At 44.4% G+C, this 72,089-nt stretch overlaps 1 protein-coding gene across 2 annotated transcripts; it reads right to left on the bottom strand.

Moving 5' to 3' along the window:
- Positions 1 to 16,818: 16,818 nt before the first annotated feature.
- LOC147880482 (transcription factor GTE6-like) lies at positions 16,819 to 64,840 on the bottom strand. 2 transcript variants are annotated; one of them, XM_087371049.1, is made up of 9 exons: positions 64,327 to 64,840; positions 37,521 to 37,733; positions 32,054 to 32,131; positions 31,508 to 31,735; positions 18,918 to 19,028; positions 18,620 to 18,678; positions 18,367 to 18,517; positions 17,979 to 18,185; positions 16,819 to 17,216 (listed from the first exon to the last, which is right to left on the bottom strand). In XM_087371049.1, the coding sequence occupies exons 1-8, from the start codon at positions 64,615 to 64,617 to the stop codon at positions 18,060 to 18,062; spliced, it is 1,257 nt and encodes a 418-aa protein (XP_087227175.1). In that variant the 5' UTR covers positions 64,618 to 64,840; the 3' UTR covers positions 16,819 to 17,216; positions 17,979 to 18,059. The 2 variants fall into 2 exon arrangements, with proteins under 2 accessions (XP_087227175.1, XP_087227174.1); XM_087371048.1 differs by having other exon boundaries at positions 16,821 to 17,224.
- Positions 64,841 to 72,089: the final 7,249 nt, after the last annotated feature.

The raw sequence follows: 72,089 nt of genomic DNA, 5'->3' as shown, positions 1-72,089 counted from the left end.
ATGCATCCATATGAGCAAGAAAGAAAATGCCAACCTACAATGACAAAACAATGGCAAACCCAATGCTAATAAGAACCAAATGCCTCAATCATAAACACCATCCATGGGCATAAGCATCAATAATGTCTCATCCAAGAGACAATAGCGCTATCAATGCATTAATTACAATGTGTCAAAGCTGTCCCTCAGCATAAAATAGCATCTATGTGCTAAATGTCCATCAATAAAGCATCCCACAAGGCAATCTGGGCTTATCAACGCATCCAACAAGGATCACAATGCATCCCAAAGGCATGTAAAGCATCCATTGCAATCCAATGCACACCACGAATGAGCACACATGGCTCCAAATGCAACCATAGTGATTTACATAAGGTAGGCTCAAAATCACGACAATAGGCAATGACGGCTACTAAAAATAAAACTTGAGATGCCTTAAAACCACTCCAATCTTTGCATACACGGCATCAATGATATGAAATCTGCTTTCCATGGCTCAAAGAATACTTCAAAAAATCACTTTGGATGTGAAGTAAACCCAAGTCAAAGCTTGCAATTGATTTGTAAATGAAACCTCAGAAGCCTAAGTTTAATTTTTAAAATGCCACATGTCAAAAAATCAAAGGGTTGAATCTTTGAATGGATTTTTGATGGGGAAAGTGATGATTTGACGTCTCAAAGAGATGAAACTTCTCCAAATCTCCACGGAATCATGCAAGAGCTAACAAATAGGGGCTTTTAGGCATCTAGAATGCAATGGAAAAAAGTTTCAAAAACCATGGTCCCAATCATCAGGTCCAACACACAGATTGAAAAATATTTCACCAAACTGATCTGTTTGTAAACACCACTGGAGTGTGAATGATGAACAATACATAAGTTTTAGGGCCTCCTAAGTTCACCGAATCTGACGAATCTATGAATGGATGCTTCAAACTTGAGTTCTAACACACTGGCATAAGAATGTTGAAGGAGAGACAGTGAGTTAGAAATCCAATGAAATGATCCCAAATTCAAGAATGAAGGGGTTTTTGAACTCCCAAAGTGCAATGGACACAAAAAGCAAGCAATGGTTTCCTCTACAAGTCATTCCGAACTCTCAATCATCGTTAAAAGGAACAGGGGAATCATCAACAAATGTCTTTTTGCTCCAAAACCACCTACAGGCTTGCAAAAACACTCAAAGACTTCCAAAAACCACTTGTAGGCTTCTACTGTTAAATTACACAGTGCAGCGGAACAGAAATTGAACAAAGAATAGAGATTACACAGTAAACTGGAGAGGAACAAACTTTTCCTTCAATACTGATGTAATACAGATGATAGCTCCATCCACCCGTGCACTCCCACAGTGGAGCTTAGATGGCGATCTAGATAGATACTAGGTGAAGAGCTACTAGTTGGAAGATCTGATCTGATCTAAATTGATCAGATACAATGGACTGGGTAGGTCGCCTCTTTATAGCTATGAGGGCGGTAGTCAGATCAATGTAGTCGGTGGAGTCGACCTAGTCGGTGGAGCCAACTAGTCAACCTAGTCGGTGGAACCGACTAGTCGTCCATGGAATATTTAAGGAATATTCCCTATACTGTCGCCTCGGGGGCTCCCGCTCCTGAACCCCCACCATGGGGGCCAGCGGCCCCCTCGGGACCCCCCAGGCCCCAGTAAGAATAAGGGGCTCCCACACAATCACCTTTCTACCATCAATAGTCTCATTGATTGACCTCATATGACATGCAAGTTAGGATCCATCCAGTGTCCCAGGCTCACACATGGCTTCTCCTCATATGGGGGCCTTACAACTTGAGCACTTTCCAAGGACCACTGGTAGTTACCAACAGGGTGGGGCATTGAGCATATCTCACATCTACAAGGTTCCAATACCACTTGGGCAGCTCAAACAAGCACCCACATGTTGAGATATGGTGTCATGTGCACATAGATTAAAGGCTAAGGTATGGTATTGACCATCCATGCAAAATGCCAGAGCAACTAGGGACTACCTAAGCCTCTACATCGACTCACCTCCACCAGCCATGATAGCTCCAACACCTCCCAAGATGCCCCTCAAGCCCAAATGCAAGCACCTCAGTAGCCCATCTACCTTCTAGAATGCCAGACGAACCAGCCCACCGACTCCAACGAATGGCTCTCACCATCAACTAGGTGCCTAAGTAGTCCAACTGGCTCCTGCAGCCTTGCCACAGAGGTGACTCCGTCTGCCCATCAACGCTCTTTCATCGACTCCAGCAGACTCGCAATCTATGCCATCGGTCACGACGTCATCCTCGCTCCATCGCAGACTCTCTACTCATAAGCTTTTCACAAAGTCTCCACAATTGACACGTGGCATTTTTTGAACCACCCCTCATGAGATAGCGTTGGTTGAGTTATTTACCTGTGGTTAGGTTCAGTTGCCTGGGTTAGTTGGATCATGGTTAAGTTTGTGTAGCCTTGGGTTAACTAACTTGGGTTAGAAGGTTGCCACATCATCATAGTGCCACCTAAGCACATAGCCCCTGCTAAGCACAGTGTATCTACAGCATGTGAATGCCCCCTGTGCCACATCATCATGCATCTTCTTTCTTCATAAAAACTTCAACAAGCCATAACTCTCAATCCAGAAAGAATTTGCATGCACTTCAAAAAGGAAAAATAACCGGTTTTTCAAGCTCTACGCACTTGTCAACTCAAATTTTCTATATGCAAATAGACACTGCTATATTTGAAAGTATCTTCAACTGGTAAGACCTTTGCAATGGCAATATGAACCCCAACTATTGAGAAGTTCACCGGGGAAAATATTCACACCTGGTCTACACAAATGAGGTATCTCTTGATGCATCAAAAGCCTTGGAAGACTGTAAAAGAAGACATACCCACTGTACAAAATGATGCCTGGAAGGAAAAACATAAAGCAGCACTATCACTCATTGGTTTGCACTTGGGTCCAAACATAATTCATCATATAGACTCCAAGGATCATGCCAAAGATGCACGGGATGAGTTGAACACAATGTTTAGTGCAAAAGCCAAAAACTAAGAAATTCATCTTACGATTGAATTCTATGGTTTGCACATGAGCTTCAATGAATTGATGGCACAATTCGTTAACAAAATCAAAAGCATTACGACCCAACTAGAAGGCATAAATGCAAAAGTAGGGGAAAAAGATGCACTTGCAAGTCTCCTTAAAAGCATGCCTGCAGAGTACAGCACTTGCACTAACAACCACTTTGAAGAATTTGCCAGATCCAAAGTTTGAGCAATGTGTATCCTCTCTTCTTGAAAAAGAAAGAGAGTTGAAGGCATCGACATCGACATCTACATCAACACGCAATAGCTATAATGAAGAACAAGCATTGTTCAATAAAACATCAACGAAGTACTACCATTGTGGAAGGATGGATCACTATCAAAGTGGTTGCAGACTGAAGAACAACCCAAAGTGTCACCATTGCAAGAAGTTGGGACACAAGGAAGAAGATTGCAGATTGAAGAATCAGTAGGTCAACTACATGGCGTCATCATCAAGCCATGAGCAGAATGATAAGAACAACATGTATTGAGAAGCAATATCCTTGCCACCTTCAACCCATACGTTTGTAAATCAAACTTGACCACCTGAGAGTAGCCATGTAAGCACCCAGAGAAAATTTGATATTGTAACTCACATATGACCACCTTATAGTAGCCAAAGGATCATGGTACCAAGGGGAGGTGTTGAGATATGGTGCCATGTGCACATAGATTAAAGCCTAAGGTATGGTATAGAAAAGAATTAAAGTAGCCACCCTAGGATGTGGACTACATCATGTGGAGATGTGGATTAAGAAGCCCTCTCTATATAAGAAGCCTATCATGTATTGTTGATTACACATTGCAATAGATTGAGTGTTTGCCACCCTATGTCTCTCTTGTGGTGCTTTAATCCTCCTTAATCCCTCACTTTGACACCACAGGCTTGCTCCATCCTCCCACAGAGCTCAAGCAATGGACTCCAGGCTCCAGGCACACACACGGGCTCAACTAGATAATTAATAGACCACCCGAGCTTTGATACCAGTTGAAAGTGCTCTCAACAGAAGCAGAACAAAAGAGGGTGAGAGCCACACAAGTTTCGGTGGGTGCAAAAAACACCCTAATCTTCTATGTCATCCATATATATATGTGTGTGTTTGAGTATTATACATAACCGAGTTAAGGTACAATGGCCTTTAACCCCCACAAAATCACATAAAGCATTAAAAATAGCACAGAGAAGCACATTAAAGCACATAAAGCATTGAAGAAAGCCTATAAAAGCAAAATAAAAGCACAAAGGCAAGCACATAAAAAGTACAACACCAAGAACATAAAAGCACAACAAAAAGCACATAAAGGCACTTAAAGCATTGAATAAAACCTATAAAAGCATAGAAGATAGCACATAAAGCACATTAAAATAGGCTTCAAAAAGCACATAAAGCATATAAAAGCATAGAAGAAAGGACATGAAAGCACAAAACAAAGCACTTTAAAGCACAGAAGAAAGCTAATAAAAACACATAAAGCATAAAAAGACATAAAAGCACAGACCAAAGCACATAAAAGCATAACAAAAAGCAAGTAAGGGCACATAAATCATAATTTGAAGAGAGCCTATCAATGCACATAGAGCACATAAACACACAAAAAAAAGCACATAAAAGCACATAAAAACAAAGCCTATAAGGCACATAGAGCATATAAGAGCACATAAAGCATAGAAGACAGTATATAAAAGTACATAGATACTTTTGGCAAACCCAAGGGGTCACTTAAGATATGTAAGATAGCACATGCAATCAATAGAAGGGGTTTTATATTTTCATGGAGTTACAAAAAATATACACGCATAAGGGGGTTTTTTAATTCAAAATTTGAAAATTTTCATACATAAGGGATACTTTAATCATCTTAAAATTTACTCAAGGGTTGTATATAGGTTATAAAGATCCATATATAGGGTTTTTTTTAATACCCCTTGATGGCATGTGCTATAAGGGGTTTTTCCATAGTACCCCCCTTGGGAAAACAAATCACAAAAAAGCATAGAAGAAAGCACACACAAGCACACAAAGCATTGAAGAAAACCTATAAAAGCACATAAGATTATGCAAATGGCTTCTCCCTTGCTCTCTCTTTTTCGAAAAGATGTGGTCCAATTTAGGCAAAATTTTGGGAAACAATAATTTCGGAGACTTGAACATTGTTCCATGTTGATCTTGTTTGATTTCTCATGTCAAGCATATCCTATGGAACAAGATCAACATGAAAAATGGATTACAAACAATGTTACATGTTCATTCAAATGAGCAGATTCTTTGAGAGAATGTTGATAGCTCTCGCCTCCTAACAAACCCTCTTTCTTCTTTCATCATTTGTAACAAAAGGGCTACAAAAAGGATTTAAAAATGAGCAAATTATATAGAGAACTTGGAAATTCACTCAACCATTCGGACAATGCATATGAAAAGATAGCTTTCTAAACATGATAGATAAACAGTTCTACTAAAAATATGATTGTTTCTGTAATATTTAAGATTAATTCTCATTATAAATGTCATCTAGCAATGAATTGTATATAGCCTCATGTGTCTCAAAATTTAGGCAGTATATGTTAGGGTCATTGTTCATAGCCTCGATTGAAAACTTAATGGCCCTTAGTAGATGTGTAAGGATGATTGTTGTTATATCTTAAATCATGAGATGGTCATGAAGTGAGTCTAGGATTTTGTAATGCAAACTACCAACATAGCAAAATCCTCACTTGCACTATCCTCACAATTTGTCTTTTCATGGGCGTACAAGTCGGCAGAGGCAAGCAAGCAGCTGTGGTGATCTAAATGTGTGAAGAGGTCTACGATAGTTCAGTTGGGAGATGCTTGCTATAGAGAGGTTGATAAGATAGTTGGGAGTTTGGAATTTCCTTGAGCCGCAAAATGTCGTCATATTTTTGAAAAAGTAAAAATCTTGCAGGCATTTCTTGGACTTGTGGACTTTCTCAGAACGGATAAAAGTGTATCTTATCCTCTAATGAATAACATTTCTTTCTAATTCAAAGTGACCCTTAAATCTCAAAATGTTACGGTCGTTTCTTTATCTTTGAAAAAACTAGTATAAATTTTTGAAAAAATTAGGGGAGATTTGGGGTGGCAAAATGATCCAAATTAGTGTTTCCTAATCTTTAGGGTTTAGAGAGCGATTTGTGGTGGAACAATGGGAGTGCTTTTTTCCACTATACAATGCCATGTTGACATAGGCATTCATGAGAAGAGTTACCATTGCCTATGCCTCATATAACAGGGACCACCCAACCCATCTCCCTCCCCATTAACCCATGCTTAAGCCTCCTCCCAATTGCACCTGCCCTAGATCAACTCCACTTCCCCTTTAATATCGTGTGAGTCTCTATGGATGAGATCCTCTTTGGATTACTTTTTCTTTGGCCTACTATTCGCTTCTCCTTAGCTCCTCTACTCCAGTCCACCATCTCCTCCCTCCATTTTTTGTATTTGAACTTGTAGAACCCTAAAACACCTCTTGCACATGCTCTGCTACATGTGTCTTCTTTGCTACTACAAGCTGTTGCATCTACTCTACTATACTTGCTCTAGTGCAACCTATTGCATTTGCTCTACTATTCTTAGGACTTTTTTGCAAGCTTCTCTTTTTGCCTAGTGCACTTGCTACTCTTCTACAAGCTCTTTCTTTGATGTAGCTGCTCTAATTTTCATAATTATCCAAATGATTGAATTAATTGTATGGTTCATTTATTGATGGGATGATTAAATCTAAACACACACACACACAGAGGGTGGATTCATGGATTAGGGAGATGAGTACGTGCATTAGGGTGAGGATCTCGTAGTAAAGGAGTTATAGTAGAGAAAGGAGCTTCTAGAAGAGTAGTGGGTATACAAAAGCAAGTGTAGTGAACCAAGGATCTTTAAATAGTATTGTGAAGCATAGATCTTTTAATAGAGATTTACAATTAGTAATACAAGGAGCCACATCAGCCAATCAAGGCCAATTAAGGGCTCAAAATATTCCATTACCCCATATTGAGTTTGCAAATTTAAGCAAAGAATTAGTGCAAAAGTGTCGAATCCATCAGGTAGTCCAAGGTCCGAGGTCAGGGTCCACTTATTTGTCACCATCCAAACAAAACAATGTGTTAGAACATCATAGTTTTGTGAGGGAAGATAGGTAATGCCTAGCTTGTTATTGCTTATACCATGGAGCAAGACACCTATCAAGATTCTAAAATGATTAAAATGGGGTGTCAAAACATTAAAAAGTAGGGAGGTAGTTAAATCTCTTTTTTTAAACCAAACTAGAGTGGTATTCCACACTCTTGTAAATGAAAAGAACATTATCGTAGCTTACTGGAACTTCTTGTAAATGGGAGGTATTCCGCATCCATAGTGAGAAGCAATGAGGGGGATGGTCCACACCATCATGAGCTAACTGAATTAAAAGAGTTAAAAAGGGGAGGTAGTCCATACCCTTCTTTGAAGAAACCCAAAATTATTTTAAGAAAGTAAAAAAATAATTTTTCATATCAATAACACAAAAAAGAGAAAGAAATAAGCCCATTGTAGTTAGTTAATGGGCCACAACATAATGGAGAGTATAACTCAAATGCCTATATATAACTAAAAAGGAAAAAAGGTTGGACATACAGCCCTAAAAAGAATTCTTAAAATTACTAATAATGCAAGAAGACATCACTCTTAGGCCTAGTTACTATCTTTTTTCTTTTTTCTTTTTTCTTTTGTAAATAAATAAGCAACAAATCCTTGTATAAAGATTTTTGTTTAAAAATTTTCATTAAGTCATTTACTTACTGTAGGTATTTAATAACATAATAAAAGAAAAAAGGAAGTAATTTTACTTTAACTAAAACAAAATTAAAAGAGTCGAAAGGAAAACTCAAGAGAAAAGGTACTATTAATTAAAAGTGGGGATACAACCAGTACCAAATAAATGGAAAAGGAAAACGTCTAAGATAAATCACAAAGAATCGACAAAATAGTTCATGCTACTAAAAGAATGAATTGAAAACAAATTTGGAGTTTAAAGTAATTGAAACTTTTATATATAAATATATATATATATAAACAGAGGTAAAAAAAGACAAAGAGACAAAAAATAAAGACTGAAAGAAAATAAATTAAAATATATAGAGCCAACTTAAGCAAATAAAGTAAATAGAATATATATAAATCCATATTTATATATATATATAAAGCTATATATAGAGACAAACCCATGTAAGTTAATGGCAAATGAAAGCCTAAGAGAAAAAGAGATTGAGAGTAGCTCGTGTGAGTTGATCAAGGTTGCCAAACAATTAATGGCTTTGAGTTAGGTGAGAGCAAACTTAAGCAAATCAAGTGCTTTAAGGCAAGGAGAAGGCACGGCCAAAAGAGATTGCCAAGAAGTGAACAAGAGCAAGTAGGCAATACGTGAAGCCACCAAAAGCAATTCTTGTAGCAATACATGAGGCATATCAAGATTGTAAACGTATAGAAGAGAACAAAACGAGCAAGTAAAAGTTCAAGCCATGAACGTAAGGCTATGAAAGAGCAATCCGGTCTCCACTCTACCTTTAAAAAATTGGACATATGCACCAAAAATGCAATGTAGACTTTGTGTGGCTGCTGTCTTGATCCATTTTTGTGATTGCGACAATGGATGAAAGCAATGAAAGGATGGGCAGAATGTGTGCTAGCTAAAGAGAATTTTATAGAGTTTTCTCACATGAGATGGCTACGTTTAAATTAGATGAAGAAAGTTGCAACAGACACAAAGAAGGGTCCTCCACACAGCGATGAATATACAAGCTGACAGAGATGCCCACTACTTGCGTTTCAAGAGGTGACCAAGAGGAGCTCAATCGCAAAGGCGACCATGAAGGAAGCGCAGTGTTACTAAGAGTTAGGATTTGCAAACATTCACACCGAGAAAGGAGGGGTAGGGAGACTAAAACTTCGAGATGCAATGAAGGCCTCACGTTAAAGAAAGGTCAAGAAAGCCAGTGAAAGTGCTTGTACGAGTGATAATGTAAGTTGAGAGGTAGAGATGTGAAAAAGAATGCAAGCACCTGAGTGTGAAGGGCGTCCAAGGGGCAAGCTCACAAAGGCAAGGAGGCTACAAAATGAAAGGAGAAAGTGCAGCTATGTGAGTAGGAGGTTGCCATCGAGGGAGAAGGATGAAGCTAAGCGCATGAGACAAAGCTTCCGAATTGATGAGGCTATGGAAAGGCGGGAAAGCGTGAGCATGAAGAAAGGAGGTGAAAATGCATGGCGATAAGGAGGCAAGTTCACGACACATATAAGTGTGGATATAGAAGGCAAGTGGTAGGCACATATAAGGGTGGATATAGAAGGCAAGTGGTAGGCAATGTGGCACGCGTTGAAGAAGAGTGGCAAGCATTTGAGCAAGAAAGTAAACAAAGAGGAGGCAAAGAATAATCGAGGGCGGTGGCATAAAAAAGGTGGTGGAAGACATGAAAGAAGGTGGTGGCAGAACAACGGCCAATTAGGAGGGAGGCTTTTAGGTTAGGAAGAGATTAGGTGAGGGGCAAGATCTTCGCAACAAGGGCGGGCGGCAAGAAAACTGCCATCAAAGAGCAAGAAGGGTGTGTGAGCCAAGAGCAAGGTTGGGTTAAGTAGCGGTAAGGTTAGGTACAAGGAGTTGATTATGTATGGTTTGGTTAGAAAGGGGAATGAGTAAGAAATCCATGCATGTGTAGGAGGCCAATCGTACCTCTTGAATATATAGGTGAATTTAAAAAGTAAATACGGGTTTATATACATATACATATAAAACGTAAGAGGTTATAAACAAAGATATAATGTTTAAATTAGTGGAGAGAGGAAATATTAAAAAAGGGGGGGTTCAAAGCTTTGTATAATGATTTATAAATATTTATTGATTTATGAAGTAGAATGTAGAATTCATAAGTAAAAAATAGATAATTATAATTTTAAAAAATGGAAAAAACTAAATTATATGTGAGTGTACGGAGAGGGGTTAGGGGGTATGTGTGTGTGTGTGTGTGTTTATAAATGAGTATAAAAGTGAATAAAATGTGTGTGTGTGTGTGTGTGTGTGTGTGTGTGTGTGGGTGTGTGTGTTGTCCATCTTTCTCTTTCTAGGAAGCTCTCTTGTGATATGAAGCAATAAAATTCACTTTTAAAATAATAAATAAAGTGTGTGTAAGCGCGCGCATGCGCGTGTGTGTGTGTGAATCAATCTATCTATCTTTCCTTGATGTGTTGAGCCTATTTTCTATCCCTACAATGGATGTACTACTTTCCATCTCTATCCATGCATTAATAGTACCTCTACAATGAAATGAGTCCTCTATATTACCACCACAATTTTCCATGGTATGCTTCCTCTTTGTGGGCTCGTTTGTATCTCCTTTTTCTGGTAAAACGTATTCTTGATGGAGCCTTTACTATTTTGTTAACTAGCTTATACTCCACAGTACCATAGGAATGCTACCAAGAATATGCATTTTGAGAGTGCTAGACATTGACATAATGTAGGTATCATTACACTCACTACCTTGATTGAAATAAACTCAAATTCACTTTAGTTGTCAAAAAACTCATACCGTCATTTAAAACTAGCAAATATAGCCATAGTGTGGATTTTTAACCTTTTAGAATATTATTGAAAGGACCTATTGGATTGTGGCCATTCCAGCCAGAAGGATGCCCTTACCATCTAATTGGCTAAAATACAATATGAGATCTATAGGCATATAGTCGAGCATATAGAGATTAAGATTGATCTTTAGCTCCTTGGTTGCACATTTAATATTACTTTCTTATTATATCTTATCTTCACATGTATATTTATTCTTATAGTGATTTAACTTGTCATTATTTTCTCTTTAAAAGGTTCTACATCCTTAAATGATCCATGCAAATGAAATTTCTAATAAGAAATCACTCTAATCATCAACCCACATAGCTTGATAGTATTTGCATCTTCATATTCTTCAGCTTCTCCATGAAAATGAAAGAATTTGGTCAAGTGGTAGAAGGAAAAGTTGTTTGCTACAACATATTCATCTCCATACCAGAATAACTACTTACTAGTATCTCCTATCGTGTTACAACAAGATCGTTCTCTTACTCTGACAGTTGTTTCTCGAGCCGGTACTGATGCCATCAAAGGGACTCTCCAAAACACTGTTTCCCACAAGGGAGCGAAACTAGTGACTAATAGCTAGACTCAATCTATGAGTAGGAGTCAGAAGACATATCCAAGTGCCATGGTGGCTCTCCTGTGAGCTGCAAAATGTCTTGTATATGTGTCCATCTGGTTGTCTCACAGTGTGGCCATCTGGTTGTCTCACAGTGTGGTGTAGGGTGTGGTCTCCGAGCTCTTTGTATTGAGTGGGCCATATCAATGGTAACGCCTCTAGTTAGGCGGTCTCCTCCCAATAGGTTGTGAGGGGTTGGACCTCCATCGTGCATGCTCTGGTCCATTGATGGATGGTGGGTGGCTCCAGTGTCTTTGGCTGCATCCCTCCTCGTCATCCTCTCATCTCACTAGTCCATACTGCCGTCGGTCTCCTCCTCTATCTCGACATGCTTAAGGAGGGATAGACTCGAATGTGTAGAAGTCTGTGATGTGTCACTCTGACTCGGTCCACCAGTGTCCTGTTGAGTATCCCTGTCTCGCTCTGTGATCTGAATGTAGAAGGGTCTCCCTATGATGTCTCATCTCCATTAGGTAGAGACCAACACAGACCTGGTCCTAGAAGTGAATGAATCTAGAGAGAGACCCGAACCCAAGTCCCTTTTGGAAGAGGTAGTGATAGCATCCTCGGATCTCATAGTAAACAACATACATAAGAAGCGTTCCACCGTATCTACCTCACCCAATGTACACAATCTGCAGCCTAGGTGTGCCTATGGTTCTCCCTGCCTCAATCCACAGCTGATGGGATGAGACTCGCATCTACCCAATGGCAATTCTAAGGGCATGTGAGACTCACCTATCCTCCAGATACTGGGGTTTGATGATCACTCCGTCCTCTGACACTCTCAAGAAGTGGTCACAATAGAATCTGGTCTTGGTGGGAAATCCCTAGTCTCCTCCCGATGTTCCCGTGACATACAAAGATGAAGCAAATCTAACCATACGATATGGTTGATCTCATCCTATGTGGAACAAGAGGATTAGGAGTATCCAAACTATATTGGAAGGGGGGGAGACGACCCCCATCAAACCATATTGAAATGCGTGCATACCAAGCCATGTTGGCTCCACTCTCAGCCAGTCGCATAGATGACGCTAGCGCCACTGTCAATAGCCTCTCTCTAGGTAAGGCCCTAATCCTAGAGATAGGTAACTGCTTGGAAGATAGCATCGATCTCGAGTGGGGTTATAGTGAACTCTGCATCTATGATCTGGTGGGGGACCGAGCACTTAGTCCAAATCATCCTGGATCCCATGGTTACATGTAGTCTCTCAAAGCTGCGCCACTCAGTCTCACTATCAGATCACATCCCCATAAGGGTGCCATGTACATGACTGTAGACCTCATTAATGTATCAAATGCCATCCCATCATCAAGCCTCTTGAAAATGCGCTCGAAAACATGGTCGCTCCAATTGGGCCAAAGCTCCCTGCCCTTGTGTAGAGCATGCCCTAGCTACATGGATCATCATGAAGACGCATACTACAAAGACTGCCTCCAAATGTGTAAGATTGTATGATCTCCAACTTGGCTCCCCTCTGTAGGTGAAGCTATGTCAATGAAGTGTTGGTCCGTAGGTGTTGAAGATCATAACCTTAATTTCCTTCTCTCTACAGAACACCTCTAGGGCATCGAGGTGTTTCTGTAACCCTGCTGTTGCTGAAGATTAGAGAGAGAGATCAGCTCCTACACAGAGGTGCATGGGCAACGAGCATTGGGGTAGGTTAGTTTTATGAGACAACATTCCACTTTATATCATATCTTCACCTTATGAGCAGTCGCGGAGGCACGTTTGTGATCCTGAAAAGTCTACGCTTGTTTTGTAGACCTTCAGAAGGCCTTCGACACCATTCCACGAGCTTGTATGATCAGACGACTACAAGAGATGCAGATCCCAGTTCTTATGATTTGGGGGGTGATGAGTTTGTATGAGTCAATTAGAGGGAGAGTACATACACATCATGTATAACAGATACTAGTGCATCTGAGGCCAATACTTGCATCATCTATCAAGGGAGTCGCTAGCTTGCGAGACAGATGGCTCATATAAACTTCATCAAGAGCACTTGAACTTAGGTGGGAGTAGGTAGTATATCGGGCAATGTAGCCAAAATGCTAATGACAAGTATGAGTAATCGACGCATGTCACAAAGATCGGGGAGCCCATCGAGTGCTGATGCCCCCTCCGTGCGAGAAACGTGTGAGTCCTCCAGACCTCGGCCATCGTTGGAGACTGTTATATATGATCAAGTCATGTATCGCTCTCATATCTAATAAATGTCTCCCAAACCCTGCCATACATGATGCATCTGATTCTCTCTATCTTGAACTCTATTGGGTCTACCTCTAGCATAGGGAGGGGGTCTGACTCAAAGTCAAGCAGCTCTACCTGACTATTCCCCGTATGCACATTGAAATCACTAAGGAGGAGTACCTCCCCCCGTAGAAAGAACTCCACTATGTCCTCATAGATCATCTCATAGGAGCTATGACCATTTCTAGTAACCTCACGAGCAAAGATGATGTGTCTGGGGGGAAATAGCAAACTGCAATAAAGAGCGACAATGTCAAGTGGTTGGAATCATACCCACATGTGTCGTGCATGCTCCTTCTTCCATATCACAGCTATAAGTGGCCTCAAATGCAATCTAAACTAGACTGTTGTCCCTGTAGAGCCTTGTATCCCATTGTCCCTCCTCGTCTCCTGTTTCAAGGCTAATTCCCACATATATCTTGTGATTGTGGGTAATCCTCTTTCAGGACTCTCATGTGTTTCGATGTAGAATATCATCTCCCTACAGTTATTGTACGTCTCTAAGAAGCCCCCCCTCGATGTGACCATAGGGTGCCATACCACTATCTTCAATTCATGTTGTCCCCTCACCCCATGGCCTAGGCACCATCATGCATTATCTCCACATGCATCCTCTCCTTTGTCTTTCCTTTCACGAAATATATCTTTACCATCCCTATGGACAACCCATTTGCCCTCCTCTCTAGCTGCCATAACACGTATCATACCTTCTTCCTAATGCTCCTGCTATGAGAGTGTAAGATCGTCATCAAGGTATGTCTTAGTCCCTTTTAGAGTGGCTCTCATACTCATAAAAGTGGATCTATCCATGGCAATCCTGAACTTTATTATGAGTGGCCTTGTGGATACATCATCTCTTCATACTCGCCACGTAGCCTCAAGGTGAGATTAATGTTCATCTTGGTCATGAGCACCTTTGCATCCGCCATCAAAGTATCACCCACTGCCAAGCCTCTTACCAGCACGGCTTTATTGCTTTGTCTTTTTTGCTCTTCTAATGCATCAAAAGTGAAAGCCTTCTTCGGGGATACTACACCTTTTTTTATGTCTTTTCATTCTAGAATTTTTTCCTTCCCTTATGTTATTTGCTGAGTGAATTCTATGTGCTTACCCTACATATTAGCTTGAATTACCGCCATCTCCTTCCTGAAAGTTGCTGATTTGAGCTCCTCCAATGCTTTCTTTGTTTACTCTTCTTCTAGTGGCTTGAGGGAGTTAACCTACTCCTTGATGGCATTTAGCTCTCATTGAGAGGTGGCTAGAATTCACCCTCCTCCCGCTGCATACAAGCTTTTAGTGTTTCATTCTCAACTTTGAGTGTGGTAACTTGACCTTCTAAGTCATTTACAAGCACGGCCTAGTGGCTAGCTTTTTCTTCAATCACCCGAGTCATATCTTCTTGCATTTATTTCAGCTGAGTTTTCCACTCTGCTTGCATTTCCTCCTTCCATTTGTTGAAATCCTTCTGCATAGTCTCTTAGCTCGTATATAGTCTCATCTTCTTTGGTTTCTCCGACCCTTTTTTGTAGTGAATCAATCTCGACATCTTGTATCTTGATAACGTCCTTAGCTACTAATATGCATGCCTTGACATTTGTATGATCCACTTTCTAGATAATTGCCCCCATGGTACTATATTTTTGTTGTTTCTCCCCACGTGTTTATCCATTGAGTTATCCATCTTCAAAATACCAAGTTTGAATACCCCAATTACAAATGTTGTATATGAGATAACTTTGTTGAAATTGACGCTGAAGCTAACGCTGAAGTAGAGTTCATTAAACTTAACTTTATGAGAGAGCTCCATCTTGCAGTAAATTTATGCTTTGATGTCTTTATTGATCTGCTGACTACTTTGTTGTTTGCAAGTGTAGAGTGTAGCCCTCCTGCAAGTGTAGAGTGTAGCCCTTTTGAGCAAATTGAGCCCCAAGTCGATGATGAGTTTTGTAGAGGACCCTTGAGGTAGTATGGGTGATCCGATTAGAGGCAAGGGACTGGATATGCAGAGGCAGGGCAGATGAGCGGCATGTAAAGGTCAAGCAAGCAAATGGGCAATGTGGCGAGGTGCTAAAGGGATGGCGGGATGCTAAGGGCATGGAGGGGGGTGAAGGCAAGCCCCACAGGTGGAGGCGGGGGCTTACACAACCCCTTGGCTGTGCTCGATGCGGTAAACGTTCCCGCACTGTTGCCGAAAGAGGCGAGCAATTGCTCAACGCCTGAAGCAGAGGCGACGGCCCTTGCAACTTGGCAACAGAAAGCAATCCCCTAGTTCAATTCGCGACAGGGGTAGCTGAGTTGCCATGACAAGGACCCCCCTCAGAAGGGGTCCCGATGAGGCAGCAGGTAGGCTGAGGGGTGGGTTGAGGGGTGGGCTGAGAGAGAGAGAGAGAGAGAGAGAGAACTCAAATTTGAGAGGAAGACACAAAGCTAACGAGAAGTTGTGTAACAAATGCTCATGCCATAGACACACAAAAGATGACTATCATATAAGTATTGTGATGCTTGCACAAAGCATGGTCATGACCATTCACAATGCAGGTACAGCAGCAAGCGGACACTCTATGTCAACCAAGTCATCCAAGAGGCAAAGCCAAAGGATGATAGATCACCTTATCCTGACCAAAGAAGAGGGTACGAAACAAGAGGCTAAGGAGATAAGAGAACCACGCCAAGATGACCAAAAAGATGTCAAGTGCTAATAGGTATGGAGCCACATAAAAACCGATTGCAAGCTATGGCAAGAACACATCAAACCTCTCAAAAGCAACTCAAAGAGAAGGGAAGTAGATCTAAATGTGGAGTGTCAAGCAATCTTGATCGAGAAGCACCTAAGCCAATCGATGCCAGGGCCGTGAACTGATCCGAAAGGCCAATAACAAGCTCCTAAAAGACGCAGGGAAGGACATCAACTAGAAGAATCAAATTGAAGCCCCATCCTAAGTAGCAAGGGAACTAAAGGGCAAGGCGTTCAAAGAGAGTACCGAGCACATTAAATCAAACTGCTATGTACAACTTCTTACACATTTGCTTAAGACAAACACCAAATAATCTCTCTGAGGTCATGCCACATTCAATTGGAATGTAACATGTACAACTCGGATCACTAGTGACAAGCCACGGCTCATTCACACAAGATACACACATACTATAGACCCTCAACATAATTCATCAACAATATTGATTATGTTTGGACTCTCATTGCATTTTATATATCGAGGAGTGCTAGATACCCCCCCTATATGGGGTATTGAGATCATGACGTATTATAGTTCTTGGTCACATACAATTTTTTGACCTTTAGTGGACATTAATAAACCTCTCTCTCTCTCTCTCTCTCTTCCCCCCCAATAATTTCATGCCAACAAAATTCCTATAAACAGGCAACTAAGTCTTGTTGTATGGAAGGAGTCGCACATGCTATTTTTGCACAACTATCATCTTACATTACAAAACATGATTACAAGTCGAATCACAGGTGCTCGAGCTTAATGAAGCATGCCTACAATGGCTAGGACCCAATCACACACGCGCAAAATTAGGCCCGTTTGAACTATGGACAATTTACTTTTTCCTGTGATCCGCAAAGCACAGTTGTAGGTTCAATGCCTTCCAGTATGGTTTACACCATAAGGACTAACCATGTTACCACCCTGTGAACCTGAATAGGACATGAGTATATCATCAATTCATCGAATTGGCAAATGTTTAAATACTTACAAATGACATTGATTAGGGAAATTGTGCAAAAAGGGGAAAAAAAGACTCCAATGTGTGTAAGCATGCATGCATGCGTGCGTGCGTGTGTGTGTGTGTGTGTGGTACCAGCCAGTCCAAGTCAACATACTAAGACCCTGCACTAGATCAGATTTTGGGCACACGGACTATCTGAATACATTGGAACCATACTCTGTTTGGGGATGCTTCTTTTCATACTTTCACTCTTTCGAGAGATTTTTGCCACAATCCCTATATGATTGCCTACAAGCTGGTGACATTGATTAGTACAACTTTCAGATGTTTCCCTAATTGTTCTAACATTTCCTTTCTTCTTTGACACACACTTCTTACTGAAAAGTTTGAAGCTTTTCTTCAAACGTTTCAGAGGCATTGAGATGTTAAGGGTTTTCCATTACCACACCCTGTATGGGGGTGCCTGCTTGTAAATATTTAGTTGAGAGACCCCTACTCTTGAGGTTGTCTCTACATGTACATTTCTGCAACAATTATAAGTGGTTTACCCCCCCCCCAAAAAAAACTGCATGCCTAGGTGTGTGCGTGTGTGTCTCTGTTGTGTGTGTGCGTGCGCACGCACAGTGTGTGGGACTTCACCCCAAAAAATGTGTGCGTGCGTGTGTGAGATGGAAGTGCCTGATGAGGGTGCTTGACATCATAATTGGTACAAAGAATCTCACCTCGAGAAAAACGTGTTGAGAAGATTCACCACTGACCACTCAATGCCACACTTGAAGATGTGTGGAAAAACCCTGGGGTTGTCATACAGCATGACTTGCACCAGCAATAGGACCGTCCATCCCATCGGTGTTCACTGCAGCCAGCTCCTGCCTACTTTGCGTAACCATTTTTACAAAGAAATGCAATCTCCATAGTGTTGGTGTATCCTGCGATTACACAGAGGAAACTCCAATGAGATTGTATTGTTCCTGGTGGAGTCAAAGAGGGGAAGAAACACTATCATAAAAATATACTATTCAGACTTCAGCAAGAAACTTTAAGCTCGGATTACCACACACAATGCAAAAATAAGGCGAGCAACAGATCACTAAGTGATGATGCATTTACCAGCGCTTCAAGATCAACCTGGACTTTCTGGTCTGTAGCACTGCTGGAATCAGTGCTCAGAGACATGATCTCAATAACCCGGTTCAAAGAGGGAGGAGGAAGCTGACAAAGCCTCCTGCCCAGTTCTTGTTTTTCATCCACTCTCATTGTTCTGCAATACACTTTCACATCATTACCCCAGGAATCAAACTCGGGAAATCAAAGGAATATCTAGGGCTCAACATAAGTATGGCTCTTAATGCAGGAACAATACCTGCAATTGGAGAGCAGTTTCATTACAGATCCCTCCAGCTTTTTTTCAGTGTTCATAAGCTGAAAATTTTGAAGAATGAAACTTCATTATGATCACATCCAGGCCAATCAATCATTGGATAGAATGCAAGGAACCACAGGAGGACATTAAAAAGATGTACATCTCCCCCCGAAAAAAATAAGGAATTGGCTTTTTAAGCAACAAAAGGACAGCTATCCATAGAATGCTAGCAAGAGGGGGAAAAGCAACGAATGTTTTCCTAATTTTTTAATTCATCAAAATGACTTTTGGAAGACACCTGTAGAAAAACATCATCACCAAGTTGTTCAGCTGCTTGTTCTTCACCAGCACGCAATTCAGCAATTTCCAACATATATCCTTCTTGTTGGTCTTCACCAGACTTTTCTTCCTGAAAAGGTGATAATACTGACAATTAAGTCCAATGCTTACTTCATTCAAAAGTGGATAACCAGAGGAAGAGCTTGCCTTTCATAAATCTGAGGACCAAGAGTACTTCAGAGCTTTAGACAATGTAATGCAAACGAACCAGATACTGCTCTTCATGCTGCCTCGTGTTCAATGCACGAGAAAGCATAGATCATTCAAAATTCACACAGGGGGTAGGCTTTAGAGAGAGAAGTGACAAGTGACAGGTGTGGTGCGAATGAGGTTCACCCCCTGTCAATGCTAAGCCTTGATAATTTCTCTATTTCCAATAATACCAAATCAAATTACCATGTAATACAGATTATTGGACGGAACAAAATAAAACCTAAGAGTTGTAATGCATATATCTACAGGAACAACTCCTAACTCAAGAGTTGAGCATCCAGATACAATAGTGATGTAGCAAAATTCTGGTAACAACTAGAAGATATACAGTTACCAAAAAAGCTCCAAATGGGATCAGGGGAAATGGGGGGGCCGGGGGGGGGGGGACGCATTAATGTGCATGGTGGGAAACCTCTTGTGAATAGATGGTTTAGGATGTCCATCCCAAATCAAAAACCAGTCACCCATTCAAGAGGCTATAATTCTAACTGAGTGAGCCTATTTGTGCTCAGCTTACAATCAATTGAATACTCCTTGATCCAAAAGATAAAGTCTATCAAGAAGTCTCATCCTTGCAATCTAGTGGAATTCACGTAACTGCTTGTCTAACCTTCTCTAAACGAGAAAAAGGGATCAAATGAAAAGGAATCTTGCTTAAGCCGTGTGAGATAAAGAGGAAAGGCAGTGCAAGTAGAGATCAAATCTTTTCCTTGCTTAATATAGACAAGTTGCTATAAAGAAGTAGCTTCTCTTAAGGGTGAAAGGTTGGTATCAAAACCCTAACACGAGCTTGGACAACAAGGTGTAGCTTTGTTGTTTTGTAACTTCCCATTAGTTACATGCCGAGAGGGGTGGAAAGGGACTATGAGAGGGGTTGACTGTTGGGGGGGGGGGGGGGGGGGGGGGTCGAAGGGGGAATGGTTGGTGATTTGGTATTACAAGAAAAATATCTAGCCATATGTGAAATGTAAGGTATTTGTGAGGAGAGCCTTTAGGAATCAGAGTGAATAAAATCAGTTCTCAATCAAGGGTATTTGGGTCAATGAAGAATTCCTTGACCTTTTTGCCAATTGAGTTGATCCCCTAGATGCTGAACATGAAAAATCAACCAATGCCTTTACTTGGTCCAATGAGCTGATATCACCACCATGTAGACTTCTATATCATGTACTAAACCTCAATCAAGCAGCTCCACATCTTGTTTAATCGATATAAGCAACCCATGGCAGTTGACAAGAAGAAGGTAGGCTATCACCTACGGCAGCTAGCCCTATGTGATTGTTTAGAGATCTCCAAAGGGTTGTTCATATGACAATAGAGCTCTACTAGCACAATAAGAATAAATGTTGGAGACCCAACGTGTTCCTTGTTGACTGAGGAGAAGAAGAGCATGGTGCCCTTAAGATAAGACCACTTACATCTTTAGAAGCGATTTCCAAACCGAGAAGTAGCACGATCTCTTTGACTGAGGAGAAGAAGAGCATGGTGCCCTTAAGATAAGACCAGTAGCACAATCTCTTTGGCATATTAAGTGACCTCCCAAAAGGAGAGAACATATTCAGAATCTTGAATAGAACAAGCTTGGGAACAATGCATAATGTTAGGCATGAAAGGCTCTAGTTGAAGCACAATTGCTTTCATCAAGATCATCATGGCCAATAGAGTAAAGTAATTGGTCTCTAGCTATTTGAATGATTTGGCATCTTCTTTGAGAGTGACCCAAAGATCAAGATTGAAGCTCCTATAAAAGGCATTTAGGACATGTGGAGTAATCAAATCATCAAAAACTTGTTGAAAAGTGTGGATTAGTCATCATCACATCAGCATCTACCAACCATTAAAAGATCAAGAAGAGTTGATGAAGCATTGAGCACAACCTGCATCTGAAGGGCACCACTTTGGGTGTGTTAACCAAACCTACTTTCTAGCTTACATGCGTGGAATTGAGACGATGCAATCACTTGAAACGTGAGACCCTTGGTCTTTATTCCTCAAAGAAGCACCTCCACATCACTCCATCAACCAACCAATAAGTCGTCACCTTTAAGCTCCCCTTGCTCTCCTTGAACATATGTAATTTTGTACATCACTATTAGCACGTAGCCCTAGTATGGCCTTGTAGACTAGTTAGGACATTTGGTCCTAGTGACTAGGACTCCTACAAATCTGTGCATACACTCTCCATACAAATCTTCTCGTACCAGTCATTACCAGCTCATAGTCATCCGTATATCAAGCACTGCTCTCACGATGCACTTGTCATACAATGTTGCATCTGCCGCACGACATTGCATCTTGCGAATCTGTGTAAGCGTACAACTACCTGCGTAAGCCATCCGAAGTTGCTGTAGGCTCTCAGAAATCCTCGCATACGTTTGCAAATCTGTAGTAGCTGCCTACATGCTCTTGCAAAATGTCCAAAGCTGATCTGAATCTGCAACAAAATCAAAGAGGGGCAGCAAGGTATCTACACTTGTTGTGCAAGAGCTGTACACTCCGTACAAATCTGCAGAAATCATCCGTACAGATTTGCCTTCACTTGAATTTTCCCATACAATTTGTCCTTACAAATTTGTCAGATTTGCCTTCACATTTGTCAGCTTTGTCGTCAGATTTGGATTGGTACATGTCAAACTTGGCAAAATTCGGGGCATTTTGTGTAGATTGACAGGAATTGCATTAAATTTGGACATTTATAGACAAATTTGGGGCTTTTCTTGAAATCGCCATCTTTTTGCCTCAATCTTGCTCTAGATTTTGGGGCTTTTGCCATTGGGCTGCAATTTTCCTCAAAGAAAGGCACTTGGCAGCTTTGTAGGCATTTTTACACTCAATGCGAGTAAGATTTACAAACATTTGCTACTTTTAGCAGTTTGATTTGGCAGAATTTGCTATTTGGGGATTAAAGAGATGCGTAGGCACATGCAATGATTGCTATGAATAACAAGAGGGTTGTTAGACCTCACGTTCAGTCTTGCAAGACAGCCAAGGATGCATGGGATGTTAGAAAATAACCCAACAGAGGGTACACACAACGGAAGACTTATAGTAATGCCCAGGAGCTCACACAGTGTGCGTGTGGGGTGTGGAATCACAAACTTCTTAACTTATGCGCATAAAATAGGTGTGCAGACTCATCAATAGACAATGAACCAGCCAGATAGAGAAACCACCAAAATATATATTTCCGTCCAAAACTATTGACACAATACAAAATAGATAGATCCAGAGTCCCACCAATGGTGTGGTCCTCTGATCTAACCACAAGGTCCTTCTCCAATCTGCTGGCTATCTCTAGACTCGAGCCCGCGTGCTCCACCTCGAGCGTCTGTAGACTTTCCATCCAGAACGATCCTCTCCACCTTGCTGTCTGGAAACCAGCCTAGGTGGGCTGCCACTCAAGCTCAGTCTGCAGCTCCTTCAGGGTCACCTTCACCTTCTGTGTATAGGCCCAAGGCTTGCCTTCTCGCTGCTCCTGTCTGCTGTCAGAGGGCTGCTCCAGAGAATGTGATCACAACACCTTGCTGCCCTAGAAGACAGCCAAGGTCCAGCCTCTAGGAACTCAGTCTGCAGCTCACCTTCAACTCTCCTTCACCCCCAATGTGAGGCCCAAGGGAGTGGCTCCTGGCTGCTCCTGTCAGCTCCTGCTTTTGCTGAACTGTTGGATGATGAATGAGGGCTGGAGGCCCTCCTTTTATAGGCCCAGGGGCCTGTCACAAAAACCGACCAGCCTGCCTCATACTGGCCGACCAGTCTGCTGCTGGTCCAGCCCTTTAAGGGCTCGAAAACCGGGGCCCCTTGGCCCAAACTGGCATGCCACTGCCTACTAGCAGCCCCATTTGCTGCTCCACCTGGCCTCCATGTGGCCAACCCAATCTGCTGGTCTGCCCCACCCTTCTGTAGGGCTGGTTCTGCCCTCTGCCAGGCTATCTCCAGCCACGTGTGCAGCGCCATACACATCCGTACTGCTTCTGAGGTCAGCCGCCATGTGTCACCATCATGCAGCCACTCCTCACCTTCTCTAGATGTGCTGCCCACATGACAGCCATGATGCTGTCCATGTGGCAGCCCCTTTCTCTCTTTTTCTGTGGGGTACTTCCCTAGGTCTCCCTCCCCATGCTCTCCTCATATGGGGGCTTACAGATGGGGAGGTGACCTTTCCAACATGGGACACTTGTGCAGGCAGCTGGATAGTGTTAAGATGAACGAAGGGGACAGCATGGATGCCTACCTCACACAAATTAAGAATTTTAGAGAGCAACTCATCAATGTTGATGAGATTATCCCAGATTCAAAGGTAGTGTCCATGACACTTGATTCATACCCAGGGATTTGCTTCAACATTGAGGCTAGTCGCCATGGTCACCCCAACCACTATTCCTTCGATCAGCTTGTTTTCCTACTCCTGCAGGAGGAAAAGGGTCGTCAACATAGGGCTGCTTCTAATCATGCTGACCCTGCATTTGTCACCGATCACAGGGGCAAAGGCAAGGGGGAGGAAAATTACAGCAAGTCCAAACCTTCATTGGGCACCTCATCATCTTCTTCTCCTACTGATGGCAAGAAGAAGAAGTGTATAATTACTACATGAAACCAGGTCATGAAATCACTCAGTACCGGAAGCACATTGCTTCCGAGAAGAAGAAGCAACCACAAGGACAACAGGGACTTGCAGTCACAAATGTACCAGCTGACATTCGCCCCCACTTCATGCATTACAACCTGCCATTGCTCTTTCATCCCACAGGCATTGGGAGGTACACCAGCTGGACATTAAGACCGCTTTCTTTCATGAGGAGTTATAGGAAGAGGTCTATGTCACCCAACCTCCCGCTTTGAGGTTGAAGGTTCTGAAAATGCTGGCTGAAAAAGACGCTCTATGGTTTGAAGCAAGCACCGCGGGCATGGTATGCCAAGATGCATTCTTTTTTGCTATGCCTTTGCTTTCAGAACAGCCCTACAAAGGCCACTCTTATGTCTAGAAGAGTGAATCAGAATTTATGATTTTAATTTTTTATGTGGATCTCTGGCATATGTCCCTCTTGTTATATGTGTTCTTCTTTTTTCAATGCTTTCTTTGACTCTTTCTGTTGTTTAGGTCTTTGAAATAAATTTTCCTTTCTTTCCTTTGGGTCATTGAGCCTCTTTGGTGTAGTTTTTACCTTGACAATTTTCCTCTTATTCTTTGGCTTTTCAGTCTAGTTCTCTTGAATGTGGATATCAAGTGGTCTTTGTAGTCCTTTGTCCTGGACACGTCTCCTCTTGTCCTTATTGGTGATCCCCCCAAAATCTTGTTTGTGAGAATCTATGCCCAATTCACTCTATGGCCCATTTTGGCATAATGCATTAGCGCATAATTATTTGGGGAGAATTAATCATATTTTATCAAAAGCAAAACCCTCTCTAGAAACCAATAGCATTGCTCCTTTCGTGGTTCTCCCTGTGCATGTTTCACTAGAAAATTTCCCTTTGAGTAATCCAGTGGGCTGTTTCATCATAGTCTTGTCTGCATATCTATTTAGAGGTTTCGTCAGAGCTTTTGGATCCCATGACAACTAGAACACCTTAGAAATTAACTCACGAGCGGCATTCCTGGTGTCAAATTGCTCCCGTGCTCTGAAGATGGTGAAACTGTTCTTCCACTTCCAAATTCATTGTCCATATCCACCACAAAAGCTTGTGGTATGCATGTAGTCGCATGTTGCTCAACCAAATTGCATTTTGCACCATTCCATCATCTAAACTGAACTTGAAATCTGTAAAGCAAGTTGAAGTATCTAAAGACAGTCTCTTACCGCTCACAGGTCATCCACGATTTGTTCTTCTTATTGCTTGATCATTTTCTTGGGGGATTGACTCCTCAATGACCATCGCGTCACCCATGTGACTTTGCGCTTCTTCATGCTTGGGTCGAATCTTGTTTCGACGACTCTCAAGCTTGTCAAACTACTTCCTTTATTCTGAAAATGGTCCTCTACGTCTTCAAGGAGATTGCATGATGCGCCTCACATGATGAGGAAGTTGGAGCGGATTTTGATGCGATTGACGGAAATGAGGAATACAAACTTGCGTGGAAGGACAAAATCACAGAGATTGTGAGTATTCACACAATGGGAGCACAAATTTTTAAAAGGTAACCTCCCCATGTGCAAACCCTTATTGTCACCCTTGCAAGTACTAATGGCAACTTTTATAATCCAAAGATATCAGAGTGCCACATCCAAAATGTTTCGATTTTTTCCCAGATCCAAACTGTCAGACTCAACTCCGACAAAGTCAGATTTGTCGGACCCATTTCGAACCGATCTGACTATTTTTGACTCGTTGGATCTATTTTGCAAACCAAGAAAAGGTTTTAGTAAGAATCCATTCATGGGCAAGATAAAACCATGCATATTCCTTAACCAGAACATTCCCTGACCCATATCCTCAATGATGTTAAAGGGCCCATCATACCTCAACTTCAGTTTGCCCATGAATTTTCCCAACTTGGAGTTGAACATCAAAACCCAATCCCTTTCTTTAAACAACCTATATTTTATGTTCTTGTTCACCTATGCTTGTCTTTGTGACTGAATTATTTATGTTGTATATTGGCTTTTTTACCGATCTTCTTCGTGATGTGTGAGTTGCTCTTAGCAAAATTCCATTGATTGCTCCAAACCTAATTTCTCTGCTATGATTCGAAGACTACCAACAATAAATTGCATCGGAATAATGGCTTCCAATCTGTAGACCAGTCAAAATGGTGTCATCTCCGTGGTGACTTTATACGCTGCCCGAAATGCCCATAAAGTTGAATCAAGTTTGGTATCCCAGTCCTTCTTGTTTTTCGACACTGTCATTTTCAAATGCGTTTAATTGTTTTAGTGGTGCTTTCTACTGCCCATTACATTGTGGGTGATATAATGAGCTAAATGGGTGGGGCCTCTAAGCAGACATTCACACCCAAGACAAATACAACATAATCATAGAAACACTAGTACATAGCATGTTTGAGCCCATGGAGAGGATGGACACAGTGGTGTAGCATCACTCTAATGATCCTATAAAGGTTGGCGGAGGGGTCAAGCCCAAGGGAGAGCACGGCGGTGTATGAGGTTGCAAAGGTATGATGAGTGCAGGAGATGGTCGATATGCATGTTCCATTGTGTGTCCCCTAGCTATGGCCTTGCATCGAACAAGTGCCATTGTCACACCCATCAGTCGTAAATCCGATCTAGTGAACATGGAGGAAAGGTCCCTAAGCCTACTCTGTGCATCAACCTGCTAGCGAGTCTATCGTGTATCTTGCGCTGGGCTTCGGCTTCTCGTCCTCTCCTTGGGCCCTGCTAGATCATGCTGTCTAGCTAGGACAACTCAGTGATCATGCTCTAAGTGGGGTTTGGCTGTATGCCCTGATCTCGCCCAAATGTCCTAAGTAAATGCTCTCTATGTTGAACAACCTCATGAATGAAAGACGCCACAACTATCTGATGTAGGACTGACGGCTTACTACAGATCATCCATAACAACAAGAGAACATGAAGCCTCTCCACTCGAGCCCAATCTGCCTCTGATAGGTCGGGCCCCCAACAAGACTGCCCTACATACCTGCAAGGCGGGCTAAGGAGTTAAAGAGAAGAGAATTGGTCCAAGGATCCTGGAAATAAGAGTTAAAGCACTGCCGCCGCTCGAGCATAGCAAGTGCGGCGTATACCATCCAACGTGAATGACTCTTTGTGCATGGCTACTCAGGACGTCTTGAAGATCATGACTTGGTTTTACCTGTTAGAATTATAGATATAATTCAGCAGTGACCAATGTAATTTAATAAGCTAGTTAGGGGCACTTTTCCCTCTTTAAGAGGTTTTTCCCCCTAACCGCAGTTAGTTCACTAACTATGGTTAGTGACTACTAAGGTTTTGTCACTCGGACAAAACCTTATCTCTCATTGAGTTGTACTCTTCACACTCTTCTATTGCAACTCAGCTTCCAAGCTTTCAGCTCTCCAGCTCTCACTCTCTTGCTCTCTCTCTCTCTCCATTCTCTCACATTTGGTATCAGAGCATTTGATCCAGCTCCCTGCTTCTTCCCCGTTCAGCTCCAACCTACAACCCACGCTCCTGCTACTACACCTCGCCCGTACAGTCCGTATGACTGTATGGAATCCGTACTTCGTCTCTGCACGTCCGTACCATGCCGTACCTTACCTACCGTACCGTACCCGCCGTACAGATCTGCAACACGCGTTGTCGTCGTACATCGCGTCCGTACAAGTGCCGTACAGTCCGTCGTCAGAATGTACGGTTCACCGTACAGTTCCGTACCTGTGCGTACAGCTCGCTGCCACCAACCGTACAGTTCGTTGTCACCGTCCGTACCAGCACGTACCTTCTCCGTACTGTCATTCGTACTCCGTACCTTCGTACTCCATACTTCCGTACTGGTCCTGCTTCCGTACTGCAGGTAGTCCTCCGTACAATCTATGATTCCGTATAGGAGAAACTCGAAGGTCATCTTTGGTAGGCACATTTTGCAGATAACCATTGTTTGGCTCAGTTTTTAGGGAGTACATTTGGGGCATTTTGTTTGTTGCAGACATTGCAATCATTTTGTAGTTTCGGAGCTACACTTGGAGCAAACATTGCAGACTTGGTCTGAAATTTAGGGCTTTCTGCTGAAATTGCAAAATTTGGGGCTTTCAGTACTTCTGCCCCTTTCTGGTTGCAATTTCAAGCTCGAAATTTGGGGCTTTCAGTTTTGCAGTACAATTTCTTGAAGAAATTTGGGGAATTTGTAATTACACTGCAATCTTGCAGTGAAATTTGGGGCTTTTGCAGACAGAGCGCAATTCTTGCAACATTTGGGGCTTTTGATCAATTTGCCCCTTTCAGATTGCAATTTCAAGCCTATTTTGGGGCTTTTGTGTTGGGAGAGCAATTTCTGGAGTTTTCAGTTCATACTACCTTTCTTGAAGTGTTTTGCAGCACTTTTGGCAGATTCTGGAGAGTTTTTGATGCTTGGACAGATTTCTGACAGTGCAAGTACAGAAATCTGAGTTGCATTTACAGCCGGTGCTTGGCTGTGTTTTTTGGGAGTTGTGCATTTCATTCCCAGTAAGGGAATTCAGTTTTGTATCTGCTTAAATCTCTTTCTCAGATATGGCCCAGCAAAATCAGAATGACTTTCAGTTCGGTGGTCTTTCACAGGAAGACAAATTGGATGGTACCAACTACTCCCTCTGGAGTTTTATGGTACGCAATATTCTGACTTCTCGCAATTTATGGGATTATGTGAATGGGGGTGAGATCCGACCAGCAGGTATGGCACCTAATACCCCTCCTCAGCAAGGAGGTGGAAGAGGTCGTGCACAAGGGGCAGCTACAGAACAAGTTGTTGGTGCAGCTATGGCCACTACTCCAGATCAGAAGAGATGGGATTCACGAGATGCCTTAGCTTTGTCATGCATTTCTCTTTCAGTGAAAAGATTTATCATTCCGCATATCCGGTCGTGTAAGACCTCCAAGGCAGCGTGGGATATTTTAGAAAGCATGTATGCAGCCCGGAATGATGCAAGGGTATCTTTCTTGAAAAGAGAGTTAAGTAATACACATATGGAAGAGGGTGACTCCATGTCAGTCCACCTCACAAAGCTACAAGATCTCAGAGAGCAATTGTTAAACATAGATGAAATTATTCTTGATTCAGAGATGATTACAACCACTCTGAATTGTCTTCCTGAGTCTTATCTCAGCTTTCATACCTCGCTGAACTTATCATTGAGGGGGGGTGCAAATCCTCTCACTTTTCATGAGTTGATAGGTGCTTCAGAAAGAGCAGACCAGGAAAAACTTGGCTTCACGTGCAGGTGAACAAGCCATGCTCTCAGAGTTTAAATCAAAAACAAAGGGACAAGCAAAGACATCAGTAAATTAGCCTTCCAGTGGGTCAGGACAGCCTTCAAAAAAGGCTAAAAATGATGCAAGTAAGCCCAAGAAGAAGGGTTTTTGTCACTACTGCAAAAAGCCAGGTCATCACATTGCAGAATGCAGGAAAAGGCTTGCAAAAGAGAAGAAAAACAGCTCCGGTATGGCTGTTTCAGATTCAGCTCCTCATGCATCTGACAGTGGGGATGCTGCAGCCAACTTTGTTGGACAGGATTATGCCTTTTTATCTTGCATTTCAGATTCTAGGCTGGCTGCTCCAGATGCACGGGATAGTACAGCCACTTGTAGTGATGATTCATATGCATTTTTGACTTGCAATTATGACTCTTCTACGGATGCATATGCTTTCAGTGTCAATGAAACACTGAACACTTGGTATTTTGACAGCGGTGCATCCAAGCACATCACTTCTAGGAAGTGTCTTTTTACTTCCTTGCATCCACCTCCCGTTGGTAAGAAAGTCACTTGTGCCAATAACTCATCGTATTCAGTACGTGGCACAGGAGATGTTGAGCTCACTGCCATTGATGGCTCAATTTTCAGACTTTTAGATGTCTTATATGTGCCTGGTATAACCAAAAATCTTCTTTCAGTGTCCACTCTTAACAGAGCTGGATTTCAGGTCATCTTTGATGGCAAATGTGCTGTCCGAGACAGGGAAGATGATTATGCCTTAAGATTATCTGGTACTCTGCTGCGTGGGCTTTTTCAGCTTGATCCTTTTGAGAAAAGAGCAGCCCATGCTCTTGCAGTTTCTACCCCTACTGCTGCCATGCAGAATGCAAAATTATGGCATGCCCGATATGGCCACATGCATTACAACAGCTTGATGACACTTCAAAGGCATTCCATGGTTGCTGCCTGGGCTTTTTCAGCTTGATCTTTTTGAGAAAAGAGCAGCCCATGCTCTTGCAGTTTCTACCCCTACTGCTGCCATGCAGAATGCAAAATTATGGCATGCCCGATATGGCCACATGCATTACAACAGCTTGATGACACTTCAGAGGCATTCCATGGTTGATGCATTGCCACCTCTTGAGATACCTCCTCCACATGCCTGTGAAGGGTGCATTTTAGGCAAGATGCATAGATTCCCCTTCAAGAAGGATGGTTCAATTAAAGCTGTCCGCAAATTACAGCTTATACACAGTGATGTCTGTGGTCCCATGAGGACTCCATCGTTGGGTGATCATCTCTACTTCATTACATTTATTGATGATTACTCCAATTTCACTTGGGTCTTTGGGCTGAAGCGCAAATCAGAAGTGTTCACAGATAGAGGTGGGGAATACTTGTCTGCAGAATTTGATGCTTTTCTGAAAGGCAAGGGTATTGTGCATCAGCTCACAGTCAGGCTGACCCCTCAGCAAAATGGCAAAGCTAAGAGGAAAAATAGAACTCTCATGGAGATGGACAGATGTATGCTGAAAAGCAAACACATGCCTCACAAATTCTGGCTTGAGGGCTTGATGTGTGCCAATTACATTTTGAATCGGGCTCCCACTAAGGCTTTAAAAACAAAAACTCCTTATGAGGTCTAGAATGGGAGAAAGCCTTCAGTGGATCACTTCCGGGTCTTTGGATGCCTTGCTTATGCTCATGCACCAATTGAATTTAGGCACAAGTTGTCAGATAAAGCCATTAAGTGCATATTTGTTGGGTACAGTGCAGAAAACAAGGGGTACCGTCTCTACAATCCTGCTACACGCACCATTACCGATCAACCTTACTACCCAAATGGTATGCAAACCTAGTTTCACATAAACCACCGTTTGGAATTGTAAAGGCTATTGACCTGAATGGAGAAAACATTGACCTGAATGTGAAGGCTATTGACCTGAATGGAGAAAACATGGCTTGGAATCTCCAAATGGTTCCGAGTTATGACCATGTTTTGGATAGAACAATGGCTAGTGTTTTGGGGTTAGGTTAACCTAGGATCATGCATACTAACCATAGGACAATTAGGACATAAGGTACCTTTGGTACAGTTAGGATAGCCTTAAGATTGAGACACCTAGGACACTTCAACCTGGATTTTGATGGATACCTTCATACAATTTTCCATATATTTTACCAATTACTCACATAAGGTACTTTTTTTTTTCATAAATTCAGACAAATCGGAGACATTCAAACCTTGAAATTTTCTCCTCTCTATAGAGACATCTTTTTACAACCCCATATAAATGAGTACATTCAGATAGTACTACAATCATAGCTATATTTGTTTAGACAAAGATGGATTATCCTCTCTTTTTTCCGCCTTTTTAATTTTGTTCAAATGTTCTTTTTTTGGAGGAGGGAGGAATCACATCCCTATCTAGTGCTATAAAGAAGAAATAAGATTAAGTGATAGCTAAACTTGAGTTTCAAGCAATCGTCAAAAAGATAAACTACTACTTACATCTTCAACCAATTTGGGCTCTACGGCCATCTTCCATTTCTCTTCGAACTTCTGCCACAATGTTTTTGCCATTTTATGCACATCGGTCCACGACTCGTTGTACAACATGGCATTTCGAAAAACAAGCCGTACATCTTCGCACATTTCTCGAACATGTCTATAGCCCGACCCATCCTTTGCTTCTAATCGATTTCTGATGGTACCAAGATCCATGGGCTTCCTGATGACCTAAATAGATTCCAATGGAAAGAAATAATATTCAATGAATTGTGAAAGCTATCAACTTATACCTTTGTCCCACACAATCAAACGTCTGCTAGATGCATTTTTTAAAGAACCAGTGAGGAGGCATGAATTTTATCAGAGAAGATACAAATGCTTATGAGAAAAACATAATCACATATATATCACTAACTCATCAAAATCTAAGATACTTGCTGAATTGGCTCCCTAGACAATGCTTATGGACATTACAAGTTTCAAACACATAACCAGAAGCCTAAATATGAGTGAGGAAACAACACATGAGAGGAAGGGTGCAAATACTTTGTAATAGTCATGCAGATGCAGGCCTTCAACATCCACTGGTTTCATAAATGGCCACGCCCATTTGTGCTGCATAAGCTGGACACACGAAAAAAATCACTAAGACATGAATTGATTTTTGAGACTGTTAAAGACTTTTCTAAAATAAAGCACTGCAAATTTCTTTTTAGAGTTTGGCAAATATATATATAAACTAAACTGCATCGCACATAGTAAGAGCCACAGAGACAAAATCAGAAAACAAAAAAGCTATCTATGAGGCCCAATTTGATCATTCAGAATGCATGCAGACAAAAAACTAAGATGTATAAGTGGAAATCGAAACAAAAGTTGGGAAGCTTTCTCCTGGTATCCCATGCCAGTGCTATATCTCGTCATTTGTGAGCTTCCATTGATTCAATTTGACTCCCTGGTTTCTATCTGTGCAAGTCCCATATACAATCTCTAAAACAACAGAAGATGTTTAATGCAGGAAATGTCCCACTACCATGACATAACTTACTATAAACACTCACCTGCCTCCCACCCTGCTAACCCGCCTCCCACCTTGCTGCTCCATTGCGCCTCCCACTCTGCTACTTGCCCGCCTCCCACCTTGCCGTTCAATCACACCTCCCACCCTGCTGCTCACCCATGGCTGCTCCAAAGGGGGTCACGACCTGCATTTTCTGTTCCAGGAGACTGCGGCAACCTGCGCTATCAGCCTTAGCCCTCACAGCAAACCTGTATCAAGCATTGGAGGCCAAGAAACTGCCATGAATCAGTGCTCCAGCGACACTCCAAGAAACCAGCTCAAGAAATCATGTCTCTACTACTCCAGATAGCGCCACTTCCAGCTCTAGGGGCTGTTTCAGATTGCGACATTTCCAGCCCGTTGACAGCCTGCAGATTGCTTCAGTTCCACATCCGCAACACCTGCAGATCGCTCCAGCCCCAAGGACTTGTCAAGAACCTGTACAAGGCCCTGTGAACAAGCGCAGCAACCGCAGTAGCCTACAGGTTGATAGCACTACCACACAGGAGGCAACCAACAAGGACTCTGCCCAAACAGCTTCAAACTCCACACGAGCCTCTGAATAATCATCCTCCTCCTCTGCATCACCTTCACCTCCATAATCACCGACATCCTCTACACCATTCCTGGAGGTGACAGCACCACTATCCTTGGGTGTGACAATGCCAGGGGCAGCACCAGATTTTGCATCATCATCATCATTCTTTGTACCGGGAGCTGATCCTCTTATAGCTTGCTATGCCCCACCACACTATGCCTCTTTCCCGTCACCCTTACCTATTGTTCAGTTTTTCTATTGTTCAGTTAGGTACTAGTTGGCTAGGATCTAGCATTTGAGGGTGGATCCCACTTAAAGTGGTTACGGTATTAGTGTCTCACAAGTTCAAACGTATCTCCTGCTCCCCGCATTGTTGCTCCTGCTCCCCGCCTAGCAGCATGGAGTACGGCACTACCACTAGTCCGGGGTAGGGACTGGATCCCCATTATTGAGCTTTGTTGCTAGAACTCCCTCCAACCTAATTCAGATGAGAAGGAACCATGCTGCTCTGATACCAATGTAACAAGTGGGGACTTGCTTTGCGAAAAATAGATGAAATGTGAACAGAGAACTCAAGCATGAGAGACATCAGAGATCTTCCTAACTATAGTACACTGCTTCATTCATAATGCTTGCATAGATGCCCTGACTACGGTTGTAAATGAGTGCCAAATCGCCATACAAAACTGAGCTGAGAATACTCCCCTAACTGTGACTGTGGGAGATGGCAATGCTGCTGAAAGAGAACACCAAACTGGGCTGAAATGTGCTGCTAGAGGGAACTGAATCAGGAAATGGAGGGCAAGGTCCCCCTTATCTAGGGGGTTGTAGGGCCCAACTTTACCAGCCCCAACAGGCCCACCAGCCATTCGGCTGGTTGGCTGGCTGGTAAGGCTGGATTTAGCAGCCCTATGGGCCAACTTGGGAGGGGCCAAGGCTGCCTATAAAGGAGCCTTCCCCAGCCCATTCCCTACACTTGGTGCTGCCCTTTGGGGGCCCCAAAACCCAGTTGTCCCTGCAACCTGGGCTTCACCCTGGTGCATGTGACACTCCTACTATTTAAATCCCCCTTCTCCAAACTAAACCTCCACCTTTCCTACAAGTAAAGCAAAATCCTAATAATTACAATCACCCCTTGTATCTTGAGTGGTGGTCCAAAGAATTTTCCCCTGATACTCCTAGGTTAACCAAGATTCCTATTTGGGTGGAGCTCCCAGACTTACCTCTTTATATATGTAACCAACTTCCCTCCTTATGCAGTGGGCTAGGATAAGTCCTTGGAGGAGAGCAAGAAAACTTTATCAATCCCAGAGGAAATCCCCAGATTTGCATCAAAATGGACATAGCAGAAGAGATGCCTGGAACCCTAACCATTCTTAATGGAAATGGTAGTGTGTTTAGGAAGCAATCCCTTATAAAAATCTCCCTCATTCTTGCTTTTTGTGTGGACTATCCACACATGTGGTCAAGAATTGTCCTCTAAAGTTTTTCGGCAGCAGAGGAGATGTCAATCACCCCTAATCCCCCTTCTTCTTTGGGTTTGATACAATATTCCCATCTAACCTTAGATATTTTGTTAGACCCCCCCTTTAAAAAAGATCTACATAGCCTGATAAACCTGTCCAAGCCAGTTTTGGATGGAGACCAACAAGATAGATAGAAGATAACAATAGGATAGAGACAATGATTAAGAACCAGTTTCCTACTAGCCAGATTGGCTTGGAAGCTTCTCCATTTGTCTAGCTTTTTCTGTAATCTGTCCAATACCCAGTCCCACCTCTGCTTCATTGTGACATCAAACCCCATTGGTATCCCCAAGAGTCTGAAAACTGTACCTTTTTGTATCTTCATGCATCCTAACTGCTGGAGGACCCCCTGATCTTTCCCACTGAGAGTAGCATATCCTGTTTTGGAGTGATTAATACATGAACCTGAGGCTTGACAGAAAACTTCAAGGCAGTCCATTACACACCTGACATCTTGATTAGTGTTTGTAGGGGTCAGGGTGCTATCATCAGCAATCTGTTGACATAATAATTGTTTACCATTACTAAGTTCTATCTCTTTCACAGATCCCTCTTGTATTTGACTTCTAAGAAGCCATCCTAGAGAATATGCAGCAATTGCAAATAAAAGAGAAGCTAGAGGGCAGCCTTGTCTGATTGATCTCTTGAGAAAGAAAGGGTCACTCATAATAACATTCAAGGAAGAAACCTCCAGCTTTTCATTTCATCCTTGAAATGTCACTCTTGACTTCTATACGAGTTTATACTTTTGTTGTTCTTCAGGATGTAAGGGCTCTTGTAGCCACAACAGACAGCTTTGGTTCTATATTTTTGATGTATGACACGATATAAAGCAATAAAGACACACTACTTTTCTGCCCAAAAAAAATCCTGATAATTACATGGACATGTCACAATCTCAGGGGCTCCCAGACACCCTAGAAGCATTATGGGTCCTGCATTTACAGCTCACAGTGAAAAAGTGCAATTGTATGCTTGATTTGCACTTCTCACAAGATTCATCTTGAAGCCTTCACACAAGATCACCCACATATTAAGGTGCAGAAGAAATTAGTTTTAAAAATGTCCCATTATCCCCTTAGCATAAATAGGGATGCTTTAAACTATCTTCAGATGTAACGCCTGGTAACATGTGGCAGTCGATAGCAGCCACATTCAAACAAATCCTCAATTCCTTGAGAACCAAGTAAAAGAACATACCAAGACGGCCCAGGTTGAACAATCCAATGCAGCCAATAGGAAGAGGAAAGAAGTCTATTATGACAAGGATGGTTGGATCTTATTGAAGATTGAGGACCAAGTCAGTGAAGGGAAGTACAAGACACGCCAAGCGAGGACAGAAGTTCTATGGTCCAGTTCAGATTTCTGCAGCTTTGTATTGCGAAGAAGGATCCCGAGCATATGAGTTGAGATGACCAAGCCATTAGCACATGAAGAATGTCTTTCATGTGAGCAATTTGAAGAGAGACCGCGGTGATATTTCTGCATTTATGGACATTCAGCATCAAGAGGAACTGGAACTTGAAGATAAGATTGAAGTTCTTACTCCAGAACTGATTGTGTACCATCAAGAGAAGAGTGACCATGGAAAGAAGAGATTATGTATCCGCTGAAGTTTAAAAACTAGCCAGCTAGTGATGCACAATGGATGGAAGAACAGTCCTTTATAGATTTTCCATACATTCTTGCAGATTATAAAGAGGCGATGTAATGCAAAAGTAAAAAGAGAGCCTACCAAGAGAAAGAGGCGAGAGACTTTTCAGAAGAGGACTTCTGCTCATCCAAGGGAGTGTCATACCAAGAGATATGATTATTTTGTTATTTAGTTGACATTTAGAACATTATTACATTAGGCGCCAATTTGATGGCGTGACATATGTTTGTATTTATGATGGATCAAGCATAACTGATGGTACCGCTACAGTATGCAATATTGGCCAATGATTATTAATAAAGATGTGCACCCACGTGTCTAGGTCCTAGGGTTAATAGGAAGGGGAAGGGTGCAATAGAGTGCACAAAGTGGTAGGTGCATAAATCATAGGCTAAGAGGTAGGTTTAAATGGGAAGATGGACCTTGAGTGACGTCAAGGGACACTAATGAAGGGGCATCCCCCTTCATAGGGATTATACACATCATTCTCTACCACCTTGCATGCATGTGTAACCTCTCTCTCTCTCTCTCTCTCTCTCTCTCTCTCTCTCTCTCTCTTTCTATATATATATATATATATATATACGTCAGACAGGGAAACAAATACTCTCAAAGCGAACAGCAAAGACCAAGGCATTGCCATTTGAACGGCATAGTGCTATGACCTCTCACGAGGGCGCTCTTCCCCCATTGGAGGGACCAATCAGCGTCGAATTCTGCAGGCATTGCATACATGTGCATTCTTGAAAGTATTGTATCTTCACAGGTTTCATGCTCAAACAATGCTGCAAAAAGTGACATCAAAAGGACAAATTTCTTTTTTTTACATTTAAAATGAAGAGCATCAAGGGCATAAAGTCCCTCATGAGATAAGGTTAAAGATTTTAAATTCCTTCATGCATAGCAAGGATTAGTTACTACAATATTCCCACCAACATCAGTGACCACCAGTAGTGCGGACCATTATAGGAACACATGTTCTCACGCACGCACACATATCCACAAGTGCCACACACACACGAGCATTATTCTATATGAGTTTTTAACTCATCGTAGCAACAGCTTTTTCAATGATGAAGCATGCACCACATACTCTTCTCATCCCCAAATGAAAGAATCGGTTATGTAGGAGGCACGTCTATACAAAAATGTGGATATAAATTATATTACATGTACATGAATACATGTGTGCATGACTTTGTAGACAGGGAGTAAAAACAAGGGAGAAAATCTGCCTGTCGAAGTATGTTAGCAAACAGCCGCACGTGTTCTGTCATTTTCCTCCTTTTAGCAGCTTCATTCCGTGCTGCATCAAAAAGGCGTTGCTTCTTGTTGACAGGAATTCCATTTTCACGATCTTTGAGTGGATTCGCAACTTGAATGCTCTGAGACTTTGTCCTTTTCAAAGTTGAACGGATACGGGTAACTTGAAGAACCTGCTGCTCCAACTGTTACCTACTCACAATATATTAGCTGACCATATCCACTTAAATCTAAAGATAGTACTTACATAAGTCTAATTGTGACAAAGTTATCACAAAAGCATCACACAGAATATATCCTTCTTTCTTACATAAACATTATACTCGTTATCTAGGGAAAAAGAAACTCTTCAACTCTGATTAAGAATCATGTAGAGCGCCCAGACAAAAATACACATACAAACGCAGAAATCTGAAGCACACATTTTAACATACGTAGGTAGAGACTCTCAGCTGTCTTTGAATCCACCTAATCTATGATATCAAAACATATAAAGGAACCAAAAGACTACACACAATGCAGTTGTTCAACCTTTTATGCTTCTAGAACCAAAAACTGTGAAAATCTATCATGCATGTGTCTCAAGACAACATCAATATGTTGTTGGAAAGGTCACCTCCCCATCTGTAAGCCCCCATATGAGGAGAGCGTGGGGGAGTAAGACCTAGGGCAGCATGTGCCCAATGGAAAAGGAAGAGAGGGGGCTGCCAGATGGGCAGCAACTCACATCAAAGAACACGGAAGGTACTTGGAGCTACGATGGATCTGCAGCAGCAAAAGCGAAGCAGTAGCCATCACAAGGGACCCAGAATAGGAGGTGATCACATGACGCTGACATCTGCAGGGTGTACGGCTCTGTACGGTGCTGGAGAAGGGCCTGGCAAAGGCGCCATGATGGCGGGATGTGCAGGATGGATAAGCGCAGATGTGGAGCAGGTTTTGGGCCTGTTTGGAGGCCCTGGTTTAAAGCTGGAGATGGGCACCCAGATGGCCAGGAGCAGCAGCAAGGAGGGCTGCAAGGGACTGACCCTGGGGGGGCATATTTATAGCCCACACAGGTCGGCCAGGCAGGCAAGCATAGGGGCTAGGCCCCTGCAATGAAATGAGGGCCAAAGGCCTTAGATATGGAGACTCAGGAGGGGCCCAACCAGTCGGCCAAGGGGGGGGAATCGAACCGACCAGCAGTCGGCCATTTAAGGCTGCTGGGTCGGTGGGTTCTGCCAGCCCTGGGGCCTATATAAGGAGAGCCTCCAGCCCTCATATCTCATCACTTGCAGCAGCACTTCAGGGAGCAGAAGGAGCAGCAGACCAGCAACCTATGAGCCTACATCCAGGAGACACAAAGGCTGAAGAGCTGCAGACCTAGCTCAGCAAAGGTACTGCCCACCTAGGCTGATACACAGGCAGTAAGGTGGAGAGGATCATTCAGGACAGAGAGTCCACATAAACACGAGGTGAAGCACGCGGGCTCGAGTCTAGAGATATCCGGCAGATAGTAGAAGTACCTTGTGGTAAGATCAAAGTACCACGCTCTGGTGGGACTTTGGATCTCTCTCTCTTTTGTTGTGTCCATAGTTTTGGACGGAAATATATTGTTTTGGTAGCTTCTATATCGGGCTGAATCATTGTCTATTGATGAGTCTGCACATCTATGCGATGCGCATAAGTTAAAGAAGTTTGTGATTCCACTCCCCACACACACTATGTGAGCTCCTGGGCTATTCTATCAGCCTTCCGTTATGCGTACTCTCTGTTGGTCCATTTCTAACATCGTATCAGAGCCCAAGTAGGAGGCTCACACGTGTGGGAGCCTGAAAGTAGGGACCTTGCTGAAGGATGACCCTGATTCAGATGCTCTTGGGAGTCGACTTCCACGACTGGAGGACAGTGCCCTTGCGAGGAGGGTGACTCAGGTTCAGTCAGGTGCATACAGAGTTATGGTCTACAGAAGGTTGAGTTTGTTCGACTTTGCTGTGTGGTTTAGCAGCAGAGATGTCAATTTCAAAAGCTCTTCAACCCCTTCTCTCCCTTCCTCCTCCCCCAGATTTCTTTCTTTCACCATCCCTAACTTTGGAGAGTCTGGGAAATTGGATGGGGCAAATTACCCTATCTGGAAGGTGAAGATCCGGAATCATTTAGTGGCTCGGAAGCCATGGAAATTGACAACGGGAGTCGAGGCGAAGCCGAAGGATATGGTGGACAACAAGGGGGAGATACTCATACCAATAGATGGAGAGAAGTTCGAAGCTTGGGAAGATAGAGATGCCCACGCCTTGGTATTGATCATAGGGACTACAGATAGTCGACACATCAGTAGAGGCGTGGACCATTAAGAAGGATCTGTACGAGACAGATAACACATCCCGGATGTTGCTTCTTCAGCATCAACTCTACAACTTGGATATGGATGAAGGAGATTCGCTACATGACCGCTTGACGAAGGTCAAGGTGGTAAGGGATAAACTAGCATCAGTTGGCCAGAAGGTGGACTCGTGCCAGTTGGCCTTGATGGTACTGAGGAGGCTTCCTCCGAATGTCAAAATCTTTGTTACGACTGTGACAGCAGGACAGAGGACAAAACCTCTAACTTTTGAGGAGTTGGGTCCATTACTGCTCCAGGAAGAAGCTAGGGAGAAGCTCTACAACAGCAACAAAGATGACAAGGTGTTGCTGGCAAAGGATTACGCTGGCAAAGGAAAGGGCAAGCCTAGCCGTGGCAAGTCCAAGAAGGATAACCCTGATGACGAGGACACTTCCAAGAAGAAGCAGAAGAAGAAGTGCTATTGTGACACGCCAAGCCATTTTGCGAAGGATTGCAGAAAGAAGAAGGCAGATCAGAAAAACAAGGAGTCCAACTTAGATTCAGAGGGTGACACAAGAGCCAAAGCTAATGTGGTAATTGAAGAACTATTCTAGTGACATCTCCATGTGTTACTGAGGTCAGATATGCCGACCTAGAAACCATAGTAATGATGCTGACATTGAGATGTGGGCTGATGGGGAGTCAGAAACCTTCGTGAAGATGAAGGACAGCATGGAGTGCTTGGTATCTTCCAGGTGTGTGGCTGTCGATACTAACATGAGGGTGGATTCCATGGAGTGTCCTAGGGTTTCATGTTCAGATGGTTGCTATCATTCAGAAGGGGGCAGTACAAGATTACACTGGTTATTGGTACGTGCCTCGATGAGGTGCATGGTTTGCTTTCAGAGAAGCACACACGCAATACGACGGTCTAGTATGTACTTAATGTTACCCTTTATAGCATGCTGTGGAGAGAATATGCTCTTCATATGTCTCAGGTAATGCGAGATTGAAAGGAATGGGCCTCTTTGAAGGCAGAAGGGGAAGTGTGGGTGCTTCTTCAAATCTCGGACAAAGATTGCTGGAAGGTGATGGACAAGGTGAATTGAAGCCAAAAGAATACTTGCTTGAGAGCTCAATGAAGTTCGTGGTCCAGGTTATCTGGAGATATTCTTGGGATCTCATTTCTCGAGATGGTTCTTTTGTTGTGGACCTTGCCAAAGCAAGGACGGGTTGAGACAGACCCTCAGAGCATGGTGCCTAGAAGACTCCAGGTTGCTCACTCATTATGAGGGGGACAACTAGAAGATCGTGGCATCTGGATTGCTCGAGTTTGAAGGTGGGAATGTGACTGAAGGTGGTGGTGCCAGAAGGTGCTACTGGACCTGTGTACCTAGATGGTGTGCGGAAGCGAAACTAGACCTAGTCGAGCAGGAGCCACTAAATGAAAAGCCTTGGAAAATATTTTGACATCGAAATGTTCCAAAGGAGTACGACCAAGGACTTACTGGAGCATCGTCATCGACATGTTGGCATTGGGCCGAGATGTGTCGGTGAGAGGGGGTGTTGGAAAGGTCACCTCCCTATCTGTAAGCCCCCATATGAGGAGAGTGTGGGGGAGGGAGTCCTACGTAGGATGTGCCCAATAGAAAAAGAAGAGAGGGGGCTGCCACATGGGTAGCACCTCACATCAAAGAACATGGATGGTACCTGGAGCTAGGAGCAACAAAAGGCGAAGCAATAGCCAGCACAAGGGACCCAGAATAGGAGGCGATCACATGACGCTGACATTTGCAAGGTGTATGGCACTGGAGAAGGGCCTGGCAAAGATGCAATGATAGCGGGATATGTAGGATGGATAAGCGCACATGTGGAGCAGGTTTTGGGCCTGTTTGGAGGCCCTGGTTTAGGGCTGGAGAGTGGGCAACCAGGTGGCCAAGAGCAGCAGCAAGGAGGGCTGCAAGGGACTGACCCTGGGGGGGCATATTTATAGCCCACACAGGTCGGCCAAGCAGGCATGCATAGGGGCTAGGCCCCTGCAATGAAATGAGGGCCAAAAGCCCTAGATATGGAGTCCCAAGAGGAGCCCAACCAGTCGGCCAAGGGGGGGGGAATTGAACCAAAGCTAATGTGGTAACATCTCCGTGTGTTACTGAGGTCAGATATGCCGACCTAGAAACCACAGTGATGATGTCTGACATTGAGATGTGGGTTGACAAGAAGTCAGATGCCTTTGTGAAGGTGAAGGACAGCATGGAGTGCTTGGTATCCTCCAGCTGCGTAGCTATTGACACTGACTCAAAGGTGGATTCCATGGAGTGCCTTGGGGTCTCATGTTCAAATGGATGCTACACTGCAGAAGGGGACAGTACAGGATTACACAGGCTATAGGTGTGTGCCTCGATGAGGTGCAACACATACTGGAGAGGTGCAACACATACTGGAGAGAGACTCTACTCTTCATTTGTCTCACATAATGCGAGATTGGAAGGAATCGGCCTTCTTCGAAAGCAAAAGGGAAAGTGTGGGTGCTTCTTCAAATCTTAGACGCAGATTGCTAGAAGGTGATGGACTAGGTGTACTGAAGCCAGAAGAGTACCTGCTTGTGAACTCAGTGAGAGTTCATGGTCAAGGTTTTCTGGAGATATTCATTTGTTGCAGACCTTGCCAAAGGAATGACGGATTGAAACAGAGCCTCAAAGCATGGTGCCTGGAAGACTCCAAGTTGTTCACTCATTATGAGGGGGACAACTCGAAGATCCTAACAGCTAGATTACTCAAGTTCGATGGCAGGAACGTGACTGAAGGTGGTGGTGCCAAGAGGTGCTACCGGAGATTGACCTGTGTACCAGGATGGTGTGCGGAAGCAGAACCCAGACCTGGTGGAGCAAAAGCCACTGGATGAAAAGCCAAGAAAAGATTTCAACATCAAAGTGTTCCAGAAGACTATGACCAAGGAGTTACTAGAGCATCGTCATCGACATGTTGGCATTGGGCCGAGATGTGTCAGTGAGAGGGGGTGTTGGAAAGGTGACCTCCCCATCTGTAAGCCCCCATATGAGGAGAGCATGGGGGAGGGAGACCTAGGGCAGTACCCCACAGAAAAAGTGAGAAAGGGGCTGCCACATAGACAGCATCATGGCTGTCATGTGGACAGCACATCTGTTGGTCAGTTTTTTGGAGCAGGCCTTGGGCCTATATAAAGAGGCCGTTGGGCCTCATTCATTCATCACTTGGAGCAGCAGTCCAGGGAGCAGAAAGAGCAGCAAAACAGCCACCTGTGGGCCTCTATCCAAGAGGATTCAAGTGGGCTGTAGAGCTGCAAACCTAGCTCAGAGTGCTGCCCACCTAGGCTGGTGCAAAGACAGCAAGGTGGAAGGGATCTGGACGGAAAGTCTACTTACGCTTGAGGTGGACCACGCGGGCTCGAGTCTAAAGATAGCCAATAGATAGGAGGAGTACCTTGTGGTAAGATCAGAGGACCACACCATTGGTGGGACTCTGGATCTATCTCTTTTGTATTGTGTCCATAGCTTTGGACGGAAATATATTCTTTTGTCTATCTAGCTGGTTCATTGTCTATTGATCAGACTACACATCTATTCTATGCACATAAGTTTAAGAAGTTTGTGATTCCACCCCCCACACCACACTGTGTGAGCTCCTAGGCAGTTCTATCAATCTTCCGCTGTGCGTACCCTCTGTTGGTCGATTGAAAACAATGTAGTGTACAGGAGGTTGAGTCGGAGGAACATTTCATCTTCAGATGCCCGGTTTACAATGAGATTAGAGGACGATTTTATTGTCTATTCAAAGATAGCTCCGGGTTAATATCCCAATTTCCCTCTTTTCCATATCAGAGGTGCCTCGCCGCATTCGTTCATGAGGGAGCTAGGCTCGTGAGCGCCTACTCCGATCTCAGAGACAAGAGGAGTTACCCCTATAGGGGCTCAAGTGGATTGGGGGCTGAGCTAGGGATAGTCCAGCAGCTTCTCACTGAAAAATCTCGTTTTTCCTGCTCCCCAGCAGCTGTCCACACACCTTCCACGAGCCCATCTTGCTGATTCGCCATTAACCAAGAGCCCTGCCTGGTCCTAGCTTGCAAATTCGCACCTCCTAGGGGCTGTTTTTGCTGATTTGCACCTTGCCAAGGCAGTTGCAGGAGCCTGTTGCTGATTCGCAATTTGCAAGGGAGCCTCCAAATCAGTCGCAATCACTGTCGCAGCTTCCAGAGCTGTTCCCAAGGCTTCTAGGGCAGCTCCCTACTCAGTTTGCAATTGACAGAGGCCTTTCAGGGCTGCCAGACAGGTTCTTTTGCAAATTCGCTACTATCTTAGCTGCTGCAAGACTACCAGATCATGACGATTCACTTCCGGCAGGTATTCGGAGGGCAAAACAGCTACCAAGTGCAGTCGCCCATCAGGATTGTACTGCCAAGGATCAGAGGAGTGCCAGAGGGAAGACGATTTGCTGTTTTCCACTTGTCCAGGGCTGCTTCTACTGATTTTGCCTGGCAAAGTGATTGAAAACTACTCTAGACAGATTCGCCTTTTTGCTTGTTGCTGCTTCAGGGTTCCCAAATTTTTTACAGATCAGTCGATTGCTTCCTAGAAGCTCTCCTACTGCCTCGAAATGTTCACATCCTATTGCCTTGGTGCAGCTAGCCTTTCTATGTGCCAGGAAAAGCCAGGGTTGATTGTTTTTCTGGTCTTTGTCCTGCCCAAACTCCCTTGAAGGGTATCAGGGGCTGCCAAGTTAGAACTATCAGCCAAAATCGCAAGACAGGCTGCCATGGGATACTGCATTGGACTGGGATGCCTTTCTGAGACTGAAACTAATCCATAGCAGGACGGAAGTGCCTATGAATGGGTTATTCACTTTGCTGATTTTGGGCCGATGCACGACAGTGCTTTCTAGTATTTGGATGCCTTCTGAATGAATGATAAAGAAATACTGAAAGGGGCAGTAACTTTAGGGCCAGTCTAGTGTCTAGTGCATGACAAGGGCAATCTAGCTCTTGAGTGTTGTGTTTGAAATTATTTTGGTTTGTTGTGGGAATTTCTAAATGGCTGAAAATTAGGTATTTGCAGGTTAACAATTGTTCACCGCCCTTTGGTGTTCCCGAAGGCCGGTTTTAGAGGTTCCATTGCCGGGAAATCCCCAACTTTCTCAAGGGGTGAGACCTATGGTTGTTCTGGATGATGTTGGAATCAGGGATATCACCATCTCTCTCAAGAGGTGAGACTTGTGGTTGCTAACAGAATTCAGCCAAGATGTTGTGCACTGACAGAACAAGATGTGCCAAAGGATATGCCTTCATTCCTTATTTACATGGATTATGGACCTTCGGGACAAGCCATAAAAAGGATGTGAATAAAGCATCATTCGAGAGGAACATTTATGGAAAGAATGCATGGGATGTATGTCTACGTGCATGGATTGATCTTGTATACTCATGATGTACCAAAAGTTGTAGGTCCAGATGGATGGCCATAAAGTGGGTAAATCATCTTGAGAAGTGCTTGTGTGCATGCATTGAGTGCTTGCATATGCTCTTGATGTACCTCGTGCTAGGGGTCCAACGGGATGTCCATGAGAGGATAAATCATCTATGTGGGTCCTATGGGATGGCCACACAGAGCATCTTGTCTGTTTGAGCATGTATGTTTATTGTTTGTGGAAGGATGCATGGTTGCATTTTTTAACTAAATGAGGCTTTGAGCTTCTACTTGCTTTGAGACTTTGCTACAGGTTCTCATGAAACATGCTATGTTTCAAGAGGGGGGTCTGTCATGGGAACGTGAATTTTGCTTTAGGAATTTACAGTGACTACCATAGCCTTCAACTGATTAAAACAGTTCAAAGGACACTTTAGTGCAATTAATTCCATGGGCCAAGGCAAAGGATCTAAAGGTTAGAGAGGGGTTTAAATCAAGGGCAAGCAAAAGCACCTATTCTTCGCTCAAGTGGATTGGGGGCTAAGCAAGGACTGGTCCAACTCCTTCTCCCTGCAAAATCTCGTTTTTCTTGCTTCCCAATTGTCCACACACCTTCTAGAAGCCCATCTTGCTGATTCACCACTAGCCAAGAGCCCTGCCAAGTCCCAGCTTGGAAATTAGCACCTCCCACGGGCTGTTTTTGCTGATTCGCACCTTGCCAAGGCAGTTCCAAGAGCTTGTTGCTGATTCGCAATTTGCGAGGGAGCCTCCACATCAATCGCAATCACTATTGCAGCTTCCAGAGCTGTTCTGGGGGCTTCTAGGGCAGCCGCTGTTGGAAAGGTCACCTCCCCATTTGTAAGCCCCCAAATGAGGAGAGCATGGGGGAGGGAGACCTAGGGCAAGGTATGCCCAGAGAAAGGGGACAGCCACTGTATGGATCAGTACGGGCTGCTGCAGGGCAGTGTACAGAAGGTGTGCAGGGTGCACCAGGGTCCGGACAAGGGCTGAGCAGAGGCGGATCAGTAGCAACATGGAGTTGCACTGTTGCAGCAGGTATTGGGCAGGTCTATGGCCTGCAAACAGGGCTGGCAGGTGGCAGGGTAAGCAGTCCAAAGGGGCTGGGCCCTGCATGGAACAAAGGGCTGGCAAAGGGCCCTAAATAGGGCTGGATAGGCAGCCAACCAGCCAACCATCTGGTCGGTTGGTTAGGTACCAGCCAGTCGGCCCAATTAGGGCTGGCTGGTCAGTTGGTTCTGGAGGGCCTTTGTGCCCTCATAACTCATCATCTGGAGCAGTCCTCTGACAGCAGACAAGAGCAGCAAGCAGGCTAGCCTTGGGCATATTACATAGGAGGTGAAGGTGACCGTGAAGGAGCTGCAGACTGAGGTTGAGTGGCAGCCCACCTAGGCTGGTTTCCAGACAGCAAGGTGGAGAAGATCTTTGAACGGAAAGTCTACTTACGCTCAAGGTGGAGCACGTGGGCTCGAGTCTAGAGATAGCCAGCAGATAGGAGAAGTACCTTGTGGTAAGATTAAAGGACCACACCATTGGTGGGACTCTGGATCTATCTCTTTTGTATTGTGTCCATAACTTTGGACGGAAATATATTATTTTGGTGGTTTCTCTATCTGGCTGGTTCATTGTCTATTGATGAGTCTACACATCTATTCTATGCACATAAGTTAAGAAGTTTGTGATTCCACACACCACACCACACTGTGTGAGCTCTTGGGCAGTACTATCAGTCTTCCGTTGTGTGTACCCTCTGTTGGGTCATTTCTAACATGGTATCAGAGCCCAAGTAAGAGGCTCACAAGTGTGGGAGCTTGAAGGGAGGGACCTTGCTGAAAGACGACCCTGATTCAGAAGCTCTTGGGAATCGACTTCCACGACTCGAGGATTGCGCCCTTGCGAGAAGGAGGGTGACTCAGGTTCAGTCAGGTGTGTTCAGAGTTCTGGTCTACTGAAAATTGAGATTGGTTGACTTTGCTGTGTGGTATAAACAGTAAAGATGTCGACCTCTACAGCCTCTTTAGCCCCTGCTCTCCCTTCCTCCTCCCCCAGTTTTCTCTCATTCACTATCCCTCACTTCGGAGAGTCTGGGAAACTAGACGGGACCAATTACCCAATCTGGAAAGTGAGGATCCGGAGTCATTTAGTGGCTTGGAAGCTATGGAAGCTGACCACGGGAGTGGAGGAGAAGCCGGAGGACATGGTGGATAGGCAAGGGAAGATAGTCATGGCAATAGACAGAGAGGAGCTCGAAGCTTGGGAAGACAGAGATGCCCATGCCCTGGCATTAATCATAGGGATTACGGCGGACTCTGTTCTTCCACATATCCAGATGGCCGAGACATAATAGAGGCGTGGGTCACTCTGAAGGATCTATACGAGACAGACAACACCTCCCGGATCTTGCTTCTTCAGCATCAACTCTACAATCTTGATATGGAAGAAGGAGATACGGTACATAGCCACTTGACGAAGGTTAAGGTGGTGAGGGATCAACTGGCGGCAGTTGGTCAGAAGACAGACTCATGCCATTTAGCCTTGATGGTACTGAGGAGACTACCTCGGAGTTTCAAGAGCTTTGTTACAACCGTGACAGCAAGACAGAGGACCAAACCTCTGACATTTGAGGAGTTGGGTCCATTACTGCTACAGGAGGAAGCTCGGGAGGAGCTCTACAACGAGGACAAAGACGACAAGGCAATGCTAACGAAGGATTACGCTGGCAAAGGAAAGGGCAAGCCTAATGGTGGCAAGTCCAAGAAAGACGACTCTGACGACGAGGAGACTTCGAAAAGAAAGCAGAAAAAGAAGTGCTTCTACTATGATACGCGAGGACATTTTGCAAAGGACTGCAGAAAGAAAAAGGCGGATCGGAAAAACAAAAAGGAGTAAGACTCAGATTCAGAGGGAGAGACCAAAGCAAATGTGGTAATAAAGAGTTGTTCCTGGTGACATCACCGAGTGTTACCGAGGTCATATATGTTGACCAAGAAATCACAGTGAGGACATGTGACATAGAGATGTGGGTCGACGAGGAGTCAAATGCCTTTGTGAAGGTGAAGGACAGCATGGAGCGCTTGGTACCTTCCAGGTGCGTGGCTGTTGACACTAACGAGGGTGGATTCCATGGAGGGCCCTAAGGTCTCATGGCCAGATGGATGTTGTACTTCAGAAGGGGACAGTTCAGGATTACACAGGCTCTTGGTGGGTGCCTCGATGAGGTACAGGGTTTGCTTTCAAAGCAAACACAAAGGCAATACAACACTCTGGTATGTACTTGATATTTTGCATTTGAGCCTTTATAGCATGCTATGGAGAGACTCTGCTCTTCATTTGTCTCAATTGATACGAGATTGGAAGGAATTGGCCTTCTTCGAAGGCAGAAGGGGAAGTATTGGTGCTTCTTCAAATCTCGGACGCAAACTGCTAGAAGGTGATGGACAAAGAGTGCTAAAACCAGAAGAGTACCTGCTTGAGAACTCACCGAGAGTTCATGGTCCAGGTTATCTGGAAATATTCATTGGTTGCAGACCTTGCCAACGGAAGGACGGGTTGAAACAGACCCTCAAAGCATGGTACCAGCCTGGAAGACTCCAGGAGTGAAACAACTGGAAGATCGTGACGGCTGGATTGCTCGAGTTCAAAGGCAGGAACGTGACTGAAGGAGGTGGTGCCAAGAGGAGCTACCAAAGATGGACCTATGTACCAGGATGGTGTGTGGAAGCGGAACCAGACCTGGTGGAGCAAGAGCCACTGGATGAAAAGCCAGGAAAAGATTTTGACACCGAAATGTTCCAGAGGACTACAACCAGGGAGTTACTAGAGCATCGTCATCGACATGCTGGCATTGGGCCAAGATGTGTCGATGAGAGGGGGTGTTGGAAAGGTCACCTCCCCATCTGTAAGCCCCCAAATGAGGAGAGCATGGGGGAGGGAGACCTAGGGCAAGGTATGCCCAGAGAAAGGGGACAGCCACAGTATGGATCAGTATGGGCTGCTGCAGGGCAGTGTACGGAAGGTGTGCATGTGCGCCGGGGTCCGGACAAGGGCTGAGCAGAGGCAGATCAGTAGCAACATGGAGTCGCACTGTTGCAGCAGGTATTGGGCAGGTCTATGGCCTGCAAACAGGGCTGGCAGGTGGCAGGGTAAGCAGTCCAAAGGGGCTGGGCCCTGCATGGAACAAAGGGCTGGCAAAGGGCCCTAAATAGGGCTGGATAGGCAGCCAACCAGCCAACCATCTGGTCGGTTGGCTAGGGCTGCTACAGACCAGCCAGTCGGCCCAATTAGGGCTGGCTGGTCGGTTGGTTCTGGAGGGCCTTGTGCCCTATATAAGGAGGGCCTTTGTGCCCTCATAACTCATCATCTGGAGCAGCCGTGCTGACAGCAGACAGGAGCAGCAAGCAGGCTAGCCTTGGGCCTATCCATAGGAGGTGAAGGTGACCCTGAAGGAGCTGCAGACTGAGCTTGAGTGGCAGCCCACCTAGGCTGGTTTCCAGACAGCATGGTGGAGAAGATCTTTGGACAGAAAGTCTACTTACGCTCAAGGTGGAGCACGCGGGCTTGAGTCTAGAGATAGCCAGCAGATCGGAGAAGTACCTTGTGGTAAGATCAGAGGACCACACCATTGGTGGGACTCTGGATCTATCTCTTTTGTATTGTGTCAGTAGCTTTGGACGGAAATATATTATTTTGGTGGTTTCTCTAGCTGGCTGGTTCATTGTCTATTGATGAGTCTGCACATCTATTCTATGCACATAAGTTAAGAAGTTTGTGATTCCACAGTCTTCCGCTGTGCGTACCCTCTGTTGGGTCATTTCTCACACTCAGTTTGCACCTGACGGAGGCCTTTCGGGGCTGCCACATAGGTTCTTTTGCAAATTCGCTTGCCAGCAGGTATTCAGAGTGCCAAACAATTACTAGGTGCAGTCACCCATCAAGATTGGACTGCCAGGGATCAGAGGAGTGCCATTTGCTGTTCTCCACCTATCCAAGGCTACTTCTGCTGATTTCGCCTGCCAAAGTGATTGAGAACTGCTCCCGCCTTTTTGCTTGTTGCAGTTTCAGGGTTCCCAGAGTCTTCAGATCAGTCGATTGCTTCCCATAATCTCTCCTACTGCCTCAGAATCTTCAGATCCTATTGCCTTGTTGCAGCTAGCCTTTCTGTGTGCCAAGAACAGCCAGGGTTGGTTGTTTTGCTGGTCTTTGTCCTGCCAGGACTCCCTTGAAGGGTATCAAAGCTGTCAGGACAGACTTGGCTGGTTTCTCTCCTGCCAAGACTCCCTTGAAGGGTACCAGAGCTGCTAGGTTAGAGCTATCAGCCAGAATGGGAAGAAAGGCTGCTGTCACATGCACCCCTGCACTTGGCTGCAAGGTGACACACTGGCTACATCCACAAGTGCATTATAGTTCCCAGATAGGATATTTTGTCGTATGCTGTGACCCCTTTGTGAGCCCTTGTCCAGGGACAGTCAGGCACAAGCTACGTAGGTCAGTCTCTCAGCCTTAGGTCAACTCAGTAGTCAGTTCTTGTTCACTAGTACCCACTGTGGAGAACAGTAGGTTAAGTGTTTCCATCTTATAGTTTAGGTCTTAGCCTAGGTTAGGAGTCCCTTTAGGGTCCCCAAAGGCTGGATAGGTAAGCAGGGAAGGCAGCCTGCAAAGGCTGCCCAAAAACTCCCCTGGCAAATGGGCCAGGGAGGGCTTTTTATAGGCTGGTTGTAGGCCAGCCAGTCTGTAAAACAGACTGAGTCTGTAAAACAGACTGAGTCAGTCTGTTTACAGACTGGGTTGGCTCAGTCCAGCCCTGTAAAAGGGCCCCTTGGCTGCCCTGTTTTCTCATTCAGTTTGCTCCTGCCTTCAGTCCTCCGACAGCTCCACTTCAGCCTCCTGTGCAGCCCCTGAGATCCTCAGATCTGGCCCTGCTCTAGCCTCAGTCCCTTGCCCATCAGTTCAGCCTGATCTGAAGGTGACCACGCAGCACAACAGTCGGAGGTTTGGACCAACAAATGGAGAGAGGTTTGGACACTGTTTCCTCAGCTTTCTCAGCTCTCTTTTACAGTTTACACAGCTCACTCTCAGCTCTATATTTCCGTCATCTCTCAGTTCTCTCATAGGATCTATCACTTCTAGCTTCACTCTCTCACTCACGCAGTAACCCTGCATTCCGCTAGATAGCGCAAGCCTCTTCCTTGCCTTGCAGAAGCGTCCTACATCGTCAGTGTGGACAGCATCAAGGTCTCGGTATTGGTTGGTGTTGCCTCTCAGGTCTTTGGGTCTGCTATACATGTGCACAGTGAGCTCTTCAGAAGCGTGTTCCGTGCTCTCTTGAAGAGTGTTCTTTGTATTTCTCAATTCTCCAAGTATAAAGCAAATTCTCCCCTGATTGGGGGAGGGGGCCCTCAATGGGTACAGGGACCCAATCAGTTGTCGACTCTACTCTCTTTCTACCCTCATCTCCTTCCTCTCTCTATGGTAAACAACGCTCATTCCTCGCTAAAGGTTTAAAGAAGATCTTGTTGTGAATTACACGATCAGATAACCGTTGCACGTTACATTGGTATCAGAGCTTCGGTCTGTATCCAGCTTGACTACCACGAGTGTATGGTTGTGTTGAGATCCGGAAAGGACACACAATCAAGCACCATGGAAGGGTCAGGAAAAGATTTCAACCGTGAAGACTTTGAAGAGAAGAAAGACTACCAACAAGATACGCTTCCGCCAAATGCTCAAGAAGTGATGGCGAACCTTCTAGAGCAGAATCGGGTCCTACTGCAGCAACTCGAAGAACATTCATCCCAGAAGGAAGAAAGCAGAAGACAGCTAGACCAGACAAAACAACGTCTAGAGGAAAAAGAAGCTGAAAAGCCGTTGGAAGAAAAAAGAACCACAAATTTTGAAAAACTGCTCTTGTTGATGCGTGAGGAACGCAAAAATGAGGAGGCACTGCGACGCGCAAAGCTCGCCCAGGAAGAGAGGCAACAAAAGTTAGACCGAGAGGCGATGCTTCTCCAACACAAACAGATGTTAGCATTGACTTGGTGGCAGCATTGGGCTAGTAAGCATACTGACCCAAAAACGTTTAAGATGAATTTCGTTTGGGCAACGTTTGTGGCCGACCTCAAAGCCCGTTTTCTCCCACCCCAATATATGCTTAACCTGGAGGATGAGTTCGTTCGTCTCTCCCAGAATGGTTTGCCTGTGTTGACATACAGTAATACATCACACTAGCGCAACAGTTGGGCGTGACGGAGAGCACCAAGATGAAGCAATTCATTCGAGGTTTGACCATTCGGAACTTCGACCCGCCGGATTACGGGCGGGCGTTGACTCTCGCACAGAATCAAGAGATGATGCTGAACGGGGGAAAGCCCAAGCAGGTCCAGAAAGATTCCAAAGCCCCGCAGCAGTCAAACAACACAGCGGGTAAGGATCAAAAGAAGGACAACCAGTTCCAAAAGAAAGACGGCCAAGCATCTGGTCAAAAGAGGGAATCCAAGCCAAAGATGACTCCAAATGAGAAGGCTAAAGCGGGTATTACAAGAGGCTATCTACAACCCGACGAGCAGAAGCGGTACCACCAAGAACATCGCTGCTTTCATTGCCACCACATCGCTGGGCATGGCAAGAAGGATTGTCCGAAGTGGCTTGCCGACAAGGATGCGAAAGCACCTACTTCGTCCGTCGCTAATGTATTGGCTCTTCCAGCTCCGCCTCCATCCTCAGCTACGAATGCCGTCTTCCCTGCTTTGAACACCGTTCCCACGGTGGTCTTTCAAGGTAAGGAGGGCGACTTCTCAGATCAAAAAAAGGCGCTCATTCGAGCGTATGGCACAGCTGACAGGCATCAGTTTATTGTCATGTTCGATATGGGGAGTTCAGAAGATGCCATCTCCCCTCAGCTTGCCAAGACAGTGGGGTGCACCTTGGTGCCTCACGAGCTTGCAGTGGACGGGTTCACGCCCGGCTTGCGCATACACATCACGCATAAGGCCATCCAGTTCACTTTTTCAGTTCAGAAGACCATGTGTACGCGGGATTTTATATTGACTCAGTTGATGGGGTGCGACATGATCCTCGGGATTCAGTGGTTCCGTGAGCATGTTCCGATGCCTGATTGGCGGCAGGACACCTTCACGATTGTGGAAGGTTCACCTAAGCCCGCCGTGATACGCGGTGATCAGAGCATACCATGGATTCCATTAATCTCTCATATTCAAGCACGTCACACCGTCCACAAGGGTGCCATGTGTACACTTGTCTATGTCTAGTGCCACATCACTGCAGTTCAAGCCGCTCCTCCGATGGGGCAAGCAATGGTGGATCTACTCCAAGAGTTCAAAGACATCATGCTCCGGGACGATCTGCCACCCCAGCTACCTCCCAACCAACCGGAAGACCATCGCATCCATCTACTTCCGGACTCGACACCTCCAAGTAAGTTCCCTTATCGACTTTCAAAGTCTATGGAGGGGGAGTTAGAGCAGCAATCGTCTCAATTACTGCGCGCAGGGTTTATTAGACCTTCTTCTTCGCCTTTTGCTGCACCCATTCTATTTGTGGCAAAGAAGGATAAGTCCACACGACTATGTGTCGACTACAGAGCACTCAACAAACTTACAGTAAGCAACAAGTTTCCTATGCCCCGCATCGAGTACATCTTGGAAAGACTCAATGGTGCAAGATTTTTTTCAAAGATTAACCTCAAGAGTGGCTACCATCAAGTCCGGATTTTTGAAGCTGACATCCCAAAGACAGCTTTCCGAACTGAGCGAGCTCATTATGAGTTCGTCGTCATGCCCTTTGGTCTGAAGAATGCACCACCAACATTCAACAAGATGATGTCCCAGGTATTCGCAGAGTATATTGGGAAGTGCCTATTCATCTTTCTCGATGATATCCTTATCTTTTCCGCGACAGCCGAGCAGCATATTAAGGATGTGCGATGTGCCCTACAGTTATTACGTGATAACCAGCTATATCTCAACGCAAAGAAAAGTGAATTCGGATTGCTGGAAATTCAATATTTAGGCTACATCATTAGTGCTCAAGGGATTCGATTGGACCCTGAGAAGATCCAAGCTATCACAAGTTGGGCTATCCCCACGAGGCCCAGGAGATCCGATCCTTTGTGGGTTTGTGTCAAGCATACAGCTCGCACATGGAGGGTTTCTCAACATACGCAGCCCCTCTTACAGATTTACTCAAGGGGGTAAAGACACGCAGACAAAAAGTTCAAGTCACAGGCAAAGCTTTGCACGCCTTCCACGACTTGCAACGGTTGGCCACGACAGCACCAGTTATGAAGATCGCCTCTTGGGATGATCCATTTCTGGTAATCACAGACGCTAGCAATGTCGCCATAGGGGCAGTTTTACAGCAAGAAGATAGGCCCGTGGCATACTACAGCAGAAAGCTTAACGATGCCAAAAAGAACTATTCAATGTATGATAGAGAGCTCCTCGGTGTCATCCAAGCATTAAAACATTGGAAGCCTTTCCTATACGGACGGACTTTCACGGTGAAGACAGATCACCAAGCCCTTAAGTGGCTTCAGACAATGCCTAGTACGCAATGGAGTGATCGGCAGAAACGGTGGAGTCAGATATTCGAGCAGTTTGGGGGAATGATCGAGTACATTCCCGACAAAAACAACCCCGTTGCAGACACTCTCAGTCGGAAAGGTTCCATCCAGACCATTGAGCAGACCACTATGCTCGAAATCAAAGGCAAGGATCTTGATAGCATAAAGGCACAGTACGCGGAGTCAGTAGAGTTTGGCACGCAGTTCCATTTAGCCACGACGCTTGCTCCAGGCCATTACTCATTAGAGGACGATTGGCTTTTCTATAAGAAAAGGTTATGTGCACTCAAAGACAAACGACAGTTGCTTCTTCATGACGCCCTTACCGGTGGTCACAGAGGTATCAACGGGACTTTGGAGAAGTTCGAGCGCTATTTCTATTGGCCAAAGATACGGAAGGACGTATACGGCTATGTGCAAAATTGTCAAATATGCCAAAAGGTCAAGGCTTCCCACAAGAAAGCGGCAGGTTTACTTATGCCATTGCCCATCCCCGATGGTCCTTTCCAGGACATAGGTATGGATTTTGTGGGACCACTTCCAGCATCCACAGGTATGTGTAATACTCAATGTCTTACTATTGTTTGTCACTTTAGTAAATATTGTATGCTCATTCCCTGCAAACAAACGGCTAGCGCTGAAGATGTAGCTCGTTTGTTTATCAAGTATTGGTATCCCATTAAAGGGTTGCCAAAGACCATCACATCCGACAGGGACTCTAAGTTTACGTCTAACTTTTGGCGAGCCTTGTTTGATAATTCTGGTACTAAGCTGCACATGTCCAGCGCTTTCCATCCGCAATCGAACGGCGAGACGGAAAAGTATAATGGTATGGCATTTGATATTTTGAAGTCATATTGTCATGATGCTCAGGGAAAGTGAAAGCAGTTTCTTCCGCTTGTGCAGGCCATTTTGAACGATACCTATTCTTCGAGTATTGGTCGCACACCTTATGAAGCGGTGTTTGGACGGCGATTTACCTCACTCCTCACCCGGATGGTGTCTCCATCTCTTGAAGCCAACAAAACCACCGAATCCATGGCAGAGATTACGGAGTCCGTGAAAAGCCGCATCGCCAAAGCTCAAGCATTGTATACACGCCAAGCTAATAAATCCAGACGAGATGTCCAGTATAAAAAGAATCAATGGGTGTATTTACGCATTATCAAGCAACGATTGAAGCAGGTGGGCAAGCGATGCCCTAATCTGTCCTTCAGGAGCTTCGGACCATTCCCTATTATTCAAAAGATCAACGATGTCTCAATGAAGTTACGCCTACCAGACAGTTGGACTATGCACAACGTGTTCCATGTAGCTTGGTTGAAGCCATATTTTGGACCTCCTCTTTCAGAGATTTCCGACGAGCAACAACTTGAAGTTCTTGATGAAGCCGAAGTTTTGCAACCAGAACAGATCCTTCTTCATAAATTCAAGCATGGGTCAGGATGCAGGATCCGGGGGTTTTACACCAAGTTCCGGGATCGAGGTACCCATGAAGCAGTGTGGTTGGACGAAGATTCCTTCCAGGTGTTTCCCTAGATATTAGCGGACTACTTGGAAGCAATGAACCTACCGCCAAGTTAAGAAGGAGGGAATGTCACATGCACCCCTGCACTTGGGTGCAAGGTGACACACTGGCTACATTGACAAGTGCATTATAGTTCCCAGATAGGAGATTTTGTCATATGCTGTGACCCCTTTGTGAGCCCTTGTCCAGGGACAGTCAGGCACAAGCTACGTAGGTGAGTCTCTCAGCCTTAGGTCAACTCAGTAGTCAGTTCTTGTTCACTAGTACCCACTACAGAACAGTAGGTTAAGTGTTTCCATCTTATAGTTTAGGTCTTAGCCTAGGTTAGGAGTCCCTTTAGGGTCCGGTCCCCAAAGGCTGGACAGGTAAGCAGGGAAGGCAGCCTGCAAAGGCTGCCCAAAAACTCCCCTGGCAAATGAGCCAGGGAGGGCTTTTTATAGGCTGGTTGTAGGCCAGCCAGTCTGTAAAACAGACTGAGTCTGTAATACAGACTGAGTCTGTAAAACAGACTGAGTCAGTCTGTTTACAGACTGGGTTGGCTCAGTCCAGCCCTATAAAAGGGCCCCTTGGCTGCCCTGTTTTCTCATTCATTTTGCTCCTGCCTTCAGTCCTCCTACAGCTCCACTTCAGCCTCCTGTGCAGCCCCTGAGATCCTCAGATCTGGCCCTGCTCTATGTTGGAAAGGTCACCTCCCCATCTGTAAACCCCCCATATGAGGAGAGCATGGGGGGGGTGAACCTAAGCACAAAAGCATGGCACCCAGGTGCTAGTGATGGGACTGGTAGAGGCAGCTCAAGGTGTCTTCATGGCAGGATGCAGTCACGGAAGAAGTGACCTGGATGGCAAGGGTTGCAGGCAGGATCTCGACCTGCAGCAAGCCCTGGACAAGGCGCATTGACAGCAGCAGGAACAGCAGTGCTTTGGGGCCTGGAAAGAAACCTGGCAGGCCAGCACAGCAGGCTGGAACAGGCCTCACATGGAGGCAGACAGTGGCGCAGGGCCACGCAGCAAAGAGGGGGATCAGAGGCTGGACTGGACCCTATATTTATAGGGCATCTGCCCTTGAAAGGTGGGCCAAGGGCCCTTGTATTGAGAGCCCCAAAAGGGCAGCCCACAGTCCCATAAATAGGGAGCTGTGGGTCGGTTTTGGTCGGCCAGGGGCAGGTGGCTGAACCGACCAGCAGTCGGCCCTTTCTAGGGCTGCTGGGTCGGTTGGCTGGCCAGGCCCTTGAGGGCTATATAAGGAGGCCATTCAGGCCTCATTTCACATCATCTGGAGCAGCAATTCCACCAGCAGAAGGAGCAGCAGCAGGGCTATCTTTGGGCCTACAGTCAGGAGGAGAAAGAAGTACCTTGTGCTGCAGACTTAGCTAACAGGAAGCTGCCCACCTAGACTGGTTTCCAGACAGCAAGGTGGAGAAGATCATTCTAGACGGAAAGTTTACTTACGCTCAAGTGGAGCACACGGACTCTAGTCTAGAGATAGCCAGCAGATAGGAGAAGGACTTTGTGGTAAGATCAGAGGACCACACCATTGGTGGAACTCTGGATCTGTCTCTCTTGTATTGTGTCCATAGTTGTGGACGGAAATATATTATATGGTGGTTTCTCTATCTAGTTTGGTTCATTGTCTATTGATGAGTCTGCACACCTATTGAATGCACATAAGTAAAGAAGTTTGTGATTCCACACCCACACCGCACACTCTGTGAGCTCCTGGGCATTATTTCTGCTGCGTGTACCCTCTGTTGGGTAATTTCTAACATGGTATCAGAGCCCAAGTAGGAGGCTCACAGGTGTGGGAGCCTGAAGGCAGGGACCTTGCTGAAGGACGACCCTGATTCAGAAGCTCTAGGGAATCGACTTCCACGACTGGAGGATTGTGCCCTTGCGAGAAGGAGGGTGACTCAGGTTCAATCAGGTGCGTTCAGAGTTCTGGTTTACTGAAATTGAGTTTGGTTGACTTTGCTGAGTGGTATATACAGCAGAGATGTCGACAGCCTCTTCAGCCCCTGCTATCCCTTCCTCCTCCTCCAGTTTTCTCTCTTTCACTATCCCTAACTTTGGAGAGTCTTGGAACCTGGACGGGACTAATTACCCGATCTGGAAAGTGAAGATCCGGAGTCATTTAGTGGCTTGGAAGTTGTGGAAGCTGACCACGGGAGAGGAGTCGAAGCCGGAAGACATGGTGGACCGTAAAGGGAAGGTACTCATGGCAGTAGACAGAGAGGAGCTTGAAGATTGGGAAGAAAGAGATGCCCATGCCCTGGCAATAATCATAGGGACTACGGTGAACTCTGTTCTTCCGCATATCCAGCTGGCCGAGACGTCAGTAGAGGCGTGGGCCACCCTGAAGGATCTGTACGAGATAGATAATACCTCCCGGATTGTGCTTCTTCAGCATCAACTCTACAATCTTGATATGGAAGAAGGCGATACGGTACATAGCCATTTGACGAAGGTCAAGGTGGTGCGGGATCAGTTGGCATCAATTGGTCAGAAGACGGACTCATGTCATCTAGCCTTGATGGTACTGAGGAGATTGCCTCAGAGTTTCAAAAGCTTTGTTACAGCTGTGACAGCAGGACAGAGGACCAAACCTCTGACATTTGAGGAGTTGTGTCCCTTACTGCTACAGGAGGAAGCTCGGGAGAAGCTCTACAACAAGGACAAAGACGACAAGGCGATGCTGGTGAAGGATTCCGCAAGTAAAGGAAAGGGCAAGCCTAACGGTGGCAAGTCCAATAAAGACGACTCTGACGACGAGGGGACTTCGAAGAGGAAGCACAAGAAGAAGTGTTTCTATTGTGATACGCCCAGACATTTTGCAAAGGACTGCAGAAAGAAAAAGGCAGATCTGAAAAACAAACAGGAGTCTGACCCAGATTCAGAGGGAAAGGCCAAAGCTAATGTGGTAATCGAAGAATTGTTCCTGGTGACATCACCGAGTGTTACCGAGGTCAAATATGTTGATCCAGCAATCACAGTAAGGATGTCTGACATAGAGATGTGGGTCGACGAGGAGTCAGATGCCTTTGTGAAGGTGAAGGACAGTATGGAGCGCTTGGTACCTTCCAGGTGTCTAGCTGTTGACACTGACACGAGGGTGGATTCCATGGAAAGCCCTGGGGTCTCATGGTCAGATGGATGCTGGACTTCAGAAGGGGACAATACAGGATTACACAGGATCTTGGCGGGTGCCTCATTGAGGTACAGGGTTTGCTTTCAGAGCGAACATTCAGGCAGTACATCAGTCTGGTATGTATTTGATATTCTGCATTTAAGCCTTTATAGCATGCTATGGAGAGATCCTGCTCTTCATTTGTCTCAGGTGATAAGAGATTGGAAGGAATTGGCCTTCTTCGAAGGCAGAAGGGGAAGTATTGGTGCTTCTTCAAATCTCGGACGCAGATTGCTAGAAGGTGGTGGACAAAGAGTACTGAAGCCAGAAGAGTACCTGCTTGAGAACTCAGCGAGAGTTCATGGTCCAGGTTATCTGGAAATATTCATTGGTTGCAGACCGTGCCAAAGGAAGGACGGGTTGAAACAGACCCTCAGAGCATGGTGCCTGAAAGACTCCAGGTTGTTCACTCATTATGAGGGGGACGACTGGAAGATCGTGACGGCTGGGTTGCTCAAGTTCAGAGGCGGGAATGTGACTGAAGGAGGTGCTACCAGGAGGTGCTACCAGAGATGGACCTGTGTACCAAGATGGTGTGCGGATGCAGAACCAGACCTGGTGGAGCAAGAGCCACTGGATAAAAAGCCAGGAAAAGATTTCGACACCGAAAGGTTCCAGAGGACTACGACCAGGGAGTTACTGGAGCATCTTCATCGACGTGTTGGCATTGGGCTGAGATGTGTCGGTGAGAGGGGGTGTTGGAAAGGTCACCTCCCCATCTGTAAACCCCCCATATGAGGAGAGCATGGGGGGGGTGAAACTAAGCGCAAAAGCGTGGCACCCAGGTGCTAGTGATGGGACTGGCAGAGGCAGGTCAAGGCGTCTTCATGGCAGGATGCAGTCACGGAAGAAGCGACCTGGATGGCAAGGGTTGCAGGCAGGATCTCGACCTGCAGCAAGCCCTGGACAAGGCGCATTGACAGCAGCAGGAACAGCAGTGCTTTGGGGCCTGGAAAGAAACCTGGCAGGCCAGCACAGCAGGCTGGAACAGGCCTCACATGGAGGCAGACAGTGGCGCAGGGCCACGCAGCAAAGAGGGGGATCAAAGGCTGGACTGGACCCTATATTTATAGGGCATCTGCCCTTGAAAGGTGGGCCAAGGGCCCTTGTATTGAGAGCCCCAAAAAGGCGGCCCACAGTCCCATAAATAGGGAGCTGTGGGTCGGTTTTGGTCGGCCAGGGGCAGGTGGCTGAACCGACCAGCAGTCGGCCCTTTCTAGGGCTGCTGGGTCGGTTGGCTGGCCAGGCCCTTGAGGGCTATATAAGGAGGCCATTCAGGCCTCATTTCACATCATCTGGAGCAGCAATTCCACCAGCAGAAGGAGCAGCAGCAGGGCTATCTTTGGGCCTACAGTCAGGAGGAGAAAGAAGTACCTTGTGCTGCAGACTTAGCTAACAGGAAGCTGCCCACCTAGACTGGTTTCCAGACAGCAAGGTGGAGAAGATCATTCTAGACGGAAAGTTTACTTACGCTCGAGGTGGAGCACGCGGACTCTAGTCTAGAGATAGCCAGCAGATAGGAGAAGGACTTTGTGGTAAGATCAGAGGACCACACCATTGGTGGAACTCTGGATCTGTCTCTCTTGTATTGTGTCCATAGTTGTGGATGGAAATATATTATATGGTGGTTTCTCTATCTAGTTTGGTTCATTGTCTATTGATGAGTCTGCACACCTATTGAATGCACATAAGTAAAGAAGTTTGTGATTCCACACCCACACCGCACACTCTGTGAGCTCCTAGGCATTATTTCCGCTGCGTGTACCCTCTATTGGGTAATTTCTAACACTCTAGCCTCAGTCCCTTGCCCATCAGTTCAGCCTGATCTGAAGGTGACCACGCAGCACAACAGTCGGAGGTTTGGACCAACAAACGGAGAGAGGTTTGGACACTGTTTCCTCAGCTTTCTCAGCTCTCTTTTACAGTTTACACAGCTCACTCTCAGCTCTATATTTCCGTCATCTCTCAGTTCTCTCATTGGATCTATCACTTCTAGCTTTTCACTCTCTCACTCACGCAGTAACCCTGCATTCCGCTAGACAGCACAAGCCTCTTCCTTGCCTTGCAGAAGCGTCCTACATCGTCAGTGTGGACAGCATCAAGGTCTCGGTATTGGTCGGCGTTGCCTCTCAGGTCTTTGGGTCTGCTATACATGTGCACAGTGAGCTCTTCAGAAGCGTGTTCCGTGCTCTCTTAAAGAGTGTTCTTTGTATTTCTCAGTTCTCCAAGTATAAAGCAAATTCTCCCCTGATTGGGGGAGGGGGCCCTCAGTGGGTACAGGGACCCAATCGGTTGTCTCTCTCTCTACCCTCATCTCCTTCCTCTCTCTATGTAAACAACGCTCATTCCTCGCTAAAGGTTTAAAGAAGGTCTTGCTGTGAATTACACGATCAGATAATCGTTGCATGTTACAGCTGCCATGGGATATTGCACTGGACTTGGACGCCTTTCTGATATTGAAACTAGTAGGACGGAAGTGCCTGTGAACGGATTATTCACTTGGCTGATTTTGGGCTGATGCGCGACAGTGCTTTTCTTGTATATGGATGCCTTCTAAATAAATGATAAAGAAATACGGAAGGGTGCGCTAAGTTTAGGGCCTGGTGTGCAAGACGAGGGCAATCTAGCTCTTGAGTGTTGTGTTCAAAATCGTTTTGGTTTGCTGTGGGAATTTCTAAATGGCTGAAAATTAGGTAACCGCTCGTTAATAATTGTTCACCACCATTTGGTGTTCCCGAAGGCCTATTTCATAGACCCATAAGTCTTCCGAAGCTCGCTCTCTCTCTCTCTCTCTCTCTCTCTCTCTCTCTCTCTCTCTCTCATGTGATTCCGGGGGGGATCGAGTCAGAAGAGCATTTTGCATTCAAATGCCCTGTGTACTACAAGATCATAGGTAGCTACTACTGCCTTTTCAGAGATGGTCTTGGTTCTCTATCTAGCTTCCTATCCTACCCAAACCAGAGAGGCTTGGTGGCCTTCATCCACAAGGCCGTCTGACATAGGGAGCGGTTGCTCATAGCACATAGAGGGGACCATGACACTCAGCTAGAGCCCACTCAGAGTATGGTCAATGAGTTTTTCGAGCCGAACAGCACCGACCAGCAAGCGGCCTCGAGGACTCGAGCCAGAGCTTGAGACACTCCAAACCCGCACGCACACAGAGGGGCATATAACACTAGAGGACCTCCTCCCCTGTTCACCAGACCAAGACTAGGGGACCGACCCACAAGGGGGGCCACACATGTTGATAGGCTATATGCCACCACAACAGCCTCGTACATCAACGCCCCCCTCCCAAAGTTGATGCTCCTACTTGTTCCCACTCCGAGAGTCCATAGAGCTCTTATTGTGTACTAATGTTGTTACGATTCAAGACTTTGGGTTTCCTTTTGTGCTCACCATGAGTGTTGATGCCCGCCTAGTGGCTCCATCCTCAGGTCATTGTATCAATTTCTCTATTAGTCTCATAGACCTTTTGGTCTTCCAAAGACTTTTAATAAAATTTCTTTCTTTCTCTGCGAAGCACCTTAGCAAGCCCTCTACTCTAGCCTAGTGGCATGTGTGAGTTACTCTGTGATTGTAATTTGTCTCATAGCCCGCGAGGCCTCCCAAAGACGACAATACATCTCTCTCTCTCTCTCTCTCTCTCTCTCTCTCTCTCTCTCTCTCTCTCGCACGCGCATGCAAGTATCTAGGGCTAGAGTCCGAGGTCTATCCAATCACATAGCTCACAAGTCCACAAAGAAATAACTCAAATCTCCAAATACACAATAGATAGATAGCCGAAAGGACTCCATTACTATCTCACCTCCCATCCATAGGCTCAGCACTTCGACATACCCCAAATGATCCTCTCAAGCCAAGAAGTCGTCTGCAGTAAGAACCTATATCCCATCCATAGTCCCTCACATTCAAGATTGAGCCATCATGCCCAACTTCTCCAAAAAAAATCTCTTGGAAAGTACTTATAAAGGATTGGCCTTCAACATGACTTTATAAGTGACGATGTCCTACAACATGACTTTATAGGTGACGATGTCCTAAGTTGGTAGATTCGATTGTCTTAGTTGTCCAATTCGTCTCAAGTGTCTTCGCCCGCATATCTAAAACACATGTGTCAAGACCCTTATCCAAGGTTACTTGTGGACCTAAAAATCAAGTATTTTCCTAGCATCCACCGTTAGACCCCCTAGAAGAAAATACAAATGTACTTTCGTCAATTTGTAGATTTAAAGAGAGTACATGGTATGTGGAGGAAGGAGATCCGAATTGATCACAGACACAACTCATATTTTCCCTTGCAACTTGGACCATTAACAAAAATTGAATGCATTAATCAAAAAAAAGAACGTGAATGCTGGTGGTTTATTGAGAGCGAAAGTACACTAGAACATATTGGCCTATTAGACATAAAGGTCTGACACCACTCGCAAGCTCGCCAAGTGGATAAGCATGAAAAATCGCTATAATGTATCCTTTAGCGTCCAGCCTTTGCCCTTAGCAAGCAATCCCAAACAAATCCAATTCTGATGACAATTATGCCATGCTATTCTTGTTTTGTGTCATCCTAGAGACTATCCCGACATAAGCTATTAGAGAATAACTAGTTTTTCCCTTTATTGACAGGCCCTCTCGGCTCAAATTTTTTTTAAGTGTAGACCCTTAGTCAAATGACTTAAAAGATCTCGAATTGCGTAGGGCATTCCTCGAGTTTAAGCTTATAGCAAACCATACCTGCTCGACCTTAGCGGTCATCAATGAAATACTGCTCTGCAAAGCCCTTACGACTTGCTCATTTTGTGATGCCTTTGAAGGGTCATCCGGATCCTCGGAGGCCGTGACTGTTTCTTCCCGCCGTTGCTCATTCTTCGAGGCCATTTCGCCGACGGGGCCATCATCGACCCTTAACTGCTCACTTTCTTCTCTAGCTCCTCCGCGTTCGTTAATAGTGGTGTTTACCAACTGAGCTTCCTCGAAATCAAGACTACTTAATCTGGCCTCGTCACTGTGATCAGATTGAAGCATGGTTGGATCTGGGCTCGCTGACAGCAATGCTTTTAGATCTGGTGGACGCCATGGGGGTAAGAAAACACTATAACAATCATGTTGGAAGCAAATGCAAAGCTATGGTGCATGGTAGAGTAGATGAAGACAGTCCACCGAGCTTCAGAAATGGGGGTGGCTACATTTAGGCTTTGCACATTTGAGGTGGGCATGAACATAAGTCAAATCTTTGTAGGTATGGAGAATTATCTTATGGGAAGAGGTTACCAAACAAAAGAAGACCACATCATTGTCTATTTATTGTGTATTTATGTCCCCCACGTCTCCAATCTGAGAAAATGAACATGTAATAGCCTAGAGGTGCACTCATATAATAGCCTAGAGGTGGAGTGCAGAGGACTAAAAGCATAAGACTTCAAGGGCGATTACCTAAAACAAGGCACAATGAGGAATGTACATGTGATGTGTGCGCATGCACGCATGTTTTTGTGGAGAGGGGAAGGCGGGGTATCCTTCTAACTATGCTATCACGCATACTGCGGTGCCATTGGATGGGGACCCTTTCCCTCCTCCCCCTAGAGTTTTAGTTTGTAAAGTAAACTACGCCCTCATAGGCAACAAAATTATAGCATCTCAGCTCAATAAGTTAGAGAAAAGGGTAAGAGTTCAAGTTTAGTGGCAACATAGCTCATTGAGTAAGAGGGAAGGTCATGGAGTTCAAGCCCAATATGGATTTCGATAGAGGCCACCTCTTACTGAAGTGTCTAGCGCTCACGTTTCTCCATAGCCTTCACAAATTCCTCCATGGATGTGAATGCCAAGAAGTCATTTGGAAGTAAGGTATCTTTGATCGAGACTAGAGAAGTTTGTGAGTTTGCTCAACAAAATTATTGTCTTGCAAATGTGCTTCTCTTCCATTGAATAGCTAATTGTGTAGCCCCTAATCAAAAGTCCATTATCATTAGTCCAAGGATGTGAGGAGAGGTTTGAAAAGCAATGAGGGAAGGTGTAAAGGGGGAAAGAGGGAGGAAGTAATGATAAGGGGCAACACCCTACCTTGGTGTTGTGCCATGCTACACTTGGACAAGTGCATAGACAGCTGCCATAAGATTATCAATGTGACACTGCAGTTAGAATGTGACATGACCTTGAATGAATCGGTTGGCTATCGTCTTTAGAGAGACCGAGAAATGTTGAATGCACATAACTATATATAATGTGTCAATCAGGTTTGGCTTCATGTAATGTGTTTTTCGTGATTAAAATGGTTAAAGACGAATTGTCAAGGTTCTTGGTGAGGGATATGAGAGGACCAAGCATCCCTAGGGTTTACTAGTTCCCGTAGTGGTTATAGGGGTCAAATACATAGCAATCAAAGGTGATTAATAAGGTTCTCATTGAGGACCTAACAGTCACAAAGGGCAAGTGTATAGGTGAAGGAGACCTGGCAACATGCCAAATGTGAGGTATATATGGAGTCGAGGGGACTTTTGTGTATGTTGGTTATGTGCACAAGGGGTTGTTATACAGTATCTACCAGTTCTTGCATTTTTTGCTTGCCTTTACTTGGTGTTGTTATCATAGACTAATCACTATTCGAATATATAATAAAGTAATTCTTTGAGTCACTAAAGATGAAGATGGAAAAGACATAGGAATCTTAGTAGGCTGATCAACATATGAGAAAGTCTCATCAAACAATGATATCTCCAGAGACTATCAACTTCTCTTTAATAGATTATGCAACTTGTATGCTTTTGATTCTTCTATGTATCCTCATCTGATAGACTTTACATTAGTAAGCATGTTTCTAAGTTCATCTAGGATGTGTGCATATGCTAGAGACTAAGTACTCTCCATTGGCATGTGTAGGGTTGTGTGTGTGTTTAGTAATTGAACAAGAGCTTGTTGAGTAGCATCTAAGCTTGTAGGTAACATATATGTGGTTTATTAGTATATGCATCATTCTAGAAGGGTTGATATATATAGATGACTTGTTGCTTAAGCAACCAATTCACATATAGAAATCATAGGTTTCAATCTCATAGGCTTGTGTAGTGAGAGGTGAGCATGTAGCATGGCAATGAAATTTAAAAGAGGATTGGAATTGGTAAAAGGCATTGTGGAGTGGCTATGGCAATTGATTGCAATGCCAGTTTGTTATCATTGTACATGGGTTCATGGAATATATTTGTTTGTTTATCTATCTATATGTGTGTCTGCTTGGTGTGTGGGGTGGTTAAAAAGAGAGTGTAAAGGGGATATTTCATGGGGGTACATAAAAGAATGATTCATAGTTGAAGAAGTGTGTGTGTGTGTGTGTGTGTGTGTAGAACTTACTCCCCACCTACTAGTAATAAGTGAATAAAAGTGGATCTGTATGATAAGTGTTAAAATGAAAACATGATGCTAATAACTTAAATGCGTAAACCACTTCTATAAAATAGATATAAAAGTTAGTAAAAAATAAGGCGAATCACAAAAAGACTAGGGATTATCCATGCTAAAGAATAATCCAATGGATGTAAATTAACTATATGGCACTAGCCCGACCAAAGGCTAGTTGGGAAATCAAAGTGTGTGTTTGGATTAAAAATTCCCATCAATAATTGAGCCATAGAATTAATTCCATCAATTGGATTAGAAGTAAAAAAAGGGAAACATAAGGAAAATTTATTTGAGACAACTAAGTTGAACATAGGGAGGGCACCATAAGCAGGTCTGAAAGGGAGTGGAGGGAGCCTTTATTGTGAGGGAAAAATAAAAAATAAAAATCTGGCTCACATAAAAGCTATGGAAGAAGCAGTACTTGAAGATAAGAAATAGGGTTGGATGGAGGATGGTGACGGTGATGGTGATGGCATTTGCATATATTTAGGTGTGAGGCATAAGCACATGTGCCAAAAGAGCTTCGCAAGAAGCTAAATCTTAAGTCTAGAAAATGTATCTTTTTGGGTTATGATGAAAGTGGAGGGATGGGCTATCGTCTCTGGGATCTTGAAGCAAAGAAGATCATACGAAGCCATGATGTGGTCTTCAATGAGAAGAAGATGCATAAGACACCCATGGGGGATGTAGAGATGAGAAGATTTATTTTCTAGGGTGTGAATCCACCTACATATGTTGATAGACATCAAGCTTTCCATGCACCAAATTTGTAGGAAATGGTGCCCCTAGGTACACAATTAAGGGAAAATGATGGATCATCTATTGGTGGAAATAATGGGCCCAATGAGGCTGATATGCAGGCAGGGCAGCAAGCTGAAATGCCCTTGAGAAGGTCAACTAGAGTGTCTAGACCATCTAAGAGATTTGTTCCAAGGGTAGACTATGTGATGCTTATGGATTGCGCGGAGCCTTCTTGCTATAGGGAGGCTATGATTTGTGAGGATCAGCGCAAGTGGACTGTGGGAGTATGCTATGCCATCAGAGATGAATTCACTCATGAAAAATAAGACTTGGGACTTGGTTTCTTTGCCACATGGTTCCATGTAAATGGGTCTACAAGATGGTCACATGTGGTGATGTGCCTAAGTACAAGGCCCATTTGGTTGCTAAAGGGTTCAAGCAAGAGAAGGTGTGGACATTGATGAGATATTATCTTTGGTTGTGAAGATGACCACATGTAAATGCGCACTTGGACTTGTGGCAGCAGAGCATATGGAGCTTATGCAGATGAATGTAAAGACAGATTTCTTACATGGGAATATGCATGAGGAAATATACATGGTATAGCCGGAGGCTTTGAATAAAAGGGCAAAGAGAATTTGGTTTGCAAGCTAAAAAAGAGACTCTATGGCCTTAAGAAAGCGCCTAGAGAATGATATCATAAGTTTGATGCTTTCATTTGTCCCAGGGGTTTTAGAAGAAGATAGATTGATCACTTCCTCGATACTAAAAGGGCTAACTCTTGGCACTTTATGTGGATGATATGCTATTGGCTAGCAAGAACACTTTTATGAGCTGGATGCATTGAAGGCCAAGTTGCATGAGGCCTTAGACATGAAGGATTTGGGACCTACAGGTCATATTCTTAGTATGCGCATCACTCATCACTAGAGTAGGAAACGACTTTGGCTTTCACATACGAAGTATGTTACAAAAATGTTGCAGCATTTCAATATGGAGGGGGGGGGCAGGCAGTAAGTACTCCATTTCCTCCATATGTGAAACTGAGTCAGGCAGATAGTCCCAAATCAGATGAGGAGAGGGCCATGATGGCCAAGGTTTCTTATGCATCAACGGTTGGAAAGTCTTATGTATGCTATGATAGCTACTAGACCGGACATTGCATTTGCAATGGGAGTTGTCAGTCGATATATGGCTAATCTAGGAAAGAGGAATTGGGAGGCAGTTAAGTGCATCATAGGTACATGAAGGGTACCAAAGAGATGTGCATTTGCTTTGGTAGAGGAGAGATGCATGTACTTGGGTACATAGATTTAGACTATGCAAGGCATGTGGATAGCAAGAGATCCACTTCTGGTTACATGTTCACCTTTCCAGGTGGTGTAGTGTCATGGATTTCTCACATACATAAGTGCATTGCTTTGTCTATCATAGAGGATGAGTATGCTGCAAGCTACAGAGGGTTGCAATGAGGCTATATGGCTTGATCGGCTAGTGGGAGATTTGGGGATTCATACAGGTGTACCGACATTGCATAGTGATTCCATGAGTGCTATTCAGCTAGCATAGAATTTGATCTTTCATGCAAGGACCAAACATATTGAGGTCAAGTACCATTTTTATCACGTAGGTACTTGGGGACAAGTGCATAGAGCTTGTTAATGTTCATACAGATGATAACCCTACAAATATCCTAACAAAGACTCTACCTTAGTCAGCGGTTTGACTATTGTCGTTGACTATTGTCGTGTATTGATGGGCATTGGATAATATGCTCACTGGCTATTCTCCCTTAAAGAAACATTGGCCTTTAAGTGGGAGGTTGTGGGTGTAAAAGGCAATTGTGTTAACCCTAGTTACGTACAATACTCAAACACACATATATATATGGATGACATCGAAGATTATGGTGTTCTGCACCCACCAAAACTTGTGTGGCTCTCTTTTGGCTCTCTCTCTCTCCCTCACACTCTTCTGTTCCTCTTCTGTTGAGACCACTCTTAGCTTTTATGTGCTTTCTTTTATGCTTTTAAGTTATTTGTTTTGTGCTTTAATGTGCTTTATATGCTCTTATGTGATTTACATGCTTTTATAGGCTTTATTTTATGTAATTTAATGTGCTTTCTCTTGTGATTTTTTCTTTTTTTCTTTTAGGTGCTTAACGTGCTTTCTTAATCCGCTTATTTTAAGATACACAATAAATAAATGTAAATAAATATAAACATCTACACATGACTGGCCGACAACCTAGTTGGGCTAACTGGTGGCTTCTTGGATTGGTTCCTGGTTGGTTCTCTACCTCTTGCTAAAGAGGACATGCTAAAAAAAATGCTGTCTTGAATGCTTTAAAATGTGCTACAAATTATGCTACAAATAATTGATAGTGTAGCTTGGATAGCCCAGGAGCACACAAAGGGTAAGATCTACCCAATGCAGAAGAGCAAGATCGTGGTGCATAAGTGACAGGAAGAGTAGTAGCTACTCACCTTGAGCAGCTCACTAAAGTCCATTGGGGACATGTGGTCATGTAGGAGAGGTCTACAACTATTACATCAGCAAACAAAGCCTTTACCTCAGCGTAACTATTGCAGCAGTTTTGGCTATATTTGTACTTGGATGTCACCTCTATTTATGAGTTTTATTTGGTTGGATATCTATGTGTTCTCTTGATATTTGAATTGCTTCCTCACTATACATACATGCACAAAGTGAGTTGGCATTTAAAGCTTTTGTTGTGAGATCTCAAAACTTTTACTATTCCTCTGCATAAGGAAGAAATCCTCTTCTCTAGTAGATTGTAGTTATAGAGAGGGTTAAATTGAGTATGTATGTGCTTTATAAGAAAGGAATTTATTTTGCATCATTGTAGGAAGAGATACATAAGTGTAAGTGTTTTTATTTCAAATAATTTATTCATTCTATCTTTATTTCTTTCATTAATACATGAAAGAGAGAGAGAGAGAGAAAGAGAGAGAGAGAGAGAGAGATGATAAAAAATAATTCAAATATGTGCAAAAGATCTAGTACCATATATTGGTTACAATTCATTAGGGGAGATTTGGTGTCTCAAAAGTGCCTCCAATTAGTGTCTCCTAATATCAAGGGATTACAGAGGGATTTGAGGTGTACCAATGAAAGTGCTTCTTTGTGTGGGGCAATGGTACATTGAGGTGTACAAAAGGACACGAGCATTTATGGGTGGGTAGACCTCTCACCCATGGTTTAGACCCATGATCTTTACTCCCACCCATTTATCTCATCTACAATCCAAGGGATACTTTCAAATTTGTGGTGGAACCCTCCAAGCCATTAGATCATGGTGTGAATCCAATGGATACCATCAAAGGATAGAGGGATCAAATTTAAGCGCTTGAAAATGGCAAGGATCTAATGGATAAGATCAAAAGAGAAGGGGCTCAATTTAAGCCATCCATCTATAGATAGATCCAAGGGTGGAGATGCAAGGAAAAGGCGTTGGAATCTGGGCCGGCCATTGATCTCAAGGAGATCCAAGGGTAGACATGCAAGCAAAAGGTGCTCAAATCAAGACCGTCCATTATGTATGTGAATCTCAGCCATTCATCTCAAGGGCCTCCATCTCCACCCTCCAAAATTTGCTTAGATCATGGCCCTTCATTTGATCATTTGATCTCCACCATTAGATCTATCCAAGATCTAATGGTCCACAACAAATGGTGACCCCTTCCTCTTTATTACACCTCTATTTTGTCAACCTTTGCTAGTTTGGAGCCCATCAAAGGTTCCTCCCACCAATTTGAGCATCCTAGGCCTTTAATCCAACCACCATCTACCTCCATCTAAAGGCCAAGGTTGATCAATTTCAAAATAAAGGTACCATGTCAGTTGAGTAAATGCTAGGGGACCCTTAGACCATGGGTTACCATAGTGGGTTCACGTGGTCTTAGCTTAATCCATTTCTTAATCCTTTTGAGACCCCAATTCTCCCCTAGTGCCAAAAGTGCCACAAAAGTGGACTATACAATAAGTATGTATACAAACGTGGGTCCTAATCGTCAAAGATCTTTCTATATTTTGGCTCCCTAATTTTTACCTCCATACTGCAAGCTCTCCTTTATGGACACAATTTTTGGTGTGGAGTTCCCCCAAGTATATGGAGCCTTCTTGGCCAATGCCGATATATCGGGGCTAAGTATAGTCAGTCATATAACCACACTCTAGAGGTCAATGATGAGGAATGTGTGGAAGTTATCAACTATCAAATCTTCAAATTTAGGCACAACTACATAAGTACTTGTTTATTCATATTGCATTTGTACATGCTGTCGTCGACTAATATTATGTTTGATTCATTACATTGCGAGAACAAACTCCAGAATGTCTAT

The sequence above is a fragment of the Dipteris shenzhenensis genome, chromosome 32, assembly GCF_047967505.1.
Source record: "Dipteris shenzhenensis isolate YYH24624 ecotype China chromosome 32, Dip_SZ_1.0, whole genome shotgun sequence".
In the NCBI taxonomy this organism is placed as follows: domain Eukaryota; kingdom Viridiplantae; phylum Streptophyta; class Polypodiopsida; order Gleicheniales; family Dipteridaceae; genus Dipteris; species Dipteris shenzhenensis.
The sequence above is the reverse complement of the archived record's forward strand: the minus strand, read 5'-3'. Positions and strand labels throughout refer to the sequence as shown.

What these genes read in the sequence shown, in the direction of transcription:
- LOC147880482 (XM_087371049.1), bottom strand. Translation starts at nt 64,617, where the DNA reads ATGCTTCAATCTGATCACAGTGACGAGGCCAGATTAAGTAGTCTTGAT. An exon ending in ATCTGCATGACTATTACAAA is followed by an intron (nt 31,736 to 32,053) that starts GTATTTGCACCC and finishes GAATCTATTTAG; the next exon opens with GTCATCAGGAAGCCCATGGA. An exon ending in AAACTGCTCTCCAATTGCAG is followed by an intron (nt 18,518 to 18,619) that starts GTATTGTTCCTG and finishes AGTGTATTGCAG; the next exon opens with AACAATGAGAGTGGATGAAA.